The sequence below is a fragment of the Glycine soja genome, chromosome 1 (assembly GCF_004193775.1).
Source record: "Glycine soja cultivar W05 chromosome 1, ASM419377v2, whole genome shotgun sequence".
Classification (NCBI taxonomy): Eukaryota; Viridiplantae; Streptophyta; class Magnoliopsida; order Fabales; family Fabaceae; genus Glycine; species Glycine soja.
Genome location: NC_041002.1, coordinates 49,949,128 through 50,021,216, shown reverse-complemented (window position 1 = coordinate 50,021,216; position 72,089 = coordinate 49,949,128). Strand labels below are relative to the sequence as shown.

General features: G+C 33.4%; 4 protein-coding genes and 1 pseudogene across 10 annotated transcripts; 1 reads left to right on the top strand and 4 right to left on the bottom strand.

The window, feature by feature from the left end:
* Positions 1-6,415: 6,415 nt before the first annotated feature.
* LOC114418995 lies at positions 6,416-9,350 on the bottom strand (annotated as a pseudogene).
* Positions 9,351-17,785: 8,435 nt separating this feature from the next.
* LOC114418980 (mitochondrial phosphate carrier protein 1, mitochondrial-like) lies at positions 17,786-22,192 on the top strand. Of its 2 annotated transcripts, none has more exons than XM_028384554.1 (6): positions 17,786-18,147; positions 18,512-18,861; positions 18,960-19,003; positions 19,816-20,033; positions 20,121-20,245; positions 21,790-22,192. In XM_028384554.1, exons 1-6 carry the CDS (start codon positions 18,013-18,015, stop codon positions 21,839-21,841), a joined length of 924 nt encoding a protein of 307 aa, XP_028240355.1. In that variant the 5' UTR covers positions 17,786-18,012; the 3' UTR covers positions 21,842-22,192. The 2 variants fall into 2 exon arrangements, with proteins under 2 accessions (XP_028240355.1, XP_028240363.1); XM_028384562.1 differs by having other exon boundaries at positions 17,787-18,147; positions 19,819-20,033.
* Positions 22,193-31,490: 9,298 nt separating this feature from the next.
* On the bottom strand, positions 31,491-34,837 carry LOC114418970 (plant intracellular Ras-group-related LRR protein 4-like). Its single transcript, XM_028384544.1, has 4 exons — positions 33,767-34,837; positions 32,637-33,550; positions 32,341-32,540; positions 31,491-31,897 (listed from the first exon to the last, which is right to left on the bottom strand). The coding sequence occupies exons 1-3, from the start codon at positions 34,419-34,421 to the stop codon at positions 32,385-32,387; spliced, it is 1,725 nt and encodes a 574-aa protein (XP_028240345.1). The 5' UTR covers positions 34,422-34,837; the 3' UTR covers positions 31,491-31,897; positions 32,341-32,384.
* Positions 34,838-39,309: 4,472 nt separating this feature from the next.
* On the bottom strand, positions 39,310-40,355 carry LOC114405573. The gene is made up of 2 exons (XM_028368042.1): positions 40,107-40,355; positions 39,310-39,654 (listed from the first exon to the last, which is right to left on the bottom strand). The coding sequence occupies exons 1-2, from the start codon at positions 40,266-40,268 to the stop codon at positions 39,472-39,474; spliced, it is 345 nt and encodes a 114-aa protein (XP_028223843.1). The 5' UTR covers positions 40,269-40,355; the 3' UTR covers positions 39,310-39,471.
* A 3,568-nt stretch (positions 40,356-43,923) lies between these two features.
* LOC114418934 (MORC family CW-type zinc finger protein 3-like) lies at positions 43,924-62,056 on the bottom strand. Of its 6 annotated transcripts, none has more exons than XM_028384500.1 (16): positions 61,971-62,056; positions 61,465-61,722; positions 61,155-61,231; positions 60,877-61,030; positions 60,110-60,248; positions 59,582-59,816; positions 58,553-58,736; positions 53,021-53,122; positions 52,518-52,844; positions 52,359-52,442; positions 52,097-52,255; positions 51,564-51,647; positions 50,642-50,779; positions 50,185-50,297; positions 49,237-49,400; positions 43,924-44,265 (listed from the first exon to the last, which is right to left on the bottom strand). In XM_028384500.1, exons 3-16 carry the CDS (start codon positions 61,229-61,231, stop codon positions 44,162-44,164), a joined length of 2,064 nt encoding a protein of 687 aa, XP_028240301.1. In that variant the 5' UTR covers positions 61,465-61,722; positions 61,971-62,056; the 3' UTR covers positions 43,924-44,161. The 6 variants fall into 6 exon arrangements, with proteins under 6 accessions (XP_028240301.1, XP_028240316.1, XP_028240329.1 ...); XM_028384515.1 differs by having other exon boundaries at positions 59,582-59,792; XM_028384528.1 differs by having other exon boundaries at positions 59,582-59,738.
* Between the last annotated feature and the right edge of the window lie 10,033 nt (positions 62,057-72,089).

The following is a 72,089-nucleotide window of genomic DNA, read 5'->3' as shown; positions in this document are numbered from 1 at the left end:
TTACTTTAGGTCTTTCTAGAGTTTTCATGATAGATTAGTATCATGATAGTTCTAGATTCTTCTATCTTATACATACACTTATAGTTCTAAATTGTTCTACCATATTCATACACACTATAGTTCTAGATTGTTCTACCATATTCATACATATTATATTTAAGAATATTCTAGAAATTTGTAGCAATTTCAACACCCCTCCTTGATGCAAATTTCTGTGACTCCGAGCATAGCTCATAATTCTTCAAATCTTGGTCTCGGCAAAGCCTTCATGAATATGTCTGCAATTTGATCTTCTGTTCTGCAGTAGTCGAGTTTGATCTCTTTAGTTGCTTCAGCTTCTTTGATAAAGTGATACTTGATTGCTATGTGTTTTGTTCTGCTGTGATGAACCAGATTCTTCGTCATTGCAATTACTGATTTGTTGTCGCAGTTGATTTTAGTAGGCTCATCTTGTTTTTCTCCCATGTCTTCAAGTATCCTACAAAGCCATATAGCTTGACTCGTTGCTTCAGCAGCTACCACGTACTCTGCTTCTGCTGTTGATTGTGCTACTGTAGCTTGCTTCTTCGACGCCCAAGAGAACATTCCCGATCCTAGTGAGAAGACATAGCCAGAGGTACTCTTCATGTCATCTGCCAAACCTGCCCAATCACTGTCGGTGTAGCCAAGTAATTCTAAGTTGGTTTCGGTAGTATACCATATACCGAACTCTTTTGTTCTTTGTAGATACCTCAAAATTCTTTTTCCTGCTCCAAAGTGTATTTGACTTGGGCTTTCCATTAATCTTGATAGAAGACTTGTAGCATACATTATTTCAGGCAGTGTAGCTATCAAATATAGGAGGCTTCCAATTAGACTTTGGTATTTGGATGCATCAGCTTCTGGTGCTCCATCATTCTTCTGTAGTTTCTCATTTGTTATGAGTGGAGTAGCAACAGGTTTACAATCATACATCTTGAATTTCTTAAGTAAGCCTTCTGTGTATTTCTTTTGCAAGATGAATATCCCTTCATTTCTCTGACTTACCTCTATGCCGAGGAAGTAACTCATCAAACCAAGGTCAGTCATCTCAAAGGTCTTCATCATGTCTTCTTTAAATTCCATCATCATCTTAGTATTGTTTCCCGTGTAGATAAGATCATCTACATATAGAGAGAGTAAGAGAGTGTACTGCCCTTGAGACTTGATGTAAAGTGTAGGCTTACTCTTGCTCCTCCTGAATCCTCGATCCATGAAATACTGATCGATTCTACTATACCATGCTCGAGGTGCTTGCTTCAAACCGTAGAGTGTTTTTCTTAGTCTTAATACTTTGTTTTCTTTGCCTTCAGACACGAATCCTTGTGGCTGCTCCACATAGATCTCTTCTTCAAGTACTTCGTTAAGGAAGGCAGATTTGACATCAAGTTGATGGATACTCCATCCTTTTTGTGACGCAAGAGCTATTAGGGCTCTTATGGTATCAAGACGAGCTACTGGTGCAAATGTCTCATTGTAGTCAATTCCGGGTTGCTGTGAGTAACCCTTAGCTACTAGCCTCGCCTTGTGTTTCTGTATGGTGCCATCAGGGTTGAGCTTTGTCTTATAGACCCACTTAACCCCAATGACATCTTTTCCATGGGGACGATTTACTAACTCCCATGTGTTGTTTTTCTCGATCATCTGTATCTCTTCTTCCATTGCCTTGACCCATACTTCCTGCTTTGACGCTTCTTCAAAGCTTCCAGGTTCAAGTATGACCAAGTTACAGGTTTCATATATGTCCACCAAAGATCTTACTCATCTTGGAGTAGACTCTGGTGATGATAGTTCTTGATCTTGTTGTTGTGGTGGAGGTGAAGGTGGGTCTTCTTCCTCAGCTTCTTCTTGAGTTAGTTGAGCGGGTATAAGAACGTTCTTCTCCACTTTTTCTTCATCCCAATTCCAAGAAGCGTACTCATCAACTTCAACATCTCGACTGATGACGAGTTTCTTAGTTTGCAAGTTGTAGACACGATAGCCCTTAGAGATATTGCTATACCCAAGGAAGATACCTCGTATAGTCTTGTCTTCAAGCTTGTGCCTCTTCACGTCTGGAATATGAATGTAGCATATAGATCCAAAGACCCTTAGGTGCTTTGCTGATGGCTTCTTCCCGTTCCAAGCTTCAATTGGAGTCTTGTCTTTTACAGACTTAGTTGGACATCTGTTGAGTATGTAAACAGTAGTGTAGACTGCTTCAACCCAAAATGTGTTAGGTAGTCCCTTCTCCTTGAGCATCGATCTAGCCATCTCCATAACTGTGCGATTCTTTCTCTCGGACACTCCATTTTGTTGAGGAGAATATGCGACTGTAAGTTGTCGCTCAATGCCTTCATCCTCACAAAATCTTTCAAACTCGCGAGAGGTGTACTCTTTGTCGCGATCACTTCTTAGTACTTTTATCCGTTTTCCACTTTGATTTTTAGCAAGGGCCTTGAACTTTTTGAATACTCCAAAGACTTCTGATTTTTCTTTTAGAAAATATACCCATGTCATTCTAGAGAAGTCATCAATGAAGAGTATGAAGTACCTGTTGTTCCCATGTGATGGCGTCTTCATTGGTCCACAAACGTCCGTATGTATCAGCTCCAATAGATCTTTCGCTCTCCATGCTCCGCTTGTTGAGAAAGGAAATCGGTGTTGCTTACCAAGGAGACATCCTTCACACATTTCATTGTTCTCCTTTATGCTTGGAAGATCTCTCATCATGTTCTTCTCATGCAACAACTTCAAGGCATGTGTGTTGAAATGACCAAATCTTCGATGCCATAGCCATGAATCATCAACTTGTACCTTCATGGCAATGTTTGTTGCATATTTTAAATTTAGAGGGAAGCTTCTATTGCTCTTATTCATCTTTACTTGGGCTATCTCAGACCTTTTATTTTGTTGTCTAAGATTTTGCATACACCTCATTCAAAGTGAAGTGTGTAGCCTCTCTCCATCATTTGGCCAATGCTTAGAAGATTTTCTTTTAGGCTGGGAACTAGTAAGACATCATGGATGAGTCGCGTACCTTTATCTGTCTCCACCATGACAATGCCTTTGCCTTTTGATTCAACCACACTTCCATTTCCCAGTCGAACTTTGACTTTGACATTTCCCAGTCGAACTTTGACTTTGACACTTCCACTATCCAAGTACCAGCTTCCTCTCTTTTCTTTTATTGAGTCTTGAGTGGCGTAGAACGTACATTATTTTTTATCATGCTCCTCTGCGATATTAGCTTGATGTCTATTTTTGTTGCGACAATTTTTCTCTACATGCCCGAACTTCTTGCAATGGTTGCATTGTGGCATATTACGGAACCAACAATTTTTCTCTGCGTGGCCTTGCCTTTTGCATATATTGCATGGAGGATTTTTATCTGTTTTGTTCTTAAGGAAATTCCTAGAACCTTCTCTTCTTCTGAAAGTTTCTCCATAATTTTTCTTTCCTCTATTTTTTTTGTTTTGGGGCTGAAATTTAAACTTTGACTGGAAGGCATTTTCAATTGTATCTTCTTTATGCATATACAATCTTTGCTCATATGCTTCAAGAGAGCCCACAAGTTCTGTCTCTGATAGAGTGGACAAATCTTTGGTTTTCTCAATCGTTGTCACGATTGGGTCAAACTTTTGGGGCTTAGTAATTATAATTTTCTCAATAATTTTCTTGTCAAGAATATCTTCCCCAAAAGCTCTCATTTGATTAACTATTCTTTTAACTTTAGAATAGTAATCTTTAACTGTCTCAGACTCCTTCCTCTTCAATAGTTCAAAATCTCTTCTTAGAGATTGAAGTTTAACGGCACGTACCTTAACACTTCCTTGAAACTCCTCCTGCAATGTGTTCCACGCTTCTTTGGCAGTCTTAGCTCTCATAATTCTTGGGAAAATTGGATCAGTCACCGCTTGTTGCAAGGTGAACAACGCCTTTGAATTTTTCTGTTTATTTTTCTTCAACTCTTTTTCTTGAGATGCATTAAGAGCTGAAGTATCCACGGGAATGGTGAAGCCTTCTTCTACTATGTCCCATAAATCTTGAGATGAAAAATATGTTTTCAGTTTAACACGCCAGAAATCATAATTTTCACCATTGAAGATGGGAACAGAAATAGTTGACGATTAAGTAGTGTTATCCATAGCTTAGAAAAAAAAATATTATTAGAGTGGGTTAATAGTACAAAGGAAATTTTTGAAGTAGTTGGAAGGATTTTGGAATGGTAGGTAGACAATATAACTACGCCCAATGTATGACCGAACGTAGCTATGATGCCACTGTTGGTAGTTGATTAGATGATAGTTGATAGTTGATAGTTTTAGAGAATTATTTTAGAAAGAAGGCTATGTCATTGATTTCTTGAATTATCAATTACAACATACCAATTGCCTATTTATAGGCTCAAGTCACCAATCTCTCAATGGTGGTGAATGTTTCTACATTATTTTAGGTCTTTCTAGAGTTTTCATGATAGATTAGTATCATGATAGTTCTAGATTCTTCTATCTTATATATACACTTATAGTTCTAGATTGTTCTACCATATTCATACACATTATAGTTCTAGATTGTTCTACCATATTCATACACACTATAATTCTAAATTGTTCTACCATATTCATACATATTATATTTAAAAATATTCTAGAAATTTGTAGCAATTTCAACATAGACTATGAAGATGAAAATATTTTGGGTAGAATATTTCAATAAGAATCACGTGTCAACCACATGACATGTCTCATGCATATTCTAAGCTTCCTGGCCCCTTCCTCTTTCCCAGTTTCGTTGATCCCCTTTCCATATATTTTTCTGCACTTCCTGTGCTTATTATTATATTATCTTCTCTTTGTAGATAAATAAAATAAAATAAAAATATGACAAGTCCCATTTAACTTTTCTCACATCCTTTACGTCCAATGGGTACGTGTGTTACATCGATCAGTTACGTGATAGGCAGTTGTTATATTCACTCGTCTTCTTTGCTTATGGACTTCCTTTTTAATTTGTTTTCAAAAAATACATTCTCTTATTTACTTAAAAAAGAAGAGTAGATAAACAAAGAAAGTGAATATAACAAGTACCATTTATGTATGAATTAAAAAAGGAGTGTTAGATCTAATTAAGACTATTCAGGAAGGAGTGGTTGTAATTTAATCAAGATTAAATGTACCTTTTTGTTTTATCCTTTTTAACAGCCCTTTCTGAAAATCATTGTTAGGAATATATATATATTTTTTAAAATGTGTAACTTCGGAAACTAGTTCCCGGTGTTAGAATTTTACTAAAACAGTTTCGTTTTAGTTTCTTTTTCAGTAGTTTCTTTCAAATCATAATGAAACGATGTTACTATTTAAGAGTCTCCCTAACCAATGCATTTAGGATATTATTAAAAAAACTAAAAAATAAAATATTTAATATGTAATAATAGAAGAATGTAAAAAGATCATAATGAATACAATTTTTTATGTCCTAATAAAGACATTTTTATTTGAAGTTATTTAACTCATACTCTTATGACACTGGTTAGTATTTCTCTTATTTTAATATTGTGTTGTTTCTAGAATTTTGGTTTGATCAAACTTGCACTCTATGTTGGCCCCCTTGCAGGGGCATGTCTAAAGAATATGAGGCCTAAGATAAAAAAAAATTCAACTGAAAAATAATTCATCAATTAATTTTAGTATTTTACTTTTAATAGATAAGTTGTCAATTTATTTAATCTATTTTCTAATGTTGTTTACTTTAGATAGATTTTTAGTAATTCTAATTTTAAAGATTAATTTTCTTTCGGCAGTTGCAAGTGATACTATTCAATATGCTCATTAAATCTATAAAAAAAAATTAATACAGTATTTTTTATTTATCTTAATCTTAAATTTTAGATTTTATGGATGCAAAATAATAAAAAAAAACAGTTTCATATTGTAAAAATTATTCAAATTAAACCCCAACAATAAAATTATTATTAGCCTTAATTAAATTATCTTAAAAATGGTAAACTTATCTTTAAAAGACTATATTCAATTATTAATTTTAATTACTGTATTATTTAATGCAGTCAAATAATCAATAAGCCTTTTCATAAAAAAATAATAACCAATAAACCAATACAAGCTACACAACTTTTTTAGTTATATATTAATTAATGAGTGATATTTTTTATATTCTAATAAACATGTTGCACAATAATGTCTGAATTAAAATAGTAAAAAGTTTAAAACATAAGTCTTTATATGTTTAAATAAAATTAAAGTCTATTCATAAAAGAAAAATAAAATCAGAGACCTAAGACACTCGTCTTACCTGTCTTGTGGGTTACATTGGTCATTACAAAACATGCATATGATGACTATAAGTTGCCCCACAAACCAGTGGCGGAGCCAGAAAAATTATAAAGCCTGGGCAAAGATTTAAAGATAGCAAATTCACATTGTATATAATATGTAAATAGTAATCAATCAAAATAAAAGAGACTCGTCATTTTGTCAACAAAAATATAGTTTAAAATAAAAGAGATAAACATAATCTTACAATAGCGGGTTAAATAAAATTACGAGGCAAGTGTCCTTTCCGAGACTTCTTTGCGGTAAATGTTCGAATAATATCAATATCATCAAGCGACTTGAATATCTCCCGCTCGGTGTAACATACCATCAAGTCATTGAACCACACATCGTTGATCTTATTGCGCAATTTAGACTTGATAATCTTCATTGCTGAAAAAGCTCTTTCAACGGATGTTGTCGACACCGGCAATATCAAAGCTAGCTCAATAAGTTTATAAACCAATGGAAATACCAAATGTTTCTCAGTTTGAACCATCTTCATAGCCAAACTTTGAACATCTTCACAAGTGGAAAAAGAAGATTTCTTCTCACTTGAAGCACATAAGTTTCAAGTTGATCCCTAATTGTTCCTCGGTCATCATCAGAAAAGTCTGCATGATAAATATCAGCAAGACGAGCAAGCTTATCAACATCAAACTTGGAGAAAGAGTTCTTGGGGTCAAGACATGAGAAGCAATCAAGTATAATGTTACTTCCTTCACTAAAGCGGTGATCCATCTCCACACATATTTTATCAATAGCAACATAAAAAATCTTTGCACGGTAATGATGAAGATTAGTGATAGTCCTCCCTTCTGCTCTTGAACGACCCCGAACCGGTATTTCGTCATCCATATTTGGTACGGGAATACTTTTAGCTACACAAAATCCTTGGACATCGGCAAAAAAATTATTCCAGCCACTCTCTCTCATTGTGCCCAACCGAGCTTTGACAACATCAACTAATTCCATGGCATTCACAATATTAAGATCTTTTCTTTGCAATACATTTGAAAGCTCGTTTGTGATACCAAACAACTTTAACATTAACCTCAAAATAAAAGCAAATTTAAAGCTCTCCATTTTTTCTATCAAACCTGCTGCTTGAGATGGTCCACGTCCATCTTCATCCACCATACTAAGCACCTTTAACACGGAGGACCACATTTGATCCAAACGAAGCAATGCAGTATGATGTGAACCCCATCTAGTATCCCCGGGTCTAGTGAGACTAGATGATTGGTGTAAGCCCCTTCCTCTAGATATCTCACCACTCTCAAGTTTATTTAAAATATCTTTGTGTTGTGCCTCTGTCAAAGCATCCCTCCTCTTACAAGATGCACTTGTTGTATTCACAATCAAGGTGATGTACTCAAAGAAATCATGAATAGATGAGCAACTACTAGTAACAGACACAACAATCAATTGCAAACGGTGAGCATAACAATGGACATAGAAAGCATAAGGATTTTCATCTAGAATTTTTCTTTGCAAACCATTAAATTCACCTCTCATATTTGAAGCTCCATCATATCCTTGCCCTCGTATCCTTGAAATAGATAATGTGTACTTATCAAGAATACCATAAAGAGCATCCTTTAATGACTTAGATGAAGTATCTGTGACATGATGTAGAGCAATAAATCGTTCCACAACATTCCCTTTGTCATTCAAAAACCTAAAACAAATTCAACCAGTTTACTTGGCGGCATAGAGAGTAATAGGTAATGAAAATTGGAAATTGGAAAATACAACTACTAACCTCAACATCACCGCCATTTGCTCTTTGACGGATATATCACGTGACTCGTCAATAAGCACGGAGAATTGTCTATCACCAAGCTCTTCCATAATCACCTTGGTAACTTCATGTGCACAACACGTTGCAAGCTCCTTTTGAATGTCACCGCAAGTCATTTTGCAATTTTTTCCACCACGGTCAAAAGCATCCCTCACTTGTTCATTCTGAGATTTTACCCAATCTACCATCTCTCTAAAATTGCCCTTATTTAGCGAAGTAGAGGATTCATCATGGCCACGGAAAGCCATGCCTTGTGCTATGAGATATCTTGAACAATCTAAAGAACAAGTCAAACGAATCTTATACAATTCTTCTGATTCCTTGGTTGCTTTAGCAAACTTACTTGTCACACTTTGTCTTTGATTATTATAATCATTGTAGTGCTTGACACATGAGTTGTGCAAACTATTATGACTACCAACATGACCTTTCAAGCCTTGAGATGCATGCTTCCAATCTCTATATCCGCTTTTAGTGAAGACTTCAAAACCAAAGTGCTCGGCCCTCCCGGGTTGCTTAAATAGAAAACAATAAAAACAATAAGCTGCATCCTTTATCTCACTGTATTCTAACCATGTATAATTCTTATACCATGATTTACTAAATGCTCTTTTAACACTTCCAAATTGAGTACGAGGAAAGTTTGACAAATCTGGTTGCATTGGACCCTTCAATATATATGCCCTCCTCACTTGGTCTTGAATATCCGGAGCATACTCATTAATTTGTTTCCTACGACCTGGATCACGCACAATCTCATTTGGATTAAACTCATTAACCACATTATTAAGTGGTGGTTCTAATTCAGCTTCCGGTTGCACAACATTCACATTCTCAATATTTTCTCTATCAACCAAAAATCTCCTCATATCTGAAATAAAGATAAAATAGTTACAAAATTGTAGCAAAGAAAATTTTAGTGTTTGCAATTGATATATTAGAAAACTCTTTTGCAACCATGTATGTAGTGCAACACAAAAGACCAAAAAGAAATTATTAACTTAAGCAATCAAAAGTCTTTTCCTCTAAGCTTTTTTCCATATTAGAAAAGCAAAAAAAAAAGGGAATAAAATATGACTTTTTCTTCTTCAATAAACGTGCTCTTAGTGGGGAAGAAAAAGAAAAAGTGTCCACTATGACTCTATGAGTTCACTGTTCACACTTGAAAAATGGAAGAAAAATTAAAGAACACGGAAGTATCACAACAAACAAAAACACTTTCCATCTTAATTACTTTTATTTTTCCTAACTTACCTTACCTGCGGCTGCTATGGGATTATGGAAGAGAAGACGGCGACGACGGCGCGGAGAGGAGGAAATAGAAGGAGTCGGCGATGGAGGGAAGAGAAGACACAGAGGAGAGGAGGAGGGAGGCGGCGGCGACGGAGGGAGTTGGAGGAACTGCCCACTGCTGGATTCGGAGAGACGGAAACTTTCCGTTTCCTTTTTCCTTTTTCCTCTTTCTTTTTTTTTAAATTTTATTTGTTTTTTAAGACTAATAAAAAAATATTGGACTTGTAACCAAAAAAAATGCCTAGCTGAGCCCGGACATATGCCCCTGCTGGCCGCATGGTAGAACCGCCACTGCCACAAACTGATCCAATGTTATCCTTGTTCAACATTCACATATTTATGTATACGTAAGATTACTACGTCGTTTTTTACTCCCTTTTTTCTTCCAATTCATTTCGTGCCTATGCTTCTATTTCTAAAATGGAAAATGAATACCCAGTATTGCTCTGTTCTTGTTGACAAAATATTATAAGAATAGATTTTCATTTTAAAAAGGGGAAATTAAAAAAGAATTAGAGATGTGTGTATTTATGCTAATCGAATACCAATAAGGCCCGTTGAGATTTTAGCTAATAATCATGTATGCAACTTGGTTGAACTTTTTTTTTTTTAATTAGTTGTTCTTTTTCACGATTTATACGTTTTTAATTTGTATAGTTTGAAAATGATTTTTTTAATTTTTTTATTTTTTTTAATTCTTATAATTTAAAATAATTTTTTTAATTCTTATAGTTTATATTTTAATTTTTTTTTTATCCTATATAACTGAGTTATATATTTGAGTCTGGGCAAATAAGATCAATGCATTTCGTATTCCTATGTAGCTGGGTTATATATCTCAGTCTGGGCAAATAAGGTTCCAGGTGTGTTTGTTTGGCTGTTTCTATGAAGAGGATGAGTCCAATGTGTGTTTGTTTAAAGAGTGTCGTCTATGAATGTGAAAGAGAATTTATGTGGGTTGAATTTCAATTGGCTTCCTTAGAAAATAGAAACTTCCAGAGGCGCCAGAGTTGAGAGGTGAAATAAAATATATGAGATTATCAATAATATAATTACAATGGTCCAATAATCGGCACGTGTTGGTGATAGGATAATATTTCAAGTCTTTTTTTTTTTTAGCTTTGACATGATAATTTAGTTAATTTATAATTTTTTTATTAATTGAAAATTTTATTTCACTATTTGATAAATAATTTTTTAGTAAGTGTTTTTTTTAAATTCTATTAAAATAGTATTTTTAAAATGTTAGTTTTTATATTTTTTATATTTTTTTATTTTTATTCTTAATATATTTATTCAATTTCTTAATTTTTTTTTAAAAATAAATCACAATTTTTTTTTATGATTTTATACTTTTTAACTGTTTTAACAATTAATTTTGTTAAACACTTATAATTTAATAAATTATTTATTTTACTTTTAATTTTCAACTAATTTTATTAAACATAATATTTTTTTATTCTTTTAGAAAGGGTTTCAATATTAATTAATAATATTATTAAAATTGTCCAATCACAATTACATGTTGATCGGATAATTTTTCAATTTTTTATTTTTATTTTATTCAATTATTCAATTTTTATTCATTTTTATTATTTATTTTTTTCAAAGTTCATTACATGTTGACAGAATAATTTTTAAATTTTTATTTTTATTTTATTCAATTACTCAATTTGTTATTTATTTATTATTATTATTATTATTATTTCTTTCTTTCAAAATCCATGTCGCACACGGATTTCAATGCTAGTAGTTTATAAAACCTGCCAAAGGAAAGATAATTATTGTTACTTGAAGAAGGACACACACAGTTATGACTATCTTATCTATCTACAATTTTTTTTTTTATCGATGTGCGCGAGGGGTTAAAATAGAAAGAAAAGTGTTTTTATTTTTTTTACATATGAAAAGAAAACCAAAAGAGCGGGAAGCTAGGGCATGTAACAAATGAACCAAATCCAAAAATAAGATCAAATGGGACACTCTTTTATTTTGTTATAGATTAATCATTAATTAATATTATTAAGATAAAATTGTATTTTTAATCCTCCAGTTTATTTCTTGAATTTGGTTCCCTAATAATTTAATCTTCTATTTTATAAAATCGTGCAATGTTAGTCTTCCGGACTCACAATTGGACGTTGACCGTCGTTAACAAATGATGTTAACTATCACGTGTCATGTTCTGATTGATCAATGAAAACAACAATTCATTTCATCTTTCATGGACATGTGACAGTTATCATCCAATAAAAACGTGACACGTGATAGTTAACATCATTCTTTAACGGTCAACGTTTAATTGTAATTCAGAAAATCAACCGTGCACGATTTTATAAAATCAGGATCAAATTTGTGAATAAAATTATTGGAAAATAAAATAAACTGGAGGACCAAAAATACAATTTTACCTATTAATATTATTAATCATATGAAAAACATTAAAAATGTTGGCTTAATGTCAATTGAACCAACTTGATCGTGGTCAGCGCGAAGAAAGCGCTTAATAAGGATTGTGTTAGTGTTAGAACTCGTGGATGTGTCATTTTATGATAAAAAAATTTAGTAGTATTTATAATGACAACGAATACTGCTTCTCTTAATTTGTACACTTCCTTTCTGTTTCATCTCCACTGTCTTGTCTCTGTCCTTCTCGATCCTTTCCGCATCTGTTTCCTTTTTTATACTATTAAATTTCACAAAAATAAATGATATCTTAATTTAAGACTGGAAAAAATCAATTCAAAAGTCATTTATAGAATAATAGAAAAGTTAGTATAAACACCTTTTAAAGGAAAAAAAATTCAAACTGCGGACTGTATGCAATATTCTATTTTATTACTATTTTTATTCGAAAAAGTATCTATGCCTTGATATTGTTAAATGATTTTATATTATAATAAATGATTAAATTAGATAAGTATAACTTTAACTATTATTATATCATTTTTATAATTTAATATAAAATGTAATTTTTATTAATCTAATTTTATTGAGATCATTTATGTCAAATTTTATCAAAATTATACAATAATAAAAAGATAATCAAATGATTAATATTTTAGTATATTTTAAAATATTTATATTACGTTAATTTTAATTTATATGAATAAGATAATAAATATTTTTGGATTAATATGAAATTTTATATATATAATTTATGCAAAAAATAAAATCAATCTAACTGTAAATTTTAAGAAAAAAATTATAAAATAATATAATAATTATCAAAATTATACCAATATAACTTAATCTCTTCTTATATTATTATTTAATTATAAATTATTATATATATTAAATTTATTAATTTTTATAACAATTATACTAAAAAAGTTATGACTATCACTATTTCTAATTTATTCACAATATCATACTAACAATACGTAAAATTTAAACTCTTTATTTTTGCGACAATAACATTCATTTTCTTCTCATACTATCTTATTCTATTTGACTGATTGTCTAATTCTAAGTCGTCATACCATTCCTAAAATAAACCATAAGGATATATTTCGATATTATAAATTTTATCATGCACCATTTTTTTTGTTTCATAGGAGTGGTAGGTCTTCTGCTGATTTTTCATAGTTTTAAGTAAGTTTTAGTTTAAAAAATTGTTTAATATTTTAAACATTTATGAATTAAGTAAAATAGTAAACTCGTACAAAGTTGATAGTATTATTAATTAAATTGATTTAATAAATTATTTTAATATTAACATCAGAAAATAATTTATTGATAAAAATACTTTTAAATAAAAATAACATAATTTAAACAATACAAATTAATCAAGAACATAACATTGAAAAGTACACACAATATCAATATCAAGTTATCTTACTGGACAATTACTCTTCTATTTTTTTATTTAAATTTATTTTCTTTATAAATCTTTGCAAAAATTTAAGTATTTTATTTACATCATTTTTTAAAAATTTGGAAACAAATAATAATTCATAATATAAAAAAACAATATAAAGTCATCATTTTTTAGAATAAATTAAATATTGCATCACAAACAAAATATTAAAACAAAAAATATTTTAAAATATATCAATACTAATTTTGTTGTATATTAATATTAAAACAAAATATTTTAAAATATATACACGCGGCATTACAAAGAAGTTGTATAAAATATTAAGACTTTGAAATCGTGTAGAAACCTACAATTTCTATAATATAAATAATAAAGTGTTGTAATTTCTTATAACTTCATTAAAAATTAAAAATTAAAAGTATATTCAATTTCTGGTCTTAAATCATGGAAAGTAATACAACTTATCCATCAATTCTAAAATTAATTATCCTGTTTTGTCAAATCACAAGATCGCATGTGGATATATATGTTGAACTAAATCTAGATAAGTCCTTTCCAATTTAATACAAAATATGTCTACATAAAAAACGTATATGGACATTAAAACTCGGTTTAATAGTTATACTTCCAAGATCAATTTTATGACAAGTTTTCGAACAACTTTATGTGTCAATATTAAGTTTTTTAATATTTAAAATCATGTTACTTTAAACTTATGTTTATTTTAAATTAATACTGTAAAATCATGTTGATTCACAATTTATTCTGTAAATACATATTCAAACATGCACCTAGGCACTGTTGTATAAATATATATATTTTACTATGTTTTTAATAATAATAAAAAATACAAGTGTGACAGTTGATCAATGGATATAAACACGCAATAATTATTTTACACGTGTTTTTGAGAAATAACACTAAATGGCATACAACAATACATAAAATTAACTTGTCCTTCTATATCCATTCTTATCAGCTCGAATTATATTATTGCTACTTCCCTTTCTGATGGAAGCAGGCTGTTTCGTATTTCTGAAATTTTCACATTCTTCCTTAGTAGAAAATAACTAAAATTTTCACATCAAATATGCTTCGGCCTTTTCAGTTGGACCTTAGCCCAAGTTCTTGCCCCAAAAAACTATAGAGTGTTGCTAGGTGCACCCAGCAAACCTTTGAAATGCCAAAATTGCCCCTATCACCTTTCTTCCTTAAAAATGCCATTTTTTTTTCCGGAAAAGCTTCTTACCTCCATTTTAAAAAATCTTTGCTTCTCGTTTTCTCTTTTTCGTGCGACATTGCCTCTGGTTCGTGGGGGTAGCAACGTTGAGCGCAGCGGTGAAGGTGAAGTTTCCGGCGTCAAGCTTTGCGGTGGTCAGTGGCGGTAAACGAGGTACGCAGATGGTGTTTGTTCGTCGCGGACGTACGGATGACTTTCTGGATCAAGTTGATCTGTAAGAGACTTCCGGATCAAGTTGATCCGTAAGAGGCTTACGGATCAACTTGATCCAAAAGAGTATTAACAAGCTTCCGGATCAAGTTGATCCGTAAAAAGCTTACGGATCAAGTTGATCCGTAAGTGTATTATTTTTTGTATTTGCTGTTTTTGCATTTTTGTATCTGTTTTTCCATTTATTTTCCTTTTTTCTTTTAAATTACTAATTTTTTTGTATGGCCATTTTTTGTTTGATTTGGTTAGATGGATGAAGATGAGTGGATGTATGAAATAATGTCTAAACGAGCGGATATGGATTATGAAAATGCAGAATCATGTGGTGCGAATGAACCACATGTTGATTGTTCGAATGCGTTCAAGACTTCTCAGGTTATAATGTTAATGTTTGTCACATATTTAATAAAATGAATACTGGTAGAAAACTTAAATTATGTGGATTTTGTAGGTGTTTGAGTGCCGAGAGGATGTTTTGCGGTGGACTCGATCCGTGGCTCATGAAAACGAATTTGTGGCGGTGATTTTAAAGTCAGACACAAACACAGATAGTAGAGGAAAGAGTACGTTTGTGTTAATTGGCTGTGAAAGGAGTGACAAGTATAAGTGTAGGAAAAAAGAATTTATCATAAGAGACACTGGGATTAGGAAATGTGGGTGTCCCTTCAAGCTTCGTTGCAAGCCAGTGGTAGGAGGAGAAGACTGGATGGTGAAGTTGATTTGTGGAGTGCATAATCATGAATTGGCCAAGTCATTAGTTGGACATCCATATGCGGGGCGATTGACTAAAGCTGAAAAAACACTTATTGCTGATATGACGAAGTCCATGGTGAAGCCAAGAAACATTCTGCTAACTCTGAAGGAACACAATGTCAATAGTTGTACGACTATTAAACAGATATACAATGCAAGAAGTGTATTTCGTTCTTCCATAAGAGGAAGCGATCTTGAAATGCAACATCTGATGAAATTTCTTGAACGTGATCAAGGTGATTCGTAAGTGTCTTACGGATCAACGTACGGATCACCTTGATCCGTAAGAAGAAAAACAAGTAGGGGCAATTTTGGCATTTAATAGGTTTGCTGGGTGCACCAACAATAATGCTGGGTGCACCTAGCAACATTCAAAACTATAACTTGTCATGGGCTTCAAAAGTCCAGGGCCAGTAGAGTAAACAAACTGAAGTCAGAATGTGGACGACTTAATGACTATGAAAGTAATAATCTTTGGTTCATAGTATGTTTTTTTGGTAGAGTTATACTTAATACTATTTAGGTCTTTTGTAAAAAAAAAAGGTCTTCTAAGTTAGTTTTTCTATATACTAATAAAAAGGTTAGTTTTGCTATATTTAAAAATTAATAAATTTGATTTCATGGTTATCAAGTTAGCTTAAACACATGATCATGGTTATCAAACTCGAGTTAACTCTCTAAGTTTTACGAATTCACGAGTTCACTTACCCTCTGTAAGTCGACTCATGTGTAAACTCAATAAAGTGTAAGTAAACTCGATAAACTCTCGAGTTTATTACTGAGTCAAAAAAATTATATCAAAATTAATTTATTTTAGGTTGTTTTTTGTCTGTTTAGTATTTAACATACTTTCATTTAGTGTGTTGTTCCTGAATAAAAAAATTATCACCTTTAATAACATCAAATCCTTGTTCTTTAATAACATCCATCAAACCTTCGATGAGAATGATCTACCACTATTATAACATCTGTAAGTTATTATCTAGTAGTAATGCATCATTAACTTGGTTATTTAATTATTATGAAATTTATGATTTAGTATTTTACTTTTTTATATTGTTGAAATATTTAATTGATATGTTATTTATAAATATTTTATTGTTATTTTTTATATGAAATGGACTCTTACAAGTCCACTAGTCAAGTTTATGAAACTCGCAAAAGTCTATGTAAACTCTTGAGTTTGATAATCTTACCATCACAATATTATTTCCTATTATAATATTTAGAGGTTTATGATGAAATTGAGAAATGAAATAGTTTTAAAATTGAAATAAGGAATTTAGTAAAAATTTGATAAAATTTAAAAGTTTTTATAACGTGAGATTATAATTTCCAGGAGTTTTGAGATTTGTTTTCATCAAAATTTGATATATTGGTTTATGATTTTTGAGAAAAAAGATGCCCAAAGATTTAATTTATATAAAATCAAGTAAAAAATGTTAATTTGAAAACTTTTAACCGACTAAAATGTACAAGAGGACCAGTTTGATCAATTTTAAAAATAAAAGAAAATATAAAACTATGCATATAATGATGATTAAAATGACAAAAAAAAAATTATTGGTTTAAGTGAAATTAAAGGTGATTCTTGATGGTCATCACTCATTAGTCCAAGTCAACTAAACATACGCTGACAAGACGATATCGGGATCGATAATATTTTTTGATAAAAAATAATCATTTACAAAATTAATAAACATTTCACATAAAAGTGTGTGCATTATTGAACTATTAATAATATAACTCATACTTATTGGTTGAAAAAATTATTCATAGATTATGAGTATTGTCATCATATTTAATTATCACTTAAACTAGTTAATTGTACAAGTATTTTTATAATAAACTTAAATTTATGATAATATTAATTAAAATTTAAATATTTTTACCCATGTTAATAAATTAGATATTTGTTTATCATGTAAAAGAATGGAGGCGATATTTACATAAATATCATTTGTCAGTGAATGACAAAAAAGTGAGTTATATTATAATTATAATTATTTTAAAAATTAATAAATTTATTATTCATAAATTTATGATTGAATGAATATGAAATTAGTGAATGACAAAAAGTGAGTTATATTATAACTTTCCGGTTAATAAGGATCAAATTTACTAAGAATTTTAATTATAATTACTCTATAATAAAGTTTACTAAGAATTTGAATTTCATGTTTATATTATTAAGCTATAATTAAGGATTAAAATTTGTTTTTTGAGAAATTCCTATTTTGGGGGTAATTGTAATTGCCTAACTAGAATAGCTTCTTCGGAAAGGCCGAAGAAGTTCCAACAATACGGGGTATAAGGTTTTTATTGGGTTTTACCTTTCATTTCATTAGAATCAGATTCAAACTGCTGCGTGTCTCTCTGACAACCTTAAATTTTGCTTCTTTCTCTGCCAGAAACGCATGAAGGATCAAAATGGTTGCCCTTTTTCTCTTTATTGGTTGGTAAACAAAAACACGTGAGAGTGGAGTAATATATGGAGTTGGGGTGTGGGTTTTACACTAAAGTTAACAACTTTCGTCGTTTTGGGGGGCTTTGAAAGAGTGTCATGGTCATGGAGGGAAGAATCTGCGAGGAATTAAAGCCCAGGTATTATGCTCTTTGTGCCATTGGAGGAATGCTCAGTGCTGGCACCACCCATCTTGCCATCACTCCCTTTGATGTCTTGAAAGTCAACATGCAGGTGCTTTTCAATTCTTTTAGTTATTTTAACTCACTTGTTCCACAAATCATGTTTTATTAGGGGATGGAAATTAGGGAAGTGATTAGTCTCTTATGTTTTTATGTTGGGTGAGTTCAGCTCCCTTGAATCGATCTTTGTGTCTTGAGAAATTAGTTTCTGACTCTAGGCTAGATACCTTAGGCACCCAAATGAAATGAGGGAAGTGAAAAAAAAAAGTTGAAGTTGGAATCACTTTACTCTTGTTGTAACACTTTTGTTATGTTATAGCAAAAATATTGAGTGCTTTTTCACCCTAATGTGTAGAAATAATAGTTGTTGATTTGATCATGTTTGTTGACGGGGAAAGTGATGTTGTTACATGTAGGTGCACCCAATTAAGTATTACAGTATTTCCTCTTGCTTTACTAGCTTACTGAGGGAACAAGGGCCATCTGTTCTTTGGAAAGGTTGGACCGGCAAGTTCTTTGGATATGGTGCTCAAGGAGGATGCAGATTTGGTCTCTATGAGTATTTTAAAGAGGTTTATTCCAATGTATTGGTAGACCAGAACAGGAGTTTTGTTTTCTTTCTTAGTAGTGCGTCTGCTGAAGTGTTTGCCAATGTAGCTCTATGTCCATTTGAAGCTGTTAAAGTGAGGGTTCAAGCACAACCCTGTTTTGCTAAGGGATTGTATGATGGCTTTCCAAAGTTATATGCATCAGAAGGCACACGAGGGTAAAGAAAAGTTCAATACTTAGTTTTTACTTGGTGTGCATCTGTATTTAGGAGATGATTATGATTATTTTATGTTCTATTCTAACTACTACTTGCAGATTCTACCGTGGACTAATTCCACTTTTGGGTCGAAACATTCCATGTAATCTTCATAATCTCTTGAAGCTTTGTTTAATTTTATACTAGTTAGAGAATATAACGATAATTAGAAATTAAAGAGACATCAGTAATATTTTCACATTGATATTCTGGATGTCATTCTGTCTTGTAAAGTCTTCTAGCGAATAGCTATCTGCCATAAAATTACTGAAATTTTAACATCTTGCTTTTTTCTGTGCCTGTGGTATATGTTCCTATATCTTTATCGTTCCTGCTCTAGTCCCAGAGAATTGTAAAATCATTATATTATTATGTACATTGAGTTTTAAGTAACTATTTGACTGATCTGGTTAAAGGCATTATGATAGGTAATCCCCATAGTTAGTTAAATAATTAGATAGTTAGTTCGTTGGGGGCTAGGATAGTTATAGAAATCAGGCATGTTGCCTATAAATAAGAGGGGAGGGAAGAGAGAGATCATCTTGCCATCTGTGAGAGAATTGAGGCCTTTGGGTATTGGGAGCTGCAAACCCTCGAAGTTTTGCAAGTTAGGCACTATATCAAGGGGAGAAATCCCTTATTCTTTCTGAAAAGATACCAAGTTTCTATCACATTAGTTGCCTGTTGATTAATAATATATGAGAGATGTTGATTAATAAAATTAACAATTGACTTCTTTCAAGCTAATCATGCTGCGTATTCAAATATACATTGGGCCATCTTCTTGTAATAGTTAAATTTTATTCTCTTTGAGTAGCATGCCAATGAAATATGTGGTTTCAGTGATTGTGAGCTTTAACTCTAGCTGTTGTTCTTAAATGAAGTGAATATTGAGTATTATGCTTATTTTTTGAGCAGTTTCCATGGTTATGTTCTCAACATTTGAGCATTCCGTTGATTTTTTGTATCGGAACGTGGTCAAAAGAAAAAAGGAGGACTGTTCAATAGGTCAACAACTTGGTGTAACATGTTTAGCTGGATATGCAGCTGGATCTGTTGGTAGCTTCATTTCTAATCCGGCTGACAATATTGTATCTTCTCTTTATAACAGAAAGGCTGATAGTCTTGCACTGGTATTTGTTTCTTTACAATTTTGTTTATGATACTTCCTTGAGAGATAGGAGATATCACACTAAATGTGCTCCACTTATTGTGTGCAGGCTATCAGAAATATTGGGCTAGCCAATCTATTTACCAGGAGCCTTCCTATTAGAATGTTGCTAGTTGGTCCTTCTATAACTTTGCAATGGTTTTTTTATGACACCATCAAAATTTTAGGTGGAATGTAAGTGTATTACTCCGTAAACTTTTAAGTGATATTGAATAGTCTGCTGTGTAGTTTCTTCTGTTTTATAATATTATTATCTACTAATTTTGAATCTTCCATTTTTTATTTTAAGTCATGATTATATGTTATGATGTACTCTCACTCTCTCTGAACAAAAAGCAAATGAAGAGAACAAAACTGGAGAAAGATATAGATAATTATTAATTTAGTGAATGCTATTTTTTACTAAAAAAATTAATGTATTACTATTACTCAATGAAGCAGAATTTGGTCTTAAATATGTATATCAATCTTTTCTATTCACAAAGTCCAAATTTCAGATGTCAATTCTTTTGTTCAAGATAATCACAATAAAAGAAAGCCTTAATATATTTGGATCTTGATATGGTTATACAATCATTTCCTTTTCTTGCACCTGGTATATGAGGCTGCCTTGGTAGGAGGAGAAGCTGGGAGTTGGTCATATGCGAATGTTTAGTTGTCAATATGGAAAATGTTCTTGTTTGATATCTTGTGAGGAATCATATTCTTAAAAAGTAATTGAGTCATTTGCATAATGCTTTGCTTTAGAGAGAAGTAAACATTATCTTTTTAGACCAGTAGATAAATGGGGAGAAATGTCTAAATGTAGTGCAAAAAACACAAAAGGCAAAAATTATAAAAGCAATGCCATCAAGAGATAACATTATTTGCTTGGGAGCTGAGTAAACTTTAAAGAAATGAGCACGACAGGTCATGAAATGGCTTTTGATGGTTAAGAATACAAAATATGATACTATCTGATGATAAATTTATAATAATACAAAAGGAGATTGCAACCACAGGCTATGGTCTTTGGCATTAATGGGACATTGAACAGCCTTTACGACAAAATAGGGAGTGAATGAGTGTGTTTAACTCACCTGATCTGTTTATGACTTAATGTTGTTAAATGGAAGTGCCATGGCGGAATGACTTGGCTAATTTTTTGCTGACCGGCATAGTCAATTTGAGAAGGGAGGCCCACTATGGTGGTGCCATAGGCCGCAATAGCATGTTTATTTGGTGGGATTTTGGCCTTCCACCATATTCCACCATCTGCCATTGATAACATTTGTATGACTTACCATTTATCATGCAAAAAATGTAAAAAAGCTCTATTGTAGTTATAAGCAGGTTGATGTGCTAGAGTTGCTGTAAGGTGTAGTAGTAATGTTTAGGGAATGGAATACCATGACTTGCAAACTTCTGCACTGGCCACTGGCTGGTACTGCTTGATCACAAAATATGTTATATGCTGATAAATTTACAAAATTGCCAATTGCTATGCTTTAATAAAATAGAGATTATCTAGGTTACTCAATCTATTTCTATGCCATCTAACAGTGGTTTTTATATTGTTCTATTTGATAAGCTCATAACCAACCCTAACATTTAGGCCTTTTGTTGCCTACATTTATGTTATTGCATCTCAAGGATCTGAAAGTAAATGATGTGGTGAACTAAACATAAGCTTTAATTCTCTATTTTCTGAAATTTGTTTTTGTTTTGAAACTTTGCAGGCCAACTAGTGGTGAAGTTAGAACTGACGTGAGAGGAGATGGGGCAGGCTAGATTCAGAAAAATGGAAATCTGCAATCACAATTTTCAGGCTGACTTGTACATTGCAAGTCATTTTATACTATATACAGGATTAGTTTTGTGGTAGCTTTTGCTTTCCACCACCATTTAGTCTTTTTGAATTTGTCATTATAGGCTTTCATTGATGCCTTTGAAATTTGCTTTCCAAAAAGAACGAGGAGCCCATTTATATTTTCACGTGTACTAGCATACTAGGTGTTGCACAATAACAAAAGAAAATACAGATTTACTAGCAATGCTTATGCTGGCAATTTACCAGCTAAGGTTTTACCCATGCCTCATGGCATGCCACATTCGATCTTATATGACCTTGATTTCTTCTAATCTTCGCTACTTATCAACATTTTCTTGTTAGCAGTTTTCTATCTTTCCATAATGTTTTGATACATTATTTCGTGTGGAGATTTCATATTGATTAAAGATATGACTAAAAATAGTATATATAAATGGGAGATAACTTTCGTTTCATGAGTTAACTTTTGGAGTTGAGTTAAACCCAAAACCTAAATTATAAAATGGTATTACAGTTTATCTTAGTGGTTGTTGTTAGGTTTATTGAGCCACTCATTATTGGACTGTGTTTAGATGTCTAAACTTCATAATGAGATGTCTAGTTCTTGACGTGAAGTGGGGATATGTCGGTTTGTTAGAGATAATACATTGATCAGTGATATGTTTAAAATAGTAAATATAAGTGGAGGATAATCTTCATTTTGAATCAATTTTAGCTTAACTCAAATTGTAAGTTTCTGGTAAGGTCTTTTCAAGTTTCAACATCCAAGGAAAAGAGCCCTTCATCGCTAGTGAGGGCAGAATCATCATCCATCATAGCAGTCTTTTAATACAACTGTCGTTTTTGTCTGTCAACTATAAGCAACTGAATCACAAAGGACACTATCATTGAATTGAAGGTGTAGGAAGGAAACTGCAAGCTCATGGTTCACGAGCAGAATAAGCAGTGGCTGGTAAAATGAGGAAGCACATTGTACTGTCACCATTCACCAGATGTCCTTAAAAGCTCAGCGTCATATGGTTTGTTATTGAAGGGACAGTCTCACACTATCAGCTATGTGAAAATGTACTCTCACCATTATGTCACTTTCAAGAACACGTTGAGTTGGCCCCTCTTATCTACCGTCCTTTTTAACTCAAGATTCATGATCATGCCCAGCCATGTTGTGGCCAGAAAATCGGGTGATGGGGCCAACTCTATCACTCTCAAAATCCTTCTGGACAATGACAAATAACTGAATGACGAAATACCAAATTAGGAAGTCCACTGCACAAACTTTATGTTTATATCCCACTGAAGCCAAAACAGTAGTAGCATACAAGATTCCTTAAGTTAAGCTGTTAAAGTAAACTCGTTTGTGTGGCATGAATGAACAAGTGGATGGTTTCATGATCATACAACAAACAAAAATTTGAGGGTAGTTGCAAATAACAAGCAAGACAGTAGCATCCTGTGAGCTTCAACGTGTGCACTTACAAAAATATTCATTTTTTCTACTTGTTTTTCAGTTAAATTCGTGAGTTTTTTCTTTTTAAGGTAAAGAAGTGATTTAGGTGTGCACTCAAGGAAGCATTCACGGGAATCATGGTAAAGTTGTTTCTGTTTACTTGCTTGTAATATCTATTTTCCCGAAACTTCTACAATAAAATAGTTATGAATTTGTATAAAGGTGGTTCTTGAACCACGGTGGTCTTCTACTGATAACATCATCATATATGATATCTAATGGCAGTTAACAACGGAGGACATTTTTTAGGTGCACAACACATTTTTTTTATTATGGAAACAAAAACCTAACAGCACTGTAGCACATATATATTGGCCTTAGTCTTACCACGTTGTCTTAATGCTACACAGTACTCAAAAAGAGCTTTGGAATGAAAGAAAAATGCTAATTTCAACACTTATAATAACAAAAATTAAAAGAAATAAAAAAGTAGACACAAGCACAAATTAATGTATATCCTCATATTTTTATGTGGAATCTTCTTCTTTTGTTACATTATGTGGAGTCTTATTAACAAGTGTTTCAACCTTCCACGTTGACATAGGCAACAGCCTTGGCCAAGCTTCCAGAGACATAACTCCATGACTGTCGTTGTGACATGTATGTCTCACCACAACCTCGTTCCCAGTTACCACCACCACCACTTTCCCCTTAACCCAAACCAAACACAACCCTAACACCTAAAACCTCTTTCAAACGCCTTACATCAGAAGAAATGGCTCTCCGGCGCGACCAGGAACTTTGTTATCATTGTGAGGACAAATGAGTCCTTGACCATCGATGCAAGCCATGACTACATCTTTTAATTGCAGACGACGACATCGAACCCTTTGTCGCGAATTCTGATACCCATTCCTTACACACAACCAATATGGAGCCCCCAGACCCACACCCTAACCCAATTCCTCATATTAGCTTGAACGCCATGGAAGGCACTGTGATGCCGGGAACCTTTCGCCTCTATGGTCTTCTCCGCCACCATTGTCTTGTTATTTTGATTGATGGAGGAAGTACTCACAACTTCATCCAGACATGCATTGCCATGTTTCTCCACTTGTCGACTTCTCTGACAAACACCCTTCATGTCATGGTCGGCGACAACAACACCTTGGATTGCGACACCACTTCACTATAGGTATCTTTGTGCATTCAAGGTTATACGTTTATCACTGACCTTTTCCATTTACCTAGTAGTGGTGCATATATTGTACTGAGTGTACAGTGGTTAAAACAATTGGGGTCCATTACCACAAACTATCAAGCATTTACAATGTCATTTTCTTATTCGGGCCAAAATATTACGCTACACGCAAATGTCTCATTGGATCCATCTTCCATTTAATTCAAATGGTGTGCTCAAACACAAAACATTTATGTTCTTTTCACCCTTACCTCTTTCCCAGCCCAGCCCAGTCCTTCCTTGTCCTCCCCATACTGCCATGAGCTACCAACACCTCCACAGATGACTTCCATCATCGACTAATTCCCATAAATTTACCACGAACCATACCAACTTCCCTCCACCCGTAACATTCAACACCATATTCATCTCATCCCTAACATGAACCCAGTCAACATTAAACCATACCGTTATCCCCATTTTCAAAAAACCAAACTTGAACAATAGGTTGCTTTGATGTTGGCCGTCGGTTTGATACAACCAAGCCATAAACCTTTTTCTTCAAGTCCTTTTTATCAAGAAGAAAAACAGAAGTTGGCACTGTTGCGTAGACTACAGGGCCTTGAACGCAATTACGATCAAAGATCGTTTTCCTATGCCCACGATTGACGATTTACTAGATGGTTTGGGCCATGCCTCTTGGTTCTCAAAGTTAGACCTCAGACAGGTCTTTCATCAAATACGCATGGCAAACACGGATATCCATAAGACGACATTCAAAACACACCTTGGCCATTACGAGTTTAAGGTCATGCCATTCAGCCTTTGTAACGCCCCTTCAACCTTCCAAGCTACAATGAACGATACCCTCCGGCCTTTTCTCCAAAAATTCGTTGTTGTGTTCTTCGACGATATTCTCATATACAACCTTTGCTTGCAGTCCTATGCTCAACATTTGAAGCAAGTTTTTTTGTCACTATCTCATGCGCAATTTCCACTACGCAAATCTAAATGCCTCTTTGCCTGAAAGGAGCTACACTACCTCGACCACATAGTTTCTGCATAGGGTGCGGCCCCTGATCCTAACAAAATTTAGGCCATGCTCACTTGGCCAATTCCTTTGACTCCTTTGACTTTGAGAGGTTTTTTTGGGCTTAACTGAATTCTACCAACGCTTTGTTCAGAGTTATGCCGCAATAACTGCACCACTCACTTTTTTGCTTCAGAAGGATAAATTCCAATGGTCCTAAGAAGCTCAAGTCGCTTTTGATCAATTGAAGAAGAAGATGACTGAAGCCCCTGTTTTGGTTTCTCCAGATTTTTCCATTGCCTTTACGGTGGAAACAAACGCTTTTGCATTGGCTATGGGCGCGGTTCTTATGCAGAATTCACACTCCATTTCCTATTATAGCAAGGTGTCGTGTCCTCCTTTGCAGTGTGCCTCTGCTTATGTCAGAGAGCTTCATGCAATTACGGTTGCGGTTCGGAAATGGCGGCATTACTTGTTTGGCCACACTTTCACCATTTTGACTGATTATAGAAGCCTGAAAGAACTTGTGTCGTAGGCAATTCAAACACCAGGACAACAAATCTACTTATCGAAATTATTGGGTTATGACTATGTTATCCAATACAAATCAAGCCCTCAGAATATCATCGCCGACACTCTGTCCCGACTCCCGACATCTGAAGCTGCTCAGCTATATTCACTATCAATGCCTAATTTTGTTTTTTTGGACCAGCTCTGAGCCACTTTTCTCTAGGAAACCCAATATAGGGACCTATTAGATGATATCCACCAAAATCCTAACAAGCACCCTGATCTCAAGGTCCATCGTGAGCTCATTTTTTGAAAGGGAAAAATATTGTTACCTTTTGAAACACCTTTCAACAACCTACTACTGCAGGAATTCCATTCTTCCCCCATTGGTGGCCACATGGGTGTAAGAGCATATGTTGTATGAAGATTTTGATGATGTCAAAAGATTAAAGCTATTCAACGTTGATTCAAGTCAAGATCAAGAAATCAAGAGAAATGATTTACAAATAGTCCTTTATATGTTAAAAGAATCTCTTAAAAAGGTTGTAAAGGTTTGGCCTTAAAAGACTTAAGTTTTTAAATATCTTATGAAGTTTTAAAGTAAATATTACATTTTGAAAAATCTGTATTCCTCTCTAGTAATCGATAACCAGAGGTTGTAATCGATTACCAGAAGCAAAAATGGTTTTAACAACTTTCATAAAAGTTTGAATTTGAATTTTAAAAGGTGTAATCGATTACCAGTAACAGAAAATTTTGAAATTCAAATTGAAAAGACATAACTCCTCAAAATTAACTGTGTAATCGATTACCACATATCTGTAATCGATTACCAATGAGAAAATTTTGAAAATAACTATGAAAAGTCACAACTCTTCACAAGTTTTTTGAAAGGTCACCAAAGGCCTATAAATAAGTGGCTTGTATTCGAAATTCTTCAGAGTTTTTCAAAACATTCATTGTCCTATCCTCTCACAAGAAAACCTTTGGCCAAACACTTGCAAAATCATTAAGGATTCTTATAAGTTCTTTAAGTTGTATCATTCATCTCTAAAAGAGAAAAAAACATTCTTCTGTACTTCAAAGCAAACTATTGTTAATCAAGAGGCAGTGAGTCTCTTGATTTGTAAAGTTTTCTGAACACAAGGGAAAGGTATCCCTGGGTGGTTTAGAAGTTGTAAAGGGATTTACAAGTTAGTAGAAATCTCAAGTGGATTATTTGAGGATTGAACGTAGACACAGGACGTAGCCGAACCAATATAAAACTGAGTTAGCAATTCTCTCTTCCCTTAACTCTTTTACTTTATTGAAGTTTAATTTCACTTTGCATATTTAAAGAAGTATCAAGTAAATTGTTCATTACTTCTTTTCTACATATTAAGTCTGCATATTCCTTTTAAAGAGAAAATTAAAATTTGTTAGGGGGAATTTTTAAACTTAATTCACCCCCCTCTTAAGTTATTGAAGCCACTTGGTTAACAATGGGTGTCGCCAAGACATTTCTTCGTCTGCATCATAATTTTGATTGGCCACATATTCACGATGACGTCCATCGTTTAGTCTCACAGTGTGTTGTATGCCAACAAATGAAATATGAGACCAAGAAACCTGTTGGTCTTCTCCAGCCTTTGCCAGTTCCTTCATCAGTATGGGAAGATGTTTCCTTAGACTTCATCACGGGGCTGCCTCCTTTCCACAGGTTTACAACTATCTTGGTCGTTGTGGATCATTTTTCCAAAGGAGCTCATTTTGGTGCACTCCCACCACACAATTCAGCATACAAGACTGCCATGCTCTTCCTCGACATGGTTTGCAAGCACCATGGTTTCCTGCACAGTTTGATTTCGGATAGGGACTCGTTATTCTTTAGTAGCTTTTGGAATGAACTTTTCCGCTTAATTGGCACTAAGCTCAGAATGAGCACGACTTATCACCCACAGAGGACGGACAAATGGAGGTTATGAATTGAATTTTGGAGCAGTACCTCCGTGCATTTGTCTATGATAGGCCATCTCAATGGTTTCGTTTTCTCTATGTGGTTGAGTGGTCGTATAACACTTTCGCCCATTCCGACATAGGTTTATCCCCTTTTGAAGTGATTTACGGCAAGTCATCACCGTCAATACCACACTACATTCTGACTGACACACCCGTAGAAGCCGTGGATTCTCTGTTGACCATGCGCGCCGAAATTCTTGTAGGACTCTATCGTCGCCTGCTCAAAGCCCAAATCACCACGAAGGCTGCCACGGACGCTCATCGCCGTGATGTCGAATTTGCAATAGGTGATTGGGTGTATGTTCGCCTTCGACCGTTCCGACAAACATCACTTGTGCCGGCTTACACCAAGCTGACTAAACGATATTACGGTCCTTTTCAAGTGATTGAACGCATTGGTGTCATAGCTTACAGATTCTAGTTGCCTTCTTCCTCTAGGATTCACCCAACATTCCATGTTTCTTTGTTGAAACTCCATCACGGTCCACCACTCACTCAACCTGCATTTCTTCCACCTTCCAGTACCGACAATCACCGCATCATTGAACCCCTTCATATTCTGGATTGGAAATGGGATTATTCCTCCTCCCCGCCAACCAAGATTGTATTAGTTCAGTGGAATGGGTTGGCACAAGAAGACACTACATGGGAGCCCTTGGCTAAATTATGAGACTCCTACAACCTTGAGGACAGGGTTGTTTTTGGAGAGGGGGGGTGATGATAGCAATTCAAACCATTAGGGACATGAAGAACACAACATCAACATGGACATGAGCCCCTGAGGAAGCTGAAGGCATACCCAGATAAGGATAAGTAGAGTTGGTATTGAGTTCATGGAAGACTAAGAATACAAGGTATTCAGTCTGATAGTGCTTTAACTCATCCCGTCATTTATTTATTAGGATTGAGAAGGCAATGGCCTGTATGCACCCGGATCACTGCTTGTCTCTTTGAATGGGATTAGATCCGGAACTTCATCCGATTTTGCATTCGAAGGAAGAGTTAGGCTAATCGACGTGTAGCTAACGGGTAGTTCAGTTGGAAGGAAGTAGCTCACCTCAAGGACCATCAGAAAGCCTACACGCTTCAAGAATTTCATTTGAAGCTACTACCACTATTTCATTCTGTTATTCCCGCTACCTTACCCACTCAGTTAGTTGTTGAAATAAAGGGTTGTTGAAATAAAGGAGTATCTCCATTCTGTTATGTTAAATTTGTTACTAGCACTATAGGCCAAAGTTAATTTTATCCTTGGTGTAGAAGTTTAAGTATAAATATTGGAATGGGAATGAAATGAATACACAGAAAAAATATTCAGATTACCTTTTATGCCTTTATTTTCTTTATCCTCTGCCTTTCCCTGAGTGTTGGAGCCTATCAAATTTTTTCGTAAATAAACAGATAGAGTGTTAGCTTATCAATTCACTTACCTAAACTGTAGGTGATTTATACTTTAAATGTTTTATCTTTCCTCTTCTTTTTCTTTCCCACTAAGCATATTTCTCAACAAATAACTGAAGATTGATCTTCCAAAACAAAGAATTGCCTGAAGAACGTGGGGAACCTCTCCTAAAAAAGCCTCCCGTAGAAAAGCTTTTTATTCAAATAATTATTGAGCAAACTTTTGGATGCATAATATTACATTATTTCATCACAGGGAGCTTCTATAAAAAAAATTGTCCATAATTTACTTTTAGTGCTTAAATATGTCAACTTCTATAACTTTGGCATCTAGGGTCCATAGAGAACCCGTACTAGCTAGCATTTATGATCCTTGATTTACAGGTAACTTCACTCATTATCACGTAATTAAACATGTATGGCAGCAAAACTTGAATATCTAATTGGGCGACACCATTGCAAGCAATGTTTTAACACTTAAGATTGACATTGCAAGCAATGTCTTTCCATTCACAAGTTTTGCTGTCATATTAATCTCTTGAAACAATTGACAAAATAGTCGCATCTCTTAAATATGTGCACTATATGAAAAGGATTTTGTTAAAAGTGACACATTTTATTTTGATGATTTTACGTCTTAAAGAGATTAATATCTTTAATTATTCGCGGAGAAAAATCCTTAGTTAAAAAAGAAAAAAAAATGCAAATACAATTTTGTATTGTTATTATTATCTTTTTTTTTAAAAAAATTAGGTAAATTGGATCCGTAATTTTTTTTTTTAGAATTGGGATAGACCTCAAAATTTTAAAAACTATTTAACTTATAATTTATCCACCAATAAAATTTTCACATATGGATGGAACCTATTATTAAAATTATGATTAATGACATGATGTGAGATCAATCTTCTAACAACGACCGATCATAAGAGGCTATTACAGGCACCAAACTATATTCCATAATGCCAAAATTTCAAATAGGCCATTCTAAAAGATTGGATGGCAATCAAGGAGGCAAATTATTAAGAAAACAAAATAGTTTTACATTTTCTTCTTATGATTCCTTCAATATTTCTTTAACATATCCATTCCTTTTTATTTTATATTGTATTTGTGTGTATTCTTTCAAGCAAATGTTAAGGATCTTAAAAACAAAATTATGGAAATACATTTTATTTTAAATTATACGAAACACTATACTTCCTATTTGGGCTACTTAAATTTCATTTTCATCCTCTTTAATTCTTAATTCCCAATTTTAGTCCTTTTTTTTTAATTTGTCTTCATATTTAATTTTTTTTATAATTTTTGTCTGATTCTTAATTTTATTTATATTTTATTTCTTTTTACTGTGATTCAATTAAACACCAAATCTAACATATCATTTGAGGTACCAACAAGAAATAATTAATTAATTAAAATATAAAAAATAAATGTGCAAAATTAAGGATGGAACAAAAATTGTTATTCTTTTAAAATACGGAAACTATTTTTTTTTTAAAATGTTAATCAGTTTTTCTAAAAACTTGTTAATTAAGATATAGCTTTTTATTTTTAATCAGTGTTTCTGAAAAAACTCTTCAGTGGGACCAATTCTTTTATTCGGTACTCTGCTTATAATTTTTTTCCATTCAGCAATGTCTATAGAAGTGGAGGTGTCATGCTATCTACTGTCTAAGGAATCCAGCCAAAATAATACATTCCAGAACAAAAGTCTAGTTAGCTCTAGGCTTTGCCCATCTCATCTCATTCTTTATTATTATTGACTTGATTCTCTGACTTTTTCACCTCATTAAGTTATCACTTTTAAAGGCTATTTACGAAACATGTATAGGCAGTCTCCAGCTGCCCATGTGATTAAATGAACCAAGATGGCTGCTACGTGATTAACTAACAGAAGAAGATGATGATAATGGTTAATGATTTTACTTACCTCTTTTTCATTGTTACTATTAGTCCTTCCATAATTTTCGATTTCTTCCCATTTAAAAGTTCCAGCAAAGTAAACATCATTTAACAAAGCTAATGAAATGGCAAAATCACTGAAAGAGGACGTTCTCTGGAAGTGGTACAAAGGGTAAACTGTAATTCGTTTAACAATAGAGTGAAGTTACAATTGTACATATATAATAACCATAGTACATAATCATCTTCGGTTTCTCTTTCTCCCCCACTATCCGTCGTCTCTGTTTGCCTGTTGGGTTGTGTACACTTCTTTCTACTTTCAAAGCAGCAATAGAAATACAAATGAAATAAATCGAAAATTCAAATTATACAGGGAAAAAAATCAGAAAATACTGAACAAGAAATCTACAATTTGTGCCGCCAAGTCAAAGCAAATTATAACAGCCTACAGAGGCTGTCAATTCATTCTTGCACGATCCATATCTCTGCATATTATTGACCGCACACTAAGAGATATATTTGTCTCTATTTTTAAATGCATATCCCTGTCACATAGGAAAATAGTAAACATCAGCAGCCATTTCCTTCCCTCTGTGCTATCATTCAATCTATAGAAATCCAACCGTGCAACAAGTAGTCAGCACTAATCAGGGTGTTTGGAACACCCTCTGAAACTTATTTGATCTTATATCACTCTCTCTATAAGCTCTTTTTATCTTATTTTAATTAACTTCTTGGTTAAGCTTATCAAAATAAGTTATTTTAAGTTTATTTCAACAAGTTTCATGGTTAAATTTATGACACGAGGTCTCATATAATACTAACATATTGAATAAATGCTTACTTAAGCTGTTTTTGCCCAAATGCACCCTAAAATTATCAAAGGGTTAAACACTTATAAGCTAAGACTAGAAAAACTATTTCATGATTAATACCCAAATACCAATTTTGCAGTAGATGTATAGACCTAGAAAATAAGTCAACTTACACATAGAATCTGTTGCTTGCCAACAATGGTGTCATTGAATGAAATCAGGTTTTCACATAATCAACCCCGTCACGCTTTCTTTTGTTAGACTTTGAAAAGAAGCAGATCTGAGCCCAACTCTTTTTCTGCTTTAGTGGCTGTGCTTTAACATCTTTCTTTTCCCTCTTCTCAACAAGCTCATCCATGTACTGGACAACAGCCTAGGATGCACCAACACATGAAAATTGAGATTAAGGAAACAGAAAGGCCTTCATTAAAATATCAAAGGAACAAGAAAACTAAAAAAGTACAGTTACCTGTGCTCCCTTCTCAGCTATTTCTCTTGGTGGAACTTCAAGAGGATTCTCTTCTGCTCGCAGGACACGTAGTCGAGTGAGCATCCTAAACGATTCAGGAAGCACACGTATCTGATTATTGCTGATATCCAATTCCTCAAGCAATTCAAGGTTCCCAATGGATCTCGGTAAGGATCTCATGTCAGCAAAATTGTTTCCTATGTTCATCTTGACAAGAGAGGTGGCAAAACACAAGCTCTCTGGCACCGACTCGAGCTCATTGAAACTCACATTAAGTTCCTTGAGGTTTGTTAGAGATGACATTGTTGTAGGTAGTTGTTTGATGTTATTGTACCGCACAGACAAAATCTCCAGGCTCTGAATCTTTCCAACGGCTTCAGGCAGGGCCTTAAGCCGGTTATAGTCAACGCGAAGCTCCCTAAGGGAAGAACAACTACCAACAGAATGTGGAAGTTCCTCTATATCATTTGTTTCCACATTCAATATTTTTAGTCTAACAAGCGACCCTATAGAGTCAGGAAGCGCTGAAAGCTGATTTGAACTCAAATCGAGCTCCTCTAGACGCACCAACCTGCTAAAAGAAGCAGGCAATAGTGTTAACTGATTTCCCCTCAGATCAAGATAAAGCAGACTAAGAAGATTCCCAACAGAATCAGGAAGCTCCGTGATTCTATTGGAATGCAAGTCCAATCTGGTCAACGACGAAAGCCCACCAATCGTAGCAGGTAGGGCCATAATCCGATTCTCAGACAAATCAAGAGTCACCAAGCTGGACAACTTCCCTATCGAATCAGGTAGCCAATCAACCTGATCCATTAACTTGTTCTGCAGTTTGAGATCACGAGTCCCTTTCTTCGCAGACACTTCAATTAAGCTAGCAAGCTTGATCAAACTCAACTTATCCCCATCTTGGCCTGCAACAAAACAACATTCACAAGATTTCTTACACTTCAAGTTCCAACACAAGTAACTAAATAACAAACAACAACGACAAAACCTCATTCTACCAGATGAGGTTTGACTACATGGAACACACAATATCAGACTCAATAACTAAATAAAAAACCAACAAAGAAACAAATAAATAAATAACTGAATTGAATGTTGAGTGGCATGTTATATACGGATACCTGCAGTTGATGTAGGTTTTAACGATGAATCCAAGATACTAGCTTTTGATGGGATAGTGGGCTCAAATCCATACCCATTGGAGTAAAACGATGATTTGGCTTTCTTCACATAACTGTCATCTCGAGTGACCAATTCAGAACGTTCTTTCTCTACGTTGAACTTTCTAGAAGTAGTAGTAGTAGCAGCAGCAGCAGTTGGGGCAAGTGGCGGCTTATCAAAACCACCCACAGAAACCGAATTAGAAACCGAATTCTTGGACAAGCTTGTGGAAACCGAGGAAGCAGAGCCGTTAGAGTAACTTGTTTTGGCAGAGGGAGAGGCGACGCACTTGGAAGCTCTCTGAATCAATTCATCGAACAGAGAATGGACGTTGTCGAGATCGAGGAGCTTGACGGCCTCCCTTTTCTGCTCCTTGCTCTGGTAATAAAGGACGTTCCTCTGCATCTCTTGGAGCACCATGAAGAGCTCTTCTGGCACATCAACGCCCTTGCTCTGCCGGGCTATGGCTTCGAGCCTGGCCTGGTCTTCCTTCTCCACATTCCCGATCAAACCTCTCGCCGCTTCAACTTCATCAATCCCAGGCCGTGCTGGAAGAGATCTGTGAATCCTCATTATCTCCTCCACCACCCCGTCCACCGAATTCCAACACTCCATCTTTTGTGTACACCTTACACACCTTCACATCACATCACATCTCACACCCCCATTATTGTTATTATCATTTCTCAGAGAGATCTGAAACTGGCAAGAGGAAGAGTGCTCAAGTTTTTTTCTTTTTCTTTTTCTTTGGTTGTTCAGTTAGAGGGTGTTTTGAGGGCGCCAGAATGGATTGTGACAGATGAGTTGTATTGTATCAACAACAACATCTGCTATTCCTCACTTCTTTCATCTTCTCCTTCTTTGAGGCTGTTTTTTTTTTTTCTTCTTCTACTACTACTACTACTTCTTTGATTTGTCTTATGCACCACTTTTCTTGTTTCCTCATTTGCCCTTCCACCTTCCCTCAAATTACAACACGCCTCTCGTTAACGTTTGTTTTCCCCGCCCGCGGTTTTATTAACGGCTTCATCAAACCACTCTCACTCTCCATTATCACTTTTTTTTCTTCTCATGCTTATTTATAGGCAACAAATTAAACCATCTTCAGATTAATAATTAACGTGATAAATCCAAAATATATTCAATCATGGATTAATTGATGCAAAATTATTCCAATTTAAAAAGAAGAAAAAAAAAACTTTGTTGTCATAGTTTCACTCTCACTCTAGTAGAATCGTTCTCATGCATAAAAAAATGCACTTGATCTCTTCTGATAAGTTCTTAACTTGTAAAGAAATTTATTCTAATTGATTCATAACATATACTTTTAGGAAAAAGTGTATACCATATTATTATTCAACATGTGGATTAACTAACAATAGTTTGTTTTATCTTATTCAATAATTTCAAGTTACTATAATTGAAGCAAAAATGTCTTTCATAATAAATTACTCCTAAACATAAGTGTGTAGTTTCTAGAAAAATATTGGGGAGAATTAATAAATGCAAAGGCAAAGGGGGACAGGTCCAAAGGTGTATCCAGCTGGCATTGCCACCACTCACGCCACAACACGGACACAGGTAGATACAACACTGGATTTATGGACTCGGTTGCTTTTTCCCTCCCTTAGGGTTATTATAGTTGTTTCTTTTTGTGTGTCTAGGTCCATTAAAAACCAATTTATAAAAGAGTGGTCTATCCAGTTATATAAGCACTTATCATGTTTAAGAAGGACTCTTAACAATATTTACCATAAATTTAAATTCAAAATCATTGATTAAATTATCAATTAATTAATGCATTCCATTTTTTCTCTCTTGAAGGTGTGAATGATCTCCACTCTGACATCGCATTCAGGGTCACGTGCTGTGGCACTAGCTGTCCCCTCACCTTCAGGCGAAGCCCATGTACATGTTCCTACACCAATTTAGTATGTATATAAGCAACCAACCACCATCATGCATCATCCTCATCCACTCCTTGGTGTTCGTGGGTCACTCTCATTTCACAGGATTTATACTAGTATAGTATCATCTTCTCCTAATTGATCACATTCCATACCCCTTCTTGTTTACTCATTAACTTCAATCAATGTAACTATTCATATCACTAACGTACGTTATCCTAACTAGCCCCTCTGTGTGTGTGTGTGTTCTCTTGCCCTTGTGAAAATTTTCAAATATTATCTTTAATTTATGGGATGATGAAGTTTTGCCACTCCATTGAAGAATGTGACATGTTAGGCAACCCGAGCAAAACTAGGGTGCACCTTTCAACTCTGTCTATTGTTCTCTGCCTTGCCCCCTCATCATTCATGCAATCATATGCATATGTTTATTTTATTTATCACTAGTACTTTTTTTTCTTCTTTTCGAATTTCACTATAATTATAAATTTATTGGGGTATGAGATTCGATAAACTGTTGACCATTAAAACACCTTCCTATTAATTAATGTTTATATGTTGATTAGAAATGTATAATTCTTAGTATTTTATTAAAATTTCGTATTCCTGCTTTATTTCTTAGGAAAGACCTAGCTGATTAATTAAGATTTTTGCTTCATTTCTTTGATAAATATAAATAAATTTGTTGACTTGTTGAAGACCATGAAAAGTATTTTGCTTTTCTTAAACATCTGTCACAATTTCTTGAAAATTATATGGCGAAAATATAGTTACTTAAAGTTTCCTATTCTTGTCACTGCATGAAGTTTAAGATATCGAATTTCTAGGATTAACCTGTAAATGAAATAAATTGGTGAGATTATGTGATTTATAATTTCTCGCTCTTTGAGAAACTTAAAATTAGTAACTCTGGCCCTCTGGGTTGTCATGTGCATGGAATACATTCATTAAAAATACATAGGTAACTAAATGATAATATAGTATATTGTGCAGAGAAAGTCACATAATAATTACCTTTTTAAAAAAAAAATTGTGTTATATTGTCGTAATTAATTAACAAAAGAATATTAACTTCGAGTTAATTAATTGTAAGCGTGTTCCTATGGCCTAATCTCGATGGGATGTTTTGTACGCGCAACACATTGTTGGTGAAAGGGACATGCTTTAATAAGTTCAATTTATTCTGAGTAAACATGGAATCTTCAACGAATACACGCACACTTTATAGTCAAGCTTAAGAATTGTTAGTATATTTTTTGCTTGGAAAAAGAGTTTCTCTATTCTTCTTATTTCATTAAATTGATTCCCTTATTTTTTAATTTACATTAGAATCTCTCTATATCTCAAAATTTATTATCTCAGTGTTCAGAAAAAAAAAATTAAACTTTAACTGTTAACTTATTTTATTTTATGAGTCTCATGTTCTCGTTACTCAATTTGAATTTGTATTATTGATTTTGGGTATTAGGAATTTTTAATAATGTAAAAGTTAGATGAAGTTTACATTTTAAGATTAGGGTAATTGTTTATGAGATAATTATTAGTTATTTAATCAGGGTAAATAGAAAATAACATAAATAATTAATCACTTTAGTTATCAATAATGATATTTTTTTAACACATAAATATATCTTAAACGATCAATTATACGTGAATACGTGCCGATCAATGCTTAATTTTTCTTTTGGGAACTCTGATAATGAATTAAAAAATAAAAAAAAATTAATTTAGTGAAATGAGAAAAATAAGAGGATATTTTTTACAATTAAGCCTACATTTTAAGATATGTGAAAATGAACCAGTGATTCATTATGGGTTCATCCAATTTACTCACTTTCTTTAATGAACAAAAAAATACACAATTTGACTCAATCTAGTAGGGATTAAGGGTTAAATAAGTTGACTCACAAACTGTTATACCTAATTTTAAAAAATAAATTATAAAAACATGTAAAAACTACAATAAGATCATAGAAAAAAAATAAAAAAAATCCAACAACATAATAACAAACTAAAAGAATAAGCAAATGAAATAAAAAAGTCTCAAGGAAATTTATAACAAAAAAGAAAAATAAATATTTTTTTAAACAAAGAGATAATTAGATTCAATTAAGTTGACCCACCTCAATCTTTAGGTTAATAAGACAAACTAGATTAATTAACCTACGAAAAGGTGACCCAATATTTTTATAACTTGTTTAATTAGTGAGTTGAGTTAACTCACAAATTAAAACTCATTTTGATATCTTCAATTTGATAATTTGTAAAGGCACTTCCTTTTTCATCTATAATTCTTTTTAATTTTTTTCTCCAAAATTGTCATTTAAAAAAAAACTAGTTTTTCCAATACTCTTTTCCTTAAGAAAAATACGACCACCAAATTGAAACTCTTTTGTCAAAAAGATCATTTATTGAAAATGTCCAATAACACTTTCAAAATGACAAACAAGATGCTAAAGAAAGAGCACTATTGCACTGCACAACATAAACAACAGTCAAATAAGCACACATGCTCAAAGCCTTTTAGCTAAACATATTAGCAATTATGACCTACACCAGCACATCCTCCTATAACAAGGAGACCTTGATAGAGCCTTGAGCTTTTTCTTCACTTTTCTTTTGTAGTTTCTTCCATATAAACTCTAGTCCAACAACAACTCAAACCAGAAAGTTCCCTAGCAATCCACAGAGAATTTGAGTAGAGCAGTGCTGTGTAGAGTAACTCATAAAACAACAAAACTAAGAAATTAAAAGCTTCCTAAAAACCTCTGGTGGCTTGTGTACAATTGCTAATGATGACTCTAACAAGTTTGGTTGGAAGGAAAAAGGGAGAAATAGCAAAGAAAGTGGTATGAGCAAAACATAATCTTTTTATGTCAACAGTTTGTAACATTAAACTTTTGGATGGGCCAAATTAAAAAAATGCCAACCTCCATATGTATTTGCAGCACATGAACAAGACACAAGAAAAAGTACTCGGAGGACCAAATTAAAGGGAGTTACTATTTACACTTCTTTTTTCTCTTCACGCCCTTAGTTTTATTTTTTGGACATTTTGAAATGCTCAAAATAGCTTCCCATCACCACCCTTCTCGGGCTTTTTCACCTCCCTATCAACTCCATTCTAATGCTAAAAAAAGGAGGTGCAAAATTGCAAATTACATGGGCCAAACTAAAAAGATGATCAAGCATCAGCAGGTTCATTCGCCGTGCTCCATGCCTCATATTATTATCACCAAATATTTTTTCAACAATACTAATGCCAAAAACTCGAGCATTAATATGAACTCTAACACTTCCATAAAGAAATATTCCTGAAGGAAACAAGCAAAAACAGATTCTGGACTACTACGCTTACCCCCACACATTTTTTTGAAATTTCTCAAACTCTTCGATATTGACATCATAACAGCTATTAACTAAATGGAATTCTTCCTCCACATCGATCATCCACATGTTGACGAACTTAAATCCAATCATATTATATTATGAGGCAACGATGAAACAAAACAACCTTAATATTACTAGGCAACAATGAAACAACCTATCGTATCATGAAGATATTTTTTTGTCCTTTTTATTATGAAATGGAAGTCAAAATGTCATATAGCGTAACATTTTTAGACAATAATGAAATAAACCACTTTTTTTTTAAAAAAAATGAAATAAACCATGAACATATATATATATGAATTAATATATATAAGATGAATAAGATTCCCCTTCAATTCTTGGTCTGGTGGCATCCCCAGTAGGAGTTATATATTTGTTTGATTATTGAGCTCCTTCAACGTAGTCTTATAGATCTGATCCACTATCTCTGCCATACGTTCAGCTTGGTCCTGGAATTGGAACAATGGAACCTCATCGTTTTCCCTCGGGTAGTATTCTTCACTTGCCATGTTGTGTGTATCATGCTTACTCGTTGTGCTAACAAACACCTGCATTAAGGTTTCATATAACGTACCCATACAAATTTAATATTCTAAGAAATTCATGTGATTAATTTGTTGCAACATGGGCTCTCAAACCAAACAATATATATAAAAGTAAAAATAAAATCCCCCCCCAGTTTGGTTTGTTATATATAGCGTCAAAAATAAGAGATTATTGAAAATTTAAGTATGAGTGATTAGTTCCACATTGATCACGATCAAGCTCGATCAAAATATATAAGAGATGTGACTCATATGATATGCTTAATGTTTTAATTTTTTTTGGCAAAAGTATGATGCCTAATTCTCTTAATAGTCTTAATTAATCATCATCTCATTAACCTCTTTTTAGACGTACGCTCTCCCAAACTCGTCATACAATAACCATAGAAGTAATTAAATACATAGGTTTTGTAAAAACTATATATATAAGGAGGATTATGGGAATGAACTAAAACCTTAATAGAAGATTTAGCAATTAAGCTTCGCACAGGTCCTCCTCGAATCTGACCATCAGTTCCAGACACTAAAACAGTCACCTGGCTCTTTTTGTTATTGTCATCGTTTCCTGGCCATACAATATTACCCTCGATCGCTGAAATCTCGAAATTTCCCTGCATTAATTAGTCATAATTAATTAAGTCAAACCCAACGAGCATGTTCATGATCATGTTATACAAAGAAAGATAGAATAATGGCTTCTCGATCTGAACATTGGACAAGAGGCTATTTTTTAATTTTGAGTATTTATTATTTTAATATAAAAACAACTTTTGCATGGAGTTGGATGCCACTTACCTTATGTATAAGATGGAAAGATGGAAAGAAAATTTTAAATTTTAAATTGAAAGAAAAAGGAAAAAAAACATAAATTTCTGTTTCTAATAAACAATCATTTTTCCCTTTCTTTTAAATTTGTGTTCAATTAAATAATTATAATTATTGATAAAAATGAAATATTCATTGCAACAAAAGAAAAGGTGAAGACAAACTTGTAGAACAGTGTTTTCTACGGGAGCTTCTTGTGGATTGACAAGTTCAACGTATGATACTTCTCCGGTAGCTCCCAAGATGAAAATCTCACTATCTGCAGCATATGGTATTAATTTCTGTAAAATATCCTGAAAAAATAAAACAGACATTATATAAAATTGGTGGTGAGATTTTGAAGTTTTGTCCTTCTACATTTGTACAGTGTGAAATTTCCAAGTTAGGGGTTTGACCCAAAAATTGTGACCATCATATAAAAGAGATCAAGGTTTAACATTTAGGCTTATATCATTTAATAATTTTGTCTAAAACATAAAATTAATTGATCATCTAGCAGTTGAATTGAAAGTTTTTATCAAATTTCGGTTAAATAAAAAAAGCAAATTACATTTCACATTCCATTTTATATATTTATTACATTCGGTACTCCTCCTTATTTTTTGCAGAGACGGAGAACCAATACCTGTTCCACATAAGTTTTTATCATTATTTGAAATTTCAAAATGAAAATCACTGTCAAATATGCAGAAAGGGGAAATTTTCATTAAAAACTTAATTAGCTATATCGTTATTAAAAGCTACGTTGGAGTGTGAATGTTTTGGTGGGGATGTACTGCGCGAGGGGACAACTTTTATAAGGATAAAGACCGAGCATAGCAACGTGTTGATTCAGTTTTTTTCTCTTTTGATAATTATTCATTTGGGTGATGGATGGGAATGCCATTTCAATAGAAGTAGGAATTTCAGGTTATGCTGCTAAAAACTTCAAAACTTTTTTTCCTGGAATCGGACAACAATTCAAGCATTGTGGTAAAGTAATTAAATCGAGCTTAACATGCTCGGATTGATTTTTATATGGATCATTGATTTGTTAGTTTCACTAATCAGGTCTGATTAGGAGAAATTATTCATTGTTTTTCTTCATTAGAACAAATAAGTTTATTAGTTTTTGAATCCATACTTCACCACTCTGATGACTCGAACTAAAATGGCTCCATTTTTTTTAAGAGCCCAGGTCGTATTTATCATATGGGTTAAGAAGGGTATGTAGTAAAAACTAAGAACAAGGGAAAGTAATACCTCATTGCAATCTACTAGGACCACTGATGCCCAAAAGGAATTCTCTGATCCTGCAAAAGTGAAAATAAATTCTTATTATCCAACGATAATTACTTGTAGTCAACATGCATTGTACTCCTCTTCATTTATTTAATTATATTTTTTATGAGATTTAAAAACTGATATGTTAAAAATAATTATCATTTTCCAACTCATGTACAAATCAAAGACATTATTAGAGAATTTACAACAATAACTCACATTTTTTTACTCAATCAATTGACCTTGGTTGATTTTGTTATAACTAATTTGATCCTTACTTTTCAATATTTAATTGAGGTCAGTTTTAATATATATATATATATATATATATATATATATATATATATATATATATATATATAATATGACACTTCTATCAAATGAACACTTTCAAAATTATAAAAGAAAATGAAAAGCAAGAAAACAACGACGCATGCATGCACTTACCCTCTTCCAAAGCCTTCGTCTTCAAATCATCATCACTCATTCCCATAGCTGCCGGAATCAGTGGGTTGCTGCCGCCGGGGGTTGAAGTGAACGGCGGAGGAGCCGCATCACTTTGCTGTCCCATCTTACCATTCATTTTTCTCTCTGAAATCTGAGTCTACACTTTCACTGCCTGTGAGTGTATGAGAAGGACACTACGGTTGCTCTTTTTTATAGAAGCAACAAATCAACCATTCCTTTACTGTTCTTATTTTATGTTTTATCTCTTTGATTAAAAATACATATCTCAAAAAGGGGAAATTATTATTCAAAGATATATTACTATTTAGAAGAAAGATTTTTATTTTTCAAAAATGTTATTAAATCAATTAAAAGTTTAATAATTGAATAAATAATATTAAGGAAAAAGTAATTAATTTAAATTCTTCTTAATTTATCTTGAAGAATGAAAATACCTTGTATGCTAATAATTTTAATTTTTTATTTATTAGATAAAGAAAATATTAAATATTTTCACATTCTTAAGAAGTTAAATATATTCATTTTTATATAATATTATTTTATAACGCATAAAAATTAATTAAAATTGATTATTGCATTTTTAATTAATAAAATTTTGCTTTTAAAAAAAACTAAAATTGATTGTTCCTTGCAAATAAAAGGATAAAATTAAAAGAGAGAGAATTGGAAAAATAAATCTACTTATCAAAATAAAAATTCATACTGAAAACATGTGTTGATAGAATATTAAAAGATGGTGATAATTGTTTAACATTTTGTAATATATATAATTTCCTAAAAGCAACTAAATCTAATTATTGGTTACAAATGTAAAGATTCGTAAATCTATATGTTAAGAAGCTAATCGTTTCGGTACATACATTAAAAGGTTTAATTCAATACTGAAGGTCAATATTTGTATTCAACTTATCAAATTAAAAATAAATAATTATAAATATGATGTGTATATAGAAAAATCACAAATAATAAGAAATGTTTAGGATTTTGTAATATTTGTTACAAATAAAAAATTATAAATATGATGTGTATGTAGAAAAACCATAAATAATTATCAATATTTTGTAATACATTATCAACATTCCGTTATCAGAATCCGACTAAAAGTCCATCGTGGACCAACTTCAAAATCCCAAACTGGGTTCTTCTATTCTCAATGTAATACTCAATAGATGTAGAATCAAACTATCTTTTTTCTCAAACTCAAATGTGAAGCAAATCTTATGACCCATAAGTTAGCAAGGAAAGGAAGAGATTATGCTATCAACCATGTGTTTAACCATGTTTTTTCGTGTGTTTTTCATTTGCGTAGTATGACGAGTTTCTTTCTATCAAGTAATATATATATATATATATATATATATTACAATGCCAAAAAAGCTTAATCAAAACATATACACGTTATTTATTTATTTTAGCAAGCTTTTTTTACTACATTCAATTACCAAGTTAATTAAAGTTAATTACTAGAGGTTAATTCGAAAGAAATATCATCTGAACTTAATTTCATTTGAGGAAACTAAAGAAAATATTTGTCGAGGGAGGTGAACTTTATTAGACAAATGTTAATTAATGTCCTCAGAACATTGTTTAAGAAACTAAAAAAATATATTGGTATCCAAAATTTTATTATCCATGACTTTTTTCATGCTCTCGTGTGATCTTCACAATAAATAATATCTTCTTTTGATTTATTAACCAATACATTAAGAACCCTGGTTAGCAAAAAAATTTCTTTTATATATAAGAGGGAAGGATTTACATGCATCCTTTACATGTTGGTAAAGTCATTTACATAACACATTTTAGCAGAAATTCAACTTAGGCAGCATGGAGAATATTGTACGGCCTTCTGTCAATACCTGACTAAATTTTAACCCTGGCAAAAAAATTAGAAGCAAATCTATTGATACAAATGATTAACCTGAACAAAACTTTGCAGTAATTACCCCAGGCCCTAAAAAAAATGATTGTGCCGTGTGCTTATCATCGTTTTTAGCCCCCTTTTCAACCGCTTTAACGCTGGAAATTTGACATCCTCGGTATTGAGTAATTTCTCATCTGCAAGTAGAAGGTATATATAGCAAGAATTAGAAATGAAACAAAGCAGTGTTACACTCTGAAGTCAGACAGGAGATCATGTCGTAAAGATTACAGAAACAAAGATTGTAAAAGTACAAAACTAAATAAGTAGCTTGTCATCATAATATAAATTGTCTAATAAATATCCTTACAAGGATGTTAACAGTCCATCGATCAAACATTGACAAGATATAATCATGTGTAATTTTTTTATTAGTGTTTCTAAATCTCTCATTAACTAGTCTAATATCATCAACTGTTTTAAATATATACCAATTGAAAACACATTTTTATCCAAAAAAAATGACAGTCCAATCAGATTTTTTAATGACGTGACAAGTTTTTTTTATTAGCAAAAGTATATATATATATATATATATATATATATATATATATATATATATATATATATATAAAATATTAAAAATAGTACAAATAATACTGTTGTATATATGTCCTAGCATTTGTAAGGTACAGAACTGGTGACCTAATACATGCTAACCAACTTGAATTAGGACACCAAGAATTTGGCTAACCCAATGTTGTTAATGGCGGATGACGGTTCATGACAAAAAGCCAAAAATCCATTATAAATATATGGCGGATGGCGTAGCGGAAAATGACGAATGTCATGACGGACAAAAAAAAAAATACATATATATAAAGTCATTGAAATTGAAAAAAACAATGGATTACATTTAAATAAATTAAAAATGTTTCATGAGTTCATACAATAATCAATTACCAACACCAAATAAAAGAGGACTGAACAGAAAAAAAAAATTGTGGTGTCAAAAGGAATAAAAAAGCTGCAGGCAAAAAAAAGGGGTGTCAAATAGCAAAAACAAAATTATAAAAAAAACAAAGGCTGAAGGGCACCACTTCACCCGCGATGTTGTTTGCCTTCGTGGGGGTGCTAGTCGTCGTTCCTGGCCCATGCTCGTGTCGCCGTTCCGTCGACATTGGCTGCGTTCTACGTGCAGACTGCAGAGGGTGTCGTGACTGGGTGCGGCTGGGTCGCGATATGGACACTGGGTGCTGGGGAGGGCTAAGCTTTTGAATGAATTATCGGGTAGGGTTGGGTCGGGTCAGCCCAACTCCTACCGCGGACAAAAAACAAAAAAAATCCATCATTTTCCGTCTCGCCGCCATGGCTATGGCGGCCGCCATCTGCAACCTGCCACGTCACCGCTATTCGGTGGCATTTTTTCAAAAAACCACTACGCATTTCCGTCATGGTTGCCATTTAACAACACTGGGCTAACCGCTAGGTGCCCCTCCAGCCTAACTTTAATTATATAAACTATCCCCCCTCAACACAAAAAACTAGCCTAACTTTAATTATATAAACTATCCCCCCTCAACACAAAAAACTATCCCTAATGTTACTGGACCATGATTGAAACAGGATATCAAATCCTTTCTCCAGATTTTTAAGCCAGGTCCAGCAATAAAATAGAGCGCCCTCCATCACTTTATGACCGTTGAAACGTTCATTTTGGAAGACCATCCTATTCCTATGCTGCCAAATACATCATGTCAAAGCAATCCACCGGGTCTGCCACCTTCTGAGACTTAAGTCCACTGATATTGTAGTAGTAGTGTTGAAGGAAGTGTTGTTTTGGATTTTCCGAAAAAGCACCCACTACATTTAATTCCCACCATAGCAGCAAGATGTTAGCACAAGTGAAGAATAAGTGAGCCTCGTCCTCATCATGACTTCTGCAAAACGGGCAGATGACATCATTAGTTTCCACATTCCTCCTTCTTAAGTTATTCTTTGTAGGTAGTCTTTCCCTGATCAACCTCCAAGCAAAAATTGTTGCTTTATTGGGACTTTTATTTCCCATAGTGCTTTAAACGTTTCATCCTGACTCTCCAATGGCAAATTCCTATTGAGAAATTTGTAAGCACTTCCCATTGTATACTTATTGCTTGAATCTCCCTCCCAACTCCACATGTCCTGTTGCTATACATTTACAGTCAGACGCGGTAAATCTTCCATAAATTTTGCAGCCCCCATGTCTATTTCGGCCTCCAAGAAGAATCTCCTCTACTGAAGCTTCCATTCCCAACTTGTATCTACTATTGTCCCCATTTGCAGGATGTGTTGATTTTGTTGTTAAGAAATCTTGTACAGTCTTGGATACTTCTCCTTAAGCAAGACCCCATCCTCCATCCATCCATCTTCCCAGAACAAAACCTTTGATCCACATCCTACTTTTCATCTTGTCCCATTTTTAAGCCAGCTCCCCTCCTCGAACAAATTACAAGCATAGCTAAAATCTTGCCACCAAAGAGATTCTCTGATGGACCTTCTTGTCGCATCCAAATTCCTCCACCCCCCATACTTTGATTCCAAAACTTGTGCCCACAGCTCCCCATGATGATTGAACAAATTCCAGCACCATTTCTCAAGTAAAGCCAAGTTAAACTTCCCCAAATCCCTAATACCCAAACCTCCTTTCTCCTTTGGCAAACAAATTGTACCCCAATTTTCCCAGACAATCTTCTTTTCGTTTGAGTTTCCACCCCACAGAAATTGCCTCTATAGCCCCACCAGCTTGTCCATCGTTTTCTTCAGCACCCTGAAAAAGGAGAAAAAAAGGATAGGTATAAGTTCAGGACTGACTTTATAAGAGTCACCCTTCCCCCAAAAGAAAGATATTTTTATTTTCTCGTTGATAGTTTTCTCTTACATTTTTTGACTACTGGATCTCATGTCTCACTACGCCGTGAGTTTGCCCCAATGGGGACACCCAAATAAGAGAAGGGTACCGACAACACTTTGCAATTTAAGTATGTAACGTCATTGAGTATCCATTGTTCAGTTGCCCCGATCGCACCAAATCTATTTTTGGCAAAGTCTTCAGCCCTGACACTAGCTCAAAGCTCCTCAACATCACCTTGATTGCTCTAACATTTTCCCACGTTGTTGTCCCAAAGAAAACTGTGTCATCTGCGTACTGTAGTATGTTAATGTCCACATTATTTTTCCAGACTTTAAATCCTTCAAACAAGTTCTTATGTTGTGCTTCTCTCATCAAACCAGCCTTTAACTACAATGTTGAATAGGAATGGGGCGAGGGGATCTCCTTGCCTGAGATCTCTTTAAGGAATGAACTCCACAGTTGGGCTCCCATTAACCAGTATAGAAATGGAAATTGATTTCAGATATCCTTCAATCCAGCTAATCCATTTAGTACAGAAACTCATCCGCCTCATCATATGTAGGAGGAACTTCCAGCAAACTGAGTCATATGTCTTTTCGTAATCAACTTTGAATACAAGGCAGCTTTTACTGCACCTTTTTGCTTCATCAATGACTTCATTGGCAATAACCACACTGTGGAGTAGGTGTCTATCTTCTATGAAAGCTCGTTCGTCTATGATAGCTGGCAGCACTTTCCTCAGCCTAGATAACAATTTGGCCACTATTTTATATACACAACCTATTAGTGAAATAGGTTTGTATTCATCCAGAAATCGCATGAAATCTGACTTAATAACATCCCAGAATTCCTTTATGAACCTGAAATTCAATCCATCCGATCCTGGGCTCTTCTCGCTGCCACAATCCCATACGTCATCCCTCACTTCTAGTTCATCAAAAGGTTCCACCAAGAAATCGTTATGTTGTTGTCTAATAGCATTAAAATTGACTCCGTCTAATTTAGGCCTCTCCCGCATCCCTCACTTCAAATGGCGTGACAAGTTAATGAGCTACTAATGTTACTGTTACATATCATTTAACAATGTTACTAGACATCAGAGGCTAAAATAAAAAATACCATGTCTTATAGGGATAAAAAGGTTGTTTAAGCTGATTTAATTTATATATACTATCAATGTAATATTTGAGTTTACCTTAATGCCACATCATATTAATAAATAGAATGAACCAATAAAATGGTAAAATCTTAATGGATATCTACGTAAAAATATTGGGTACTAACAATATTCTAATAGTATTAACTTCTATTGTTTGTGTAAAAATTTATACGGTCATTCTAATAGAAAATAATTGTTGACATGATTTGTAAGGTAGTTATGGTAAAAGTTAACCAACTATCCACTATTTATCAAAACTTTTTACTTATTTTTATCACTGGTTTAGCTCACAAACAAAGGCGACATAGCATAGCCGATTGTTGTTCCTAAACCCCAGCTACCTACAATTGAACCATGGGCTCATAAGCTCCCTTATCTAGAAGGTCCTAAAGATCATTGTGTTGCGATCCTATGTAGACCGTATTGCCACACAGCTGAGGAAAGGATTGAACTGTGAGGAGCTGAAGCCTGTCAATCATGAGAGTACGATTTTGCAGGTGTGAGAATACGTGGAGAGCTTAGGGTTGGAGACTCTTGTAGACACACGTTATTGCACAAAGAGCAAGGTTATTTTGTGTACTCCCTCTGGACTCATATATAAGCAAAAATAATTAATTTTATACTAATTAAGAAAGATAGTTAACATCATTTAGTTTTACTTAACTCAAGTAAAAAATAACATTATCTCTAAAATACCCCATTGGAACTTGTTATTATGAGTAAAAAAGAATTATTGAAAATAAAAATAAAATTAAATGAAAGACATTTTAAGAATGATAACATTAAATATGACAAAATTAGTTAGATTTACTTATATTTAAATCCAACAAAAAGACCAATTTTTTACTTATGAGTCCAGAGGGATTTCTTTTCTTGAGCAGTGACACAAGCAGACCAGCTCCTTCCACTTTCAATTAGGGGACATAACCATTCACCATAGATGATGTGTCATTTCTCCTGCACATACCTATAACTGGGAGTCCATGTTCCCACCAAGTGTTGTTTGTCAATGTAAGCTTTTTGTTTATCTTTTTGGATGAGTGGGTGTTGGGCTTGCACCCCAAATTGGACCACTCTAAAAAAAGAAAAAAGATTTCCTTGTTTTGCTGATAGTCTAACCTGAACCTGTAGCAGAGGTTGTAACAACCTCCATCTTTTCATTATCAGAATCCTTCAGCAAGCAATCATAACCTGACCGCTTCGTGGAAACATTAACTATGCCAGGTTCCATCTTCTGTTCAGCATCTGCACATTGACCTTTGAAAGGATCCATATAACAAAACCTAATATAGGAAGCATAATTCACAAAAAGGGATTAAAACACAACATATGCAATCAAATCATAAAGCACTCACAAATTTTGTAAATTTTTATTTATGTATTTCTTTGTCCACTCATTCCTAATAAGTACAACACAATCATCTAATGGTGCAAAAAACCTTTGCCTATTGCAGTGTCTAAATAAGCATAAGACAGGCACTAGAGTTTGAACTTCCATCACCCAAATACATCCACCAAAGCTTACCCCACTAAGAATAATAAGTTGAATAAAAAATGTTGTTTACTACTTAATTATTATTAGATCAAATGTTGCAAACTTATACCCCACTAACTAGTCACTATTACAACTATTGCAGAGAAAGAGAAAGAAAACAGCATTTGAGCCAATCCCTTAGTGTGGTAAAATAGTTAATTGGAGATCATTCCCCACTAAATGCTTTCTGAATTCTTTTAACTTTACATGTTTTGATGAAGCCAATCCAATCCCTTAGCATGCAGAATACAAACTCCATTGAAAATCCTCTTCATCAAAACATGTAAGTTAAAAGTATTCAACCAACCAGGATCAACAATAAAAGAATTCTCACATAACTAACATTTGGATTCCCTGAACAGTACCAAAAAATATTTACACAGATGAGTGAAAAAGAAAATCACTTTAATCAGTATTCCAATACTAACACATAGGAGAAATAAAAGATTAATCATAGTAAGTTATCCAGTGAGATGAGACTTTTATTTTTGTTGCAAGTAAAACTCAAGCAGAAATGATATCTTTTAACATACCATTGCACAGGTAATTTTCTGCTATCAAAATCAGAAGGTAATATTCTCCACTTTCTGCACTTGTCACATTGCACCCACTCATGGTCAGGTTTGAAGACACAATTTTGTTTGTCCTGGGGAAGTAATAAAAGCAAAACTTAGTATACAACCCAAGGGAAGGAAGATATACATGTGCAAGTTCTGATATTTCTCATGCAAAAACTTCTACTTCCCATCTAATATCCTATTTAATCAGACGTACATATATTGAAATCCATGTCTTACACAGAGAAACCAAAGTTAATGTCATCCTCACAATACATCTTATGAAAAGTGGACATCTATTCACAATTTAAATTGAATTACTTGTACCAATTTTAATTAACTAAAACAACCTCTGATTATGGCTGATTTTGATAGAATAACAAGAATTTCAAAATGATCTGTAATTTTGATAGAATTTACAGAAGAGCTTTACCAACGTAAGAGAATCAAAATTATCGTCCCAGTATTTATCTGCTTTTCTACCCAGCCACTGCTCAAGACATGCATATGGTTGAGAGTCTTGGAATCCCTGCTTGTTATTATGTACCCACACCCTTCCATCCTGCTCATCCTATGCCAAAAGAAAGAAAAAAGTACAGGAGTTTAGATGTAAAGAGAAAAATAAATAATGAAAACATCAAATTAGTGAGTAGATTAGAAGAATGAACCTACAGATTTAACATGGTAGAAGACAGATGAAGCAATTCACCATATCGAAAATTGGTACAAGAGAGATACATATAGAGTGATTGTAACACTATTATATTGTGCATATAAAACACTAGCCCAAAAGCATGACATTCTCCAAAACATTTCCTCATCAAATTGGTCACACCACAAACTTTTCGGATTGGGCTGGCAATTGAAGTCACCAACTCTATCATCGTGAATTGTAACTCATATCATCATGTTTATGGTCCTTTTCATCAAGCTTTAACTCATACACATCAGTATAACTCAGGCTCAGCATTCATATCATTCTGGTAGATAGTACACAAGCACACAAGTACATTTGCAAAATATGCAACCAAATAGTGTAACAAAACATGCTTCAACACCACTTTCCAGCACACTTTATTGAGTGAAATTCATGTAAAACTGACCAAATGATGTGGTTCTCATTCTCCTTACTTAGTGGGTCTCACATGAATTCCACCCAATAATACTTGAAAGATTATGCTGCCAGCTACTAGCATTTCTCAAATGAATGAAACTATCCAACCATTTCTTTGCATTAGTTTATCTGTACCTATTAATCCATCAAAGGTTTCAATCGGTAGGGTACAGATAAACTAATGCAAAGAAATAAGATATTATGTTAAGTATTTAACAAAATTAAATTGGAAAATGCATACCATTAAATTGGTCACATTTACAACACCAATTACACCACGGCCAACATCTGCATTATGAATCATGCCACCAACTCTCTTGTAAGCCTATGAAAAGAAGACAAAATTAGGCTTACATTCTTATGCAGACTCTTCAAGTTAAGCATACCCAGCTAACTCCATGAAGCAAGGAATCTCTTACAAAAATCCCATGTTTAAACCACAAAGCAGCCTCTACAAGTTAATTGCACAACAAAGCTCTAAAAACGATTTTTCAAGCTCGAAGCACAGGCAAATGTACTGACTAAAACTTTTGCAGAATGAAGTTTATGTACTTAGTCCAAAGGACAAGCAAACCCACATAACATTGCATGTATGTACTTACATGTCTACACAGGGAGAGCGATTTATAATACACACATAATTATCCAGAAATAAACAATTAATACAATGATTTGGTTCCCTATGAATGTTATCAATTGCAAATCACAGAAAATGGCGGAAAGCCAATAATCTGCTATATCATATAGCGGATAGCAAACAAGGAAACTCCTTACCTCAATTAAGCGGCCATGCCAATACAAAAACATTCCACAGTTTGCTTGCTCCCACTCTAATTGACTAAATCCGAGAATTAATTCAACAGGCCTTCCCAAGATGTTATCAGTTTCTATAACAATTTGAGTCAGGAAATTCCCTAGTGGTCGACTTTTTACCTAAGCAGACACAAATGAATTAATTAGATTATAAACTTGGAAGACGGAAAAACAATCTCCCCCCATCCCTACAAAACAACTTCAAATACAAGAATGCAATTACCAGTGTCCCTTGTACACTTATCTTCATTCGAGGAACTAAGAAAATAACTTCTAAATAAGCTCGTAATGAGTAATCCAATGGAACCTGCAGACCACAGAAAACATGGAAAAAGCAGCAAAGTTTCAACTAACAATCTCATTAGTAAAAGAGATGCCAAACCTTTTGACTAATCTGGCCTGGACGAGAACGAATCCTTTTGCTGCTGATTAAAATGTCACCTTGGTGAAAAGAACTCCCACCTTTCAATCCATCATGCCATTCTAAACAATACTTTGATCCCCATTCATCCAAGTTCCATATGTATATCTGTGTTCCTGTACCGCCGCCAAACAAGGCTGCCTTTTCACCAATAAGATACTTATTAAAGGGTGAAAATTCCTTAATAGCTTTCAAATTGTATTTAGCCAAAGCTTCAGACTGCATACTTAAGTCAACTTCCATACGTTGTCCATGTCGACAATAACTAACTATGGGAATTTCAATATTCTGCAAGCAAAAAAGATAATTAAACAAACAATAAAATTTAAAAAGAATGGAATCAACTTTTGGAGTAGTAAAATAACCCCAATCAACATAGGGTCTAATTACAGGCTCATCATTTTTCATGTCCACCACCATCAAGTCAAATGAAAAGAAAACCCATAGTATGGTGTATAACTTACATCTTTGCCTTCATTCAATGATTGTGAAAGAAAAGCTAGTGATCTGGAATTAGTTGTCTGTGTTAGAACCAGGACATCCCTCCCAAGCCTCATTGCTCCAGTCTACGAAAAAAAAATAGAAAAAGAACACTTCAGAATTCACTGTGAACACAGGTGAGAAAAGGATAATATAATTTATATTTTCTTTCAATTTAACATGAAGAGAACCAAGTCAAGAATTAAAGTTTCTCTATGTTAGAATTCATGTAAAAGGGATTGCCATTATGAAATTACTATAATTAGAGATATTTTGTAAATCCTCGTAATCATGACTCTATAAATAACATCTACAGACTACCGGTGTGTGGATTCTCTCAGATGTTCTTGTGACGTCTCTTTCTGTATCAACACTCTTACATGTCATTTTGAAACTAGATATAAAAAAAGGATTTGGAAGGAAAAAGGCTGTCTAACATTAATTAATACTTCTATCATCAATAACTACAATTATGAAAAACTGAGTAGCTCTTATTTTAACAACTAATTTAAAAAGGAAAAAAACAACTTGACCAAACAATTTTTCTTTTAGTAAAAGAAAATCAATCCACAAACAAAAGTATACAAGAAAATGAAACGGCCTCTAAATCCAGTTAAAAAAAATGGGAAGTGACAACAGGAAAAATATATAAATCAATAGTACAAAGCAAATAACACCACCCTCCAACTCTTTGAATACACATTATTGGATAAAACTGAGTGCTAAAGTGTTTGAGAAGGGAGAAAATTGAGAGAAAAGACTGATATTATTACTAGACTGAAAAGTTAATCTGAGTTGGTTACGGTTAGAGGTATATATAGACTTCTGAACCTTTACACTAGCAGTAACAGAATCTAACAAACTAACAGTAAAGGCTAACTGAATTAACTAACAGACTAACCAAATTAACTAACAAACTAACTGCACTAACCAAATTAACTAACAAACTAACTGTACTAACTAACAGACTAACTGAACTAACTAATTCCGTTATCAGATATCTAGTGCTAGAGAAGTGCAGTTAGCAAAGGCTAACAACCCTTACAAGTACACACAATTACAAAACTGTTTATACAGTTATACAACACATGCTCTAATATTCTAATATCCCCCCTCAAACTCAAGGGGAAGAGTTTTCAGAAGAAATATTGAGTTTGTCTCTGAGTATCTCAAATCTTGCAGAAGAAAGAGGCTTGGTCAGTGCATCAGCTTACTGATCTAAAGCTGGAATATGTACAATTGAAAGTTGTTTGGCCAGAACTTTTTCTCTAACGAAGAAGACTTCCATGTGCTTTGTCCGATTCTGGAACACAGGGTTGTGAGCAATGGACACAGCACTTTGGTTGTCACAGAAAAGGACAGGAGTAGTGAATAGTACTTGTAATTCTGCTATGACTGTGATATTCAGCTTCAGTGCTGGATCTGACTGTGACTTTTTGTTTGCAGGACCCCCAAGATATTAGGTTTGGACCAAGAAATATTGCAGCCCTAAGCTGGAACACCTGTCATCTACATCTGACGCAGAATGCACGGATAACCAAAGGCCTTGTAGGAAGAGCAGGCTGAAGAAATAATCCATGAGATAAAGTGCCCTTGAGATACCTTAGTATTCTTTTCACTACTGCCCAATGAGAGTCTAGAGGAGCAGCCATAAATTGACAAACCTTATTGACAACAAAGCTGATTTTGGGCCTAGTGAGAGTAGCATATTGTAAGGCACCAACCACTGATCTATATAAAGTTGGGTCATGAAAAATAAAAGCACCATGTCGAGATAGTTTGCAATTAGATGCCATTAGAGAAGAAATAGAATGGGCTTCAGCCATGTGTGTTTTGTGAAGTAAGTCTCAAATGTATTTACTCTGAGTCATCAATATAGAATTATTAGGGAGATATTTGATCTCTAGACTCAAGAAATAATCCAAATGACCAAGTTGTTTGAGAAAGAATGCATTGTGAAGTTTGGTTGTGAGCTGCTGAATTAGAGAGGTAAAACTACCTATGATGATTATATCATCCACATAGACCAAAACATAAACAGTATGAACCTGCTGTTTGTAGATGAAAAGAGAAGTGTCGCATTCGCTCCCTTCAAATCCAAACTGAAGTAGAGTAGATTTCAGCCTATCAAACCACTGTCTTGGAACTTGTTTCAAGCCATAAAGAGCTTTATTTAGCTTGCAAACAAGGGATCTATCTGCAACTTCAAAACCTGGAGGCTATGTCATAAATACAGATTCTCCAAACACCATTTACATCAAGCTGAAATAGCTCCCACCCATGTGACAGAGCAAGGGTAAGAACAATACGAATAGTGACAGGTTTGATTACAGGAGAAAATGTCTCATGAAAGTCAAAGCCATGAACTTGATGAAACCCCTTTGCTACCAGTCTTGCTTTAAACTTGTTGATGGAACCATCAGCATTTTCCTTTACTCTGAAAACCCACTTGCACCCAATAGCCTATCTATTGGAAGGTAAAGAAACCAAATCCCAAGTTTTATTTTTCAACAAACCATCATATTCTTGTTGCATGGCAGCACGTCAATCTACATTTTCCAGGGCCAGCATCACAGTTTTAGGTTCAAAATGAGTAAGAAATAACAAAGGATGTAGTCTAGGATTGTGAATTCCAGATTTGGATCTTGTTTGCATGGGATGTGTGTTAGCGGGTATAGAGCTTGGTGCTGAAGGAGACTTAGAGGAGGATGTATTAATGGTTGTGGACTCTAAAGTTTGAGGATGAACATATGTGCATTCAGAGGGGGTGAGTGAATGAGATTCAGGAAGAGGTGGAGAAGTAGAATGACAGGGAGATGGTAGACACAATTGAGGTGTAGTGACTACTGAAGGTGGAAATAGATTAGGATTAAGGGTGAAATAAGAGTCAAGATTTTTTACTAAGTTAGAAAAAGAGGGGAAAAGATCAAAATAAGGGAATCTCAATTCATTAAACAACACATCTTTAAAGATGTATATTCTTCCAAAAGGAGACAAGCATTTGTAACCTTTATGAGATGAAGAATACCCTAAAAATAAACATTCTTGAGATCTAAAATCAAGTTTATGTGCATGATAAGGTCTTAACAAGGAAAAACAAGCACAACCAAATGTTTTAAGGAATTGAAAATCAGGATCCTTGTTAAAGAGAGTGACAAAGGGTATGGCAAAATTTAGGAAAGCAGTAGGAAGTCTATTGATTAGATAGACATCAATGGTAAAAGCATAATCCCAAAACTGCAGGGGTAATGATGCATGATGTAACAATGTAAAGCCCAAATCAACTATGTGCCTATGTCTCCGTTCAACCAAACCATTTTAATGATGAGTGTGAGAACAAATAAGTCTATGAGAGATGCCATAAGAATTTAGAAGAGCAATAAAAGGTCTATATTTACCACCCCAATTAGATTGAACACTATTGATTTTAGTATTAAGTTGTAGTTCAACCATTGACTTAAAAGCTTAAAAACAGAGAGTTTCACCCTTAGATTTGATGGGAAGTATCTATTGAATATTTGTTTTATTCTATGTATGGTTACTTAGCTAGCTTACTTTTCAGAGGAGACAGCAAGGTTAGGTCAATACGTGTAAGCTGTCTCTCTCTTCTCTTTGTACCCTATATATATGCCATTCAAAAGCAATTAATATGATGAGAGAGAGTGAGAGAAAATTTCCTCACTTATTGAAATCTTCAACTTGGCATCAGAGCTGAGTTCTCCGCCATCGTTCGCCGCCGCCATCGTTCGCTGCCTCCGTCGCCGGCCGCCGGCTCCGGCCACTGTTTCTTCCGGTGAACCCAGGGTTGGGTGCACCTTGAAGAGCACGACTTACTCCTGGAAGTCACGTCGCCACCGTCTCACGCTAATTCTGACGCGTGAAGTTCACACGCCGTCGTCCAGTCGCCGGGAGCTTACCGAACTTGTCCTGGCAGCCTCGCCATCCTCTCCTGAGCAAGTTTCAGGCCTTGTCTTTCGTTTTTGGCGAGTCCTTGTGTCAGCCCTTGTGTTTTCCTCTTCTTTTTCATTAGGGTTTCCGTTTTTTGATCAGAAATGGCCTCCTCTGGACCTGTTTTCTCTCTTTCTCTGGAACCCCAACCATCACAACTGCAAAGCTCAACTGAAAGAATTATTTATCTTGGTCTGCTTCAGTGGAGCTTGGGTTTCTAGGCCAAGGGTACCATGACCACTTGGAGAAAGGTGTTGATGTTGTCCCAAATGATAAAAGACTTGAATAGGAAAAGCTTGACTATCAACTGTGTGTTGTGTTATGGCAATCAGTTGAGCCAGATATTTTGGAGATCCTCAGATCATTCAAAACGTGTCGCTCCTTTTGGAAGAAGGCCCAAGAGATCTTTGTCAATGATATTCAAAGCTTGTTTGATGCAACCATGAAGGTTACAGCCCTTAAACAAACCAGCCATGACATGATTGCACATGTAAGTAAGGTTTGGGCTGCAGTGGAAGAGTTGAAAAGGTTCCTTATGGGTAATTCATTGGAAGAGGTGAATAGGAAACTGGACAAGTTTTATATGGTTCTCATCTTGAGGAGCCTACACTCAGACTTTGATCATGTGCGTGATCAAGTTCTTGCTGGAGACCAAGTCCCATCAATGGATTCCCTCATCACTAGACTTCTTCGCGTGCCTCATGTGTTGAAGGATGAAACTCTTACTAATGTTGTGGAAACTTTAGCCATGGTTGCACCTCGTGGGAGAGGAGGAGGCCGCAACAACAAAGGAGGCCGCAGTGGAAGGAATAGACGTCCTCATTGCACCTATTGTAAGAGGATGGGTCACACTCAAGAAAACTGTTATTCATTGCATGGCTTTCCTGACAAAGTAGTACAGGTGTCTAAGTCAGAGAAATCGGAGTCTAGGTTCTTTGATAAAGAGTATCAAGAGTATTTGAAGCTCAAATCCAAGAAGTCCAGCAACCAAGCACAATCTTCATCTGTACCAGGTTTTTCAACAGCATATATTTCTCAATCCATTGAAAGTCCTAGTCCTTGGATACTTGACTCAGGTGCCTCTGATCATATCTCTAGTAATAAGTCTTCCTTTTCATCCATTTCTTTTCCAAAAATTCTTGACCTTGTTACTGTAGCTAATGGCTCCAAAGTTGCGTCTCAAGAAAGTGGTCAAGTTTCATTATCTCCCTCATTGAAATTGAATTCTGTTTTATTTGTTTCTCAGTGTCCATATAATCTAATCTCATAAAGTCAGTTGACTTGCTCATTAAATTGCTCAGTAACCTTTACTGTTAAATCTTTTGTTATTCAGGAACATGGGACGGGTTGATTGATTGGAGAAGGACGTGAATCACATGCTCTTAAAAGTACACACAATTACAAACCTGTTTATACAATTATACAACACATGCTCTAATATTCTAATACACATCAAAGGCAAACCCCAGAAATCAACCTAGTTAAACACCACAAAGAAGATAGAAGCCATATAAACAATCCCATGTCACAAAAGACCATAATTAGGCTGCAGAGTTCAACAAACATACTTTGAATCCAACACCAAACTTGCCAATGTGATCCTTGTCATCTTTATCAGATTGTTTGTGCCCAAAAGATACCATTTTCATAACCTCCGCATGGTTCATCCCATTACCATCATCAATAACTGACAGCATAGGGACATCCTTCCCAGATTTCTTTAAGTTGATCAGATCTACAAAAATGTCCATCCTGTTGCATCAAAGTCAAAACAATAATAATAAATACAATTTGAGGAGGACAAAGTTCATATGAATTTTTTTAGTGTCTTAGTCATCAACTTATTCACCTCCCTAATCCTCCCTTCCAAATGAGTCCAAGTAAAAACATGAAAAAAGGGTAAGCTGTTGTCTACCCCTTTTTACTTTCAATAGAAAGTTCAGATGCATATATAAGCATAAGTAATTCTATAATGGCATTCATACATTTATCAAGACATTTCAAGCAGGCACTCGACATCTTATCTACAACTACAAGGGTGAGCAATAAAGAAATGCATAAACATTGCCTCAATTTCTTCCACTATTAATTTTTTATAAATCAAGAACCATTGGTATTTATAATCAAATTAATCAGAAATAAAGAGATGCAGAACCATTGATATTTATAATTAAATTACCCTCGACCCTTAAAAAATCTTAGGCCTTGATATACTGGCATTCACACTTTTTTCTTATAAAAACAGCCATTCACATATAATAACTTCTACTAATTAAGAATACAGAAATAAAGAAATAAAAGACAAATCCCAGTCCAAACAGCAAATAACCTAGATATCATAATTTTCCCTTTCCCTAACTAAAAGCCGTTGAAGTCTTGAAGATTGATAAAATCAATTATCTTTCCTAACATTTTACACATCAATCCAAAAGTAGCAATGGAATGTTCAATTCCTATTGCCTATGCCATTATAGCTATTCCAAGAAGAAGAAAAAATAATTAGGGAAAACAGAGTAAATCAAACATCTTAGATAGTATGTATGCTGACAAGGCAGAAATGACATTACAATGCAAAGAAAAAAATACATAAAACCTACTTAGTTGCTTTGGCATCTCTGGAATTATCAACAAGCTCAGCTATTCCACCAAAAATCCATCCAGAATGAACCTGACCAAGAGTTTTCAGGTAACTTGGGTCTACCCGTATGAAATTTTTCACAGGGAGTCGAGATTGAAATTCATTGCAAGTTTCAGCTGTAAAAAGATTGACATGGTCTTCAGCTCGAGGAGGAAACTTAAGATCTTTAGCTGTATTTGGTCCACCACATTCCACTAAGTGAGAGAACCAGAGTCATGAAAATAAGAGGCAGGAACCAAAATTAAAGAAATTCGAATTTCTAAGCTAGATAACTCAGCTAAACGTAAGATTCTCCGCTTCTAAAGCAAAATATAGAAGACCTCTTAATGCGCCAACCATAAATAAAAATTATGCATCAATTACTTCAATCCATTGGTGTTATCTTGTGTATGCACATTGCACAACATTTTGTATGCAATGCTTTGGTACAATTAGGCATTGACTACTGAGAACAAAAAACAGAAGGAGTCAACCGTAGAAGGCACACCTGATTCATAATCCCTTGGATGAGTATCTACTGAACATGTATTATCTATCTCATATGCAACATTGACCGGGCTAGATTCTGAAGCTATAGAAGGGGGTAGAATGAAAAACTTGTACTTCTGAAAGTTTATAATAGCAACCTGCAAAAAGAACAAAGTGTTGTTGATTTTCATTTTTTATTTTTATTTTCATTTAACTGTTCAAAAGAACAAAGCTAAAGTTTTACTCAATTTATTGATCAAAGATACATAAAAAAATTTAGGTTATACTGTAAGTAATATAGACCTGCAAGTAGCTTGGTGCTACTTCTGACTTGACCGGATTTTTTGTGAAATATGAAAAGTGAATGAATGAACAAGTATTCCACTAAGTATTGAAGGGAGGGTCACGGTTTGGTACACAAAGTTGCAAGTATTCTTGAACAAGCTTCTTCAGACTCAACACATAGTATTTCACTTGCCTCTCCAAGCAGATATCCCTAAGTATTTTTGAAAAAAAATACTGTTCGGGCTCACAATCCAATTGGACAGTTGTTGAGTTAGTTGCAACTTGCAACATGCTCAGCTATTCCACTAAGTGTATTCTATAAACACCTTCTCTATAATAAAATCAAATGATGATGATACAGTTCGGATTACTCTCTTATCTCTCTAAATTCTCTAAATTTTACATGGTATCTCATCACAACCATATATCTGTGAGAGCAGAAATAAAAACAAGCGCAGAACAAACAAAAGAATTTAGGACAGGAAAAGTACTGCATTATACCTTGTCATATTTGTGTAGAAAATTCAAAAAGATTCCCCACTCTTTTAGGTCACGTGAAGTATCTGGAGCCGGATTTAGTGAAAATTGGGGAAATTTTGAAAGGTTAGATATCTTTTTTGTTGAAACTAGAGAAGTTATGTTCAACTCTTGTGGCCTGCAAATAGTTTGACGTCAACATATCACACCATAAATTCCATTTACATTATAAAAAACAGTTTCCAAAGTTTTTTTGAAAATAAATAAATAAAATATGATTTAAGAAAGAACAAAATCCATACAATTCAAAAGGCGGGTCTAAGCACTTCACGGCGCTTATAATTTTCCTATCTTTCTGAAGAATAATGGGCATGACCATCTGTATAAATGTAAATAAAATGAAAGTTAAAGAATAGTAACAATAAATAAGCCACACTACACGATGAGAATATTTAAAAACTCAAAATTTAAAAAAGCTAGGTTTGTAAACGCGGTCCTTTTCCATCCAAAGCACTAACAGCATCTTTAGTGCCAGATCTTGTACCCTTTTCAGATCTTTAGGAGTACTACGTTCGAGTAACAGAAGAGGAAGAACGAAAAAAAAAAGCATACCTTGAGTGGACGTTGGGCGTGGCGGGGGAGGGAGGAAGAAAGGGGAGGGGGAGGAGGAGTCGCGGAAGGAAGATGAAGGGGGTGATGGCGGTGGCGGTGGCGGTGGCGGAAGGAAGAAGAACTCTGAGGGGACAGCTGCAGCACTCTGCTTTCTAGACAAGTATAAACTGATTAGGTCGTCAAACGCATAAGCCCATTTACTCACATGCAAACCGTTCAACTTCCGAAATACAAATGCACCACGACGCAAAACCAAAACTGAAAAGGGAACAAGTTCATAAACAGTGAGCAAAGAAAATAACCACATTAGACGTGATTGTCTTAACCGCTAATATGCAACAAGTAACACTTGCTAAAAAACTTGAAATCAAGGAATAGAAAAGCTCAAAATACACCGATTAAAAAACTTTTTAAAAAAAATAGCACATAATGACGCGATTATCTTAAACGTGAATATGCAACTAACAAGACTTGAAATCAAGGAATAGAAAGCTCAAAATACATACACCGACTGCAACGTTAAGAGGGTAAAAATCACGTACTAAGTAAGTAAAGAAAGATTGGAATAAAAAAGACCGAAGAGGAAAGGACGCGATTGTCCTGCGTGAGTAACAGTGAGTGGAGCCCGTGAATCCGCACGCCTTAATTAAAATATAAAAAAACTTATTGCAGAAGTAACCATCAATGATTATATTTCTGAGTATATATAAATCGTATAGTTTATTCAATCGTCCGTGCATAGGACATTTCTTAAGAGTTAATTTTATATTTTAAGAATTTTTTTCTTAATTATCCGATTGATTCGATTTTGAGGACAAGAGAGATTCTTATTTATATTTTAAGAATTTTTTTCTTAATTATCCGATTGATTCGATTTAGAGGACAAGAGAGATTCTTAGTAATTCTAAATTTAATTAGAAGATAAACAAATTTTATTTATCTGATTAAAAATTATTTTTGTGAAAAATTGAATTCGAATATTATTTGAACCAAGATTCTTTTAATGATTTTTATGAATATGATATATTTTAAGATTATTTTGATTAATTTTGATTACACTTATTTATTTGAATTATATAATCCAAGTTTACTTTATCTTATTTTTTATCCTCTCACTTAATACTATAAAAGTACTCTATATAGATGATATATAATTGTATCTCTAATTGTGTCCAGCCAACCAATTAGAGTCAAGTTATCTTTTTATGTATTTTTTAATCAAATATAGGTGAATGGTATTTATCAAAAAAAGAAAAACTTGTGTGGTAACGTTTAAATATGAGTTATTTTTTATAATAAAAATGTATTAAACATATCTTTAAAAATATTTAGTTAGCAGTTATTTTTTGCTTAAATATTAAGAATTGATATTTTTCTTATTTATGACTTACAAATATGAAAAGGAGGGATTAAAAGCAAAAAGAATCTAGAAAATATAAAAAATATAAATAAGAAAGATTTTTTTGACATGAGGCCTAACTTGACTCAAGCAATTATAAAAAGAAAGTCAAACCCAAATTCATTCCATTAACTATAAACAGAGAGTGAACCCAAGGAGAAAAGACACTACCTAGAGACTCAGAGAATTCTCTAACGAATACTTCTTAAGCCTGAGTTAATAGGAAAATCTTTCTTTTTGTGTTCTTTTTTCATCTCTTCTCTTCCATCGGTTTCTAAGGTCACTTATAGTTATGAGATAATTCTTAATAGAAATACAAGGAAGGTCATGCATCAGTTTTAGGAATTAGTCGCTCGACAAAGATAATTTCTAATAGAACTAAAAGGAAGGGGCACTAAAATCATTGTTAGACATTGAGTGATTGCATTATGCCCATGCATCAAAGCAAAAATATTTAGAATTAGAATTAAAACTTCATGACATAAATAGGTAAGATAGGTTTGTCATTGTGAGACATTATGAGCAAGTATTTAACAGACGCAGCTAGGAAAAAAAATATTATGGGCAAGTATTTAAGTGACGTATGTAGGAAAAAATTTACCAGAGAAAAATCTAAAATAATACATCTTAGACAAATAAGTTAGGCTAGGTCCCAACATTATCACATTCTAAATCTATCTTTCTTTATCTTCATCTTAATCTTTTATTTTTCTTATCTTATCTTTTTTATCTCCTATTTTTTTATCTTTATCGTCTTTTAATTTAAATCTTTTATCTTTTCTATCTTTTATTTTTATCTTTAAATCTTTTATCTTTTCTTTTAATTTGCATCAATCTAAATACAAACAAAGTCCCTGTGGAAATTGGCACTTGGACTTCCGAATAATTTACTACTTGCTACAAATTTGGTACACTTGGCAACGAGTTAACAAATTTTTGGCATCGTTGCTGGGGAGTGGGGACTTTGTTCTTCGTACTTGATTCTTGCATATTCCAATTTTAAAGCAATCAATTTTCATCTTTTCACTTTTTATTTTATTTTTTTTCAAATAAAATATTTTTTTTCTTGTGAGTCTATGCTTGCAGGGTGGAACCTCAAAAGAACTTGATCCATGTGAGACATTTTAAAGATGGAATATCTTTTTAAGAGGTGGACTCAGTATCTTGACATTGATAGCACATGATCAAGAGTCAATCATCCACCATTGGTAAATTGTTTGTGGAGGAGACCATGGCAATGACAAGTGTCATCTCTACTCCATGAAAAACTTTTGGTGGGAACATGAGTTACACCCTTACAGTCAATATGAAGAAGAAAAAACTCTTAATTTTGAGGGTGTGTTCGCGGAATTCACGGCATATCATGCTAGCTCTACAACTAATCAAAACTCAATCCAAAACCAAAAAATTCAGGTTCACAAGAGCTACTCATGGAAAATTATCGCTGGAAGTAAGAGTTACACCCCTACAATCAATATGAAGAATAAGTAAGTTCTAATCTAGATAATTTGTTGATGCAATTCAAGGAAACAACAAAATCTACTAAGCAAGCATTTACAAGTCTAGAAATTCAAGTTGATAAGCTAGCACAACAAAGTGAGGAGAAAACAATAAGTGCTCACAAGAAGAAATTCAACAAGAAAATATAATCTAAGTTTACTTTATCTTATTTTTCATCCTCTCACTTAATACTATAAAAGTACTCTATATATAATCGCATCTCTAATTGTGTCGAGCCAACCAATTACCAATTAGAGCCAAGTTACCGTTTTATATATTTTTTTAATCAAATATAGGTGAATGACATTTACCAAAAAAAGAAAAACTCGGGTGGTAATACAGCCCCAACATTTCTAAAATTATTATTATTTTAGAAAAAAATAGTATAATTCATTATTTTTGTTAATTTATATGTAATGTTTTAAAGTGAATAGATAAAAAACAAACCGTAATAATTTTATTAACTTTCACAGTAATTAACGTAAAAATTTACAATATAATTTTTTAATACTGACATGCATGTCATTAAACTCAAATATTAAAGTTGTTATTCATGTCTTTACCAAAAGAAAAAGTTTTTATTCATGTTTTAAAAAAAATCTTTAAAAAAAAGTTGTTTTTTACTGAAAAACAAAATGTTATTCATGTATATATTCGACAAAAGTTTTGTTTTAAACACGGGTGTCAGCACTCAGCAGCCAATTTTGTTCACATTAAAAATAAAAATATGAAAAAAATAGTCATTGACATGCATTTGCTTATATTTACTTATTTTATCCTTGAGTGTAAATTCTTAAAGAATTAAACTTAAAAATTAAAAGGAAAAAAACCATGTGAGCCATGTAACTTTTGGTTTCGATGGGTCTTATTATGTGCATTTGGAGCTTCAAACTTAATATTTGATGACGATCAAACATGATGTTTATGATGTTTTTGTTGACTAGGATATTTGGATGAGTGTTGAAAACATGATTTTGAATTTTGAACTCAAGTCCCATTAAAGCAATTGAAAGTAACTTCTGTATCAACTTGAACTTGAGTCACAAAATTTGTTTCAAGTATACCCTTGATATTGAGATAGTGATAAAAGTCATATGTAGCATGATTATAGATATTCAAATCCATTCTGATGACTATACACCTAAAAGGAATTTTGAATGCAAGTTTCTAAATGATTCTGTGAGACAAAATCAATTTTAGGTTACTTAAAATCAATTTTACAATTATGTACAATCACATTGATTTAAAATCAATTTTACAAACGCATATCCAAACACATTTAAAAGGATATAATTGGTAATAGAAAAAAAGATGAGAGGGGTTACTTAGTAAATACGGAGTGTAAATAGCAAGGGTGATGAAAGTTTTAGGTTTTTCTATTTATAGGCCCAATACTATCACAATGTTATACCAACCTTAATCGCACTTATTGTTGAATTGAATTGTTCAATAATTTGCAATCTATGGATCATTCTCTGGTTTAGTTAACGTCAAATGTCATGCTTAATTGGCAAGAAACTTTAAAATGAAACCCCTTATTACAAGTATGAAAATCTTAACCTAAGTCTGCACTTGCACTTACTTCAGATATAAATTTCGTATGACACACAATCCATAGTCATATTCTTTTATTTTTTCTATTTTTTTAATTTAGCTACCAATCTAGAGAGCTACATTCCTACGAAGTGTTGGCGAGGAAATTTAATCTCAAGGTATGTAGATAGGATGAGGGGATTAACTTATTAAGATAGAATGCTTAACACAACTAATGTAGTTTTGTTTGAACCTATGAAGTGGAAGAAATGGTAGGAAGTTGTATCCACACAACATCGTTCTCTTCTATCTTTGGGACAGATAATTTCCTAACCACTTGCCTTACCTAGCTACTTTTTGTTGTTATATTATATGTTCATCCCTCACTTTTTAGCTAAACAAAATACTAGTATCGATATATAAAAATAAAAATACTAGTATCTGTTCATGAAACCAAGCCATACGTTACGTTGATGACTAATTTCGAGGTCATATATATATATTCCAAAATCGATCCACACATGAGACATGAAGATGCAACAGGGATTACACACTAATCACCCACGCGTTGGGGGATGATTTTTCATATATAGGATTAAATATATTTCTAATTTTCAAACTTCAATGCAACTTTGTGATAATTTGGTCTTTAAACTTTATAAAAGTTGTAATTTTCGACTCTCCTTAAAAACGGTTTCCAAACGATTTTTCTTGTGTGTGTGTGTATATAACATGCACACGTGATGCGTGTTTTTTTGGTGTACATATGTGGCTATGTTCGCGGTATATATATGCATGGATAATTTTTTGTAAAAGGTGAAAGATTTGGAAGAAAACACTTAACAAAAATCGATTTTAAGGGAGATTAATTAGTTGAGTAATTTTCACCGGATAAAAACTATCAAGGCCTATGTAATATATCGTGTCATTTCTTCCTTCTTGGTGACCGGAAATACGTATGAGAATTGGAAGAGAAAGAGTATACAGAAGTAAAAGTAAAATTCTGATGTGTCAGTAGCTGTTATTCTCAAAACAACAATTTTCTTAGTATTCTTATTCTCAAAACAACAATTTTCCTTTTAGAATGTGAATTGTAAAATTCAAAAATACAATCTCAACTAATTTTATTCAAGCATATTCTAAATTGGCATGAAAATTTAAGAGTACCTGTATGATTTTTTTATACTTTTATATATTATTCATTTTAGTATTTCACTGGTTTCTTAGAAACTAGATATCTTTTACCATCGTTAATTCTATTGAGTTGGTTAAAATTGTTATAGGTAATAATTTTTCTAAAAATATTTAATAGAATTACACGTTCAAGATTTCAAATCAAAACAACTTATTAAATTAGAACAACTTGATAACAATTAAGCGAGCATCACTTAATTGTATTCTCTCCATTTTTTAATTATAAAACTCTTTTAATTAATTCATATTTCTTAAAAAAATAATTAATTTGGTTAATCACATTAAAAATATCAATTATTTATACTATCATTTTAAAATTACTCTTCTTATCTCTCTACCCATTTGTCATTAATACTTAAAGATAAAATAATTAAGTAAGAATATCTAGAAAAAATATTTATTATATCTAAAAATTTTAAAAAAATGATATTATAAAAAGTAACAAACAAATTTTTGAAAAAAAAAATCTTACAATTAATAACAGATGAAGTAGTCTCCGACTAGCGAATGCGAAGTTATTTTCAGTAGTAAGACTTAAATTGGAATCATAACAGAGACATAGACTAGCCATTTATTTATGATTAGGTTGGTAGAAATTGACCATACATGTATAAACTTGACTGTGGATCAAGTTAATAGGAAAAATAAAGAAGATGTAGTTTAGTTGGTTTTACACATACATGTGTTATAAAAAAATTTAAAAGGATTTTTTATTCAAGTGAAATGAAGTAATTACAATTGATATCTAAAATAAAAGAATATGAAACATTCTTTTCTTTTCCATAGTTTTATTATGAACTCTTTGAATTTTTTATTTATGTTACGCCTCTTTTTATCCATCTCTCCCGTTTTCTCTTCTATGTCTCTACTTCCATCTCCCTCTTCCCTCTCACTCTTTCTCTTTCAAATTTATTCTCTTGCTTTCTCTATCCTCTCTGTCTATTTATACAAGTTGTTTGAATTCTAACGTTGTTTAAATTGCTTATTAATGTAATAATGTTAAATATCACGGGCAAGTGCATCTTTATATAGATAGATATTGGAGTGCATTTTTTATTTTAAATAGATGCTGGAGCAGTATAAAATATTTTGTAGCATAACCAGCTATGCACAAGCACCAACTCAGAATTTTGTGGATTCTTTATTTTCAACTTTCAGCCATATGTAATTGGTCCATAGCTATTTAAGGAACCCAATGCCCTGACTCCAAGGTAAAATGATGTTGAGATCACCGTCATGACTAATTGTCCTTTTTTCACATTAAATTTTGACTTAAATTTATTTTTTATTTTTGTAATTTTTTTTCTTTGTTTTAATGATTATAAAGTGTGTTTATTTTTATTTTCGTTCTTAAAATATTTTAGATGATTACTTTAAATAGTAAAAAGTATTATAAACAGTAAAAAAATATTATTTAAAGTATTTTAAAGATAAAAAAATATATATTTTATAAGAATTAAAACAATTTTTTTTATAAAAACAAAAATAAAAAAATATTAGATTACACGAACAAAAAATATATTTAAACCATCAATTTTTAAACATTCATTTCTTTTAATTGTCCTAACTAGTATTCTTCAATTTAATTTCAAGAGTAACTGTTAACTCTAAGTTACTAGTACTGTACAACTCATAAAATATTAGATGCAATTAATAAAATATTAAATGCAATAAGATTTGATAGGGATAGTGAGTACACTTTGCCTAATAACTTTTATGAAAAATAAGGTATAATTTATGAAGTAATCCCCTATATTCATTCGAGTCAAATGAAATAGCTGAAAGGAAAAATATAAGTCTTAAGTAAATGATAAATGTTATACTTGTCAGTTTATTTGCTCCTAACATCCTTTAGGGTGAAGCCCTCTTGACTACTTGATTTTTACAAAATAGAATTCCACATAAGAAAACAGGTTTAAGCCTTTATGAGTTATGGAAAAGATATAAATCAAACCTCAAATATCAGAGAGTGTAGGGGTGCCTAGCCAAAGTGATGTTACCCGATCCAAAGAAAATGAAAATAGGATCTAAGACTTCTGATTGTTTGTTTAGTGGTTATGCTGAACATAGTGTTGCTTATAGATTTCTAGTTCTTAAGAGTGATATGATTGAGTACAACACCATCATGGAGACTAAGAATGCCAAATTCTTTGAGGACATTTTCACTTTGAGGTTTAGGGCTAGTTCGAGTACCGTTTATAGTCTTGAACAACTAGTTGAAACCTATAGTGAACCTATAAGCGAGGATTTGAGGAGAAGTAAAAGACATAGGACAGAAAAATCTTTTGGAGATGAATTTTATACATATCTTATTAAGGATGATCTCTTAAGTTTTTCAGAAGCTATTAGTTCTTCAGATGCAAACCTTTGGGAGCAAACCATTAGGGCTGAAATTGACTATATTAAAAAGAATAATACATGGATTTTAGTAGATCTACGTGAGGGTGAAAATCCTATTGGATGTAAATGGATCTTTAAGAGAAAGTATAACCCTGATGGATCTATAGATAAGTACAAGACAAGGTTGGTCGCTAAATGGTTTACTTAGAAACCTAACATAGATTTTTTTATACCTTTGAACATGTTACAAGGATTTACTCCATTCGAATTTTGATAGCCTTAGTTGTAATCCATAAGTTAGTGATTCATCAAATGGATGTTAAGACAACTTTCTTGAATGGTGATTTAGAGGAAGAGATATATATGACTCAACCTGAGGGGTGTGTGGTGGATGGTCAAGAGAACAAAGTGTGCAAACTTTTGTAATCCCTATATGGTTTAAACCAAGCACCTAAACAATGGCATGAAAAAATTAATAAAACTTTACTTGTTGATGGTTTTTCTAGTAGTGATGCTGATAGATGCACATATACAAAGTCTGTGAATGATGATCAAGTTATTATATGTTTGTATGTGGATGACATGCTTATTTTTGGTACATGCAATGATATAGTTTTTAAAACTAAATCTTTCTTAGCATCTAAATTTGATATGAAAGACATGAGTGAAGCAAGTGTTATTTTGGGAGTTAAAATTATAAGGAAGGGAGATAATATATTACTATCCTAAGAGCATTATGTTGAGAAAATTCTTAGGAAGTATAAATATTATGACTTTAAGTCACTAAGTACCCCTTATGATGCTAACTTTCAATTAAAGAAAAATAAAGGAGAACCAATTGCTGAAACTTAATATGCCCAAATCATTAGGAGCTTACTGCACTTGATGAACTTTTCTAGACCTGATATTGCATATGCAGTAGGCAGATTGAGTAGATATACCTATAATCCTAATCAGGATCATTGGGATGTACTTGTTAGACTCATGAGATATTTGAGAGGTACCATGGATTATGGTATTGAATACAGTGGATTTCCTTCAGTAGTTGAAGGGTATAGCGATGCTAACTGGATCTCTAATTCAAATTAGACAAAATCCACTAGTGGTTATGTATTTACTCTTGGTGGTGGTGATAGCTTGGAGATCAACCAAACAAACTATTTTTGCTAGATCAACAATGGAGTCAGAGTTTGCTACTCTAGAAATGGATGGTAGTGAGGTTGAGTGGTTGAAAAACTTCTTAACTAACATTCCTTGAGGAATAAAATCGACCCCATCAATATCTATGCATTGTGATTCCCAGTCAGCGATAGCTGTGACTAAGAATAAAACATTTAATGGGAAAAATAGAAATATACAACTGAGACATAATGTGGTTAAGTAAATGATAAAAAATGAAACAATTTTCCATAAATTATGTGAAGTTAGAAGGAAACTTAGTGGATCCTTTGAAAAAACCCTTAGGGAGGAATAAGATATTAGAAACATCGAGGGAAATGGAACTTAAGTCACTTGAAAACAAACAAGTGATGGTAACCTAACCTTTGTGATTGGAAATCCTATAAAGAAGGTTCATATGGGTAAAAACAAGTCACTTATCAGTTTTGCTAACACTTAAATTGATTTTTATCAATTTGCTTTTAGTCTCTTCCTATAGTGTGAGAAAGTGTTAGAGATGTATTAATAAGAGGATAAACTTTATAGTAAACTTTTCATGTTTGAGAAAACTTTACATCTTATAAAGTTTTTAATGATTTTCATATCCCTTATGGGTGGTGTATGATTTGCAACATGCACTTGATGAAATCACCTATATGAGTGTCAAGTGGGGCCGCTTGCATGAGATCTTAGCGAGATCTCCATAGCACTCATGAATATCAGGCACGTGCCTGGCCTCGTAGTGCAACACAACGATAACAACAAAGACTGTAAGGGTGTTTTGTGATTGGTAGACCACTATCACATTTCGAGTGCTTTTGGTTCATATAGCTTGTTACACCAACTACACTGTGTGTCAAGTCCTATCAGTCTAGGTTTGGTTCATATAGCTTGCTATACCAGGTCTGATGCATTACACCTCATGTTGACCGAGAAATTTTCTTTTATTTATTAAATGTAATTTATTTTTTTGAAATATGTGGGAGATTGTTGTAATTTTAATAATTATTTCAAAATAATTTTCTTAAATATATTTAATTAAATAGATAAGTTATGACATTTAAATTCAAATTTCCTATTATTTCCCAATAAAAGTGGAAAGAGGGGAACAATGACAATTATAAGCTTATTATTAGTGATAAAAGAAAAAAAAAAGTTGGCTGAAGTTTTTTTTTTAAAAAATAATTTTAAAAGAAAATGAGGCCATTGACTTATTTTTTGCTTCTTCTTTGTTTCTTCTTTATTTCTCTTTATTTTTTCTTTACCTCTATTAAGCCTTCTTCCTCTTTACTCTTGGGTTAATCATTTTTTCTTTGCCAGTTTTGTAACCTACGACATTCCTGTCTTGCATGCATCATTTTTTCTTTAAGTGAGTCTCTCTCTTTCTCTTTCTCTCTTTTTTTAACATGGGAAAAAATAAAAATAAAAGTTGAAAACAAGATTAATAGTTAGGAAAAGAGACCCCAAAACATGAGCCAGCATGTAAGAGATTTATTATATA

Excerpts from the sequence above, each read along its gene's own strand:
- LOC114418980 (XM_028384554.1), top strand. The coding sequence starts at position 18,013 with ATGGTCATGGAGGGAAGAATCTGCGAGGAATTAAAGCCCAGGTATTAT. Across the intron at positions 18,148-18,511 it reads TCTTGAAAGTCAACATGCAG|GTGCACCCAATTAAGTATTA; the intron begins GTGCTTTTCAAT and ends TGTTACATGTAG. Across the intron at positions 19,004-19,815 it reads TTTGGGTCGAAACATTCCAT|CAGTTTCCATGGTTATGTTC; the intron begins GTAATCTTCATA and ends TTATTTTTTGAG.
- LOC114418970 (XM_028384544.1), bottom strand. The coding sequence starts at position 34,421 with ATGGAGTGTTGGAATTCGGTGGACGGGGTGGTGGAGGAGATAATGAGG. Across the intron at positions 33,551-33,766 it reads AAAACCTACATCAACTGCAG|GCCAAGATGGGGATAAGTTG; the intron begins GTATCCGTATAT and ends GTTTTGTTGCAG. Across the intron at positions 32,541-32,636 it reads TAGCTGAGAAGGGAGCACAG|GCTGTTGTCCAGTACATGGA; the intron begins GTAACTGTACTT and ends GGTGCATCCTAG.
- LOC114405573 (XM_028368042.1), bottom strand. The coding sequence starts at position 40,268 with ATGCAGGGAAATTTCGAGATTTCAGCGATCGAGGGTAATATTGTATGG. Across the intron at positions 39,655-40,106 it reads TTGCTAAATCTTCTATTAAG|GTGTTTGTTAGCACAACGAG; the intron begins GTTTTAGTTCAT and ends ACCTTAATGCAG.
- LOC114418934 (XM_028384500.1), bottom strand. The coding sequence starts at position 61,231 with ATGGTCATGCCCATTATTCTTCAGAAAGATAGGAAAATTATAAGCGCC. Across the intron at positions 52,845-53,020 it reads CATTGAATGAAGGCAAAGAT|AATATTGAAATTCCCATAGT; the intron begins GTAAGTTATACA and ends TTTTGCTTGCAG. Across the intron at positions 44,266-49,236 it reads AACCTCTGCTACAGGTTCAG|ATGAGAAATTACTCAATACC; the intron begins GTTAGACTATCA and ends TTCTACTTGCAG.